We start from the raw sequence: 70,138 nt of genomic DNA on the forward strand, positions 1-70,138 counted from the left end.
AGTTCGAGTGACCTTATATCAGAAGGTAAGGATCACAGAATAAACAAACTAGGTGATACAAGGTTCAACTATACCGTTAGTCAATCAAATCAATAATCGAAAACTAAAATAACTACATGATTCTAGTTTCCAACCAACGTTACTACTAGACGCTTCTTAATCCCAAAGAAGACTTTAAATGAAGTGGGCATAAGATATTTCACATAATTAGGTTACTTTCCTCTCCAATGAGTATTACGAGAATACTGTTAGTCGGCTTTCCTTTCACTGACTACAAATGAATGAAGTACGTGTGACATGATAATTTGTAAGAAGAAAAACTTCACAATTTATAATGACCAAGGTATTTTGGATGCCGAGGAATTCCAAAATCCGAGAATATTAATATATATGCAATAAATACCAGTTTTTAGTTTTTCATACTTCCAACCGTAATCCAACTAATATACCGGAATCTCTCATAGTTGACAACTCAATATTATCTAGCATACAATTATACTTTAGTAATATAATATATCAAGAGACATGATTTAATTAATGGAAAATTAAAGACATAAATTCTGAATATCAAAGAAGATATTACAGGATTCAAAATCTCCAGACATAGCAAACAAGTTTCTCATCTTGGTTTTGTAGACGATTATCTGCTTTTCACCAGAGCTAATCTAGTAAATTTTAAAAACCTCTTAAACACTATCAATCAATTTAGCGATGCATCTGGACAGCTAATAAATTTCTTTAAATCTTGTTTATTCTTTAGTACTAAAATCCATTATAGGCTTCAATGATAAGACTCCAAAAAAGTTAGAAAAAATCAATATCTTGGACTCCTACTTAGGTGTTTTTACTTTTTATTGAAATCAAATATAATTTTTTTGACAAAATTGTTAAACATATGGAAACTAGAGTGCAAAATTGGCAGGATATAATCTTGTCGCAAGCCAGTAAGATGCTTCTAAATAAATTTGTACTTTCTAGTTTTCCCATTTATCATATGGGATGCTTTGCATTAACCAAGAAAATAACTCATGAAATCAACGCAACGCACATGGATTTCTGGTGGGGCAAGCAAAATAACTCTAAAGGTTATTATTCGAAAGTTTAGTGTTTTTTTTGTGAACCCATAACTAGAATTTGGAGGCTTAGCCTTTAAGGAAACAAATAAGATGAACAAGATAATGATTTCCAAGCTTCCCTGGAGATTGGAAACTCACCGGGAAACACTAAATGGTTATGTTTTAAAGATAAATTCTACGAAAACACAATAGTTTTCCATTATAAGAAACATTATAATGCTTCTTGGATCTGAAAGTGTATTTGTAGAGTGTTTCTATGAATCACAAGTTCAGTTGCTGGGAGGTAAGTGATGGTAAATTAATTTATGTTTGGACAGACATCCAGATAACACGTATCAAAGAAACCTCTTATCTCAGTGGTACCCAATTAAATATTTTAACACTTGTATCTGAGTTGTTAGACTCAAATACACAAGAGTGAAATGAAAGGTAAGTTAGGAATAACTTTCCGACATATATCGCTGAAAAAATTCTAAGTATTACAATATTTATTGATAAGAATGACATGATGAAGCAAGATATGCTAAGATGGTTACTAACTAAAGATGGAATTTTTACTGCAAAATCCATCTACAAGAAACTTTAGAACCCTACTCTAGATACAAAATTCTGAAAATGCATCTTTATGGAAATTCAATGTCTCACAGAGAATACAAATATTTTGCATTCTTAAATTTCTCATGTTAGGAAGAAATTTGGCAATATTTAAAAGATATAGATATATAATGCATTTTCTGCAAACATCAGTATGAATCAATCAAACATCTGTTTTTTGATTACCCGTGTGCCAAGTCTATTTGGATGGTACCTCCTCTTGTATATTTGAATCGTAGTAATGATATAGATTTTTCTTTTCCTTAATTGTACTCAAACTGGATTGCAAGAGTTTGTAATAACATAGATATAAAAATAATGGCTACTAAATACTGGTTAATTTGGAAGAAAAGATGTCTTAGAATCTTTCATCCCAAATCAAGCGCAAGTCTACAACTTGCGTTAACAGCTCATAGGCATTTGCAATTCTGGTCTCCTCAAGTTTGTAACTTACTAAACAGAGTTAACAATGACTTCAATTTTCAAAGAGAATCAATAGCTTTTACTGAACAAGGATGGACCAATCCTTTATCTAATCATCCAAATTGAATTTTGTTGCATCTTGGATTGATTATTTTCTACTATTGCATATGATTTAATTCTCCATTCTGATACAGGAGCAGTTGTCCAAGATAGAGTTGGGACCATCGATGCCACCAATGCAAAAGAAGAGGAAGCTCTGAGCTTGCTACAAGAAGCATACTGGGCAAAAAGTATGGACATTAAGCACTTTTTGGTGGAAGGTGATTGCCAAAGGCTAATACAATATGCTCAGAACAAAGCAAGAGATGTTTACTGGAGAAATCAGGCGATAGTAGCTGAAGCAACGAAGATTTTACATTCATGTGATAACTTTTTGAGTATTTTGTTCAAGAATAGAAGATGCAACGGAGTAACATATATTTTGGCAAGAAAACAAGGAAGGAGACATCTACGATGGATTAAAATGCCATACTTCATCATCTCTACATTGATTTAGACTTTCACTTTTCAAATTCAGTTATGTGTTCCATTTTAGTTTATGGGATCAACAATACGTGGGTGATGTCAGTATAATTATGAGATAACGCCTTGGGGTTACCAACCCTTTCGGAAATCCAATGTATCCGTATAACGCGTTTGGATAAAATTATGCTCCCGACTTCTGCTTCTGGAGAAACATAAGTCAGAAGTCCAGATATTTTGTTTCACAAAAAGTCGATTTTTCTTTTAGAAATCATTCTGAAATTCCATACCCAAATTGATTTCTTATTTTTTAACTTCTAGAAGTCAAAAAGCAATTTCTGGACGTGTATCCAAACGCGCTGGTAATTTTTTGCTAATCTATTTTAATTTTCAAAAAAAAAAATGAAAAAATAATAAAACGTAGTATACTGATTTCTGTTTAGGAATCAATGTTTTGGGAAGCAGGTGAGTCATGTTCCGAGTCAAATTAAAATGAAATTTGAAAAATACTACCTGCAACGAGGCAACAATATTTTAGGCGGAAAACTTAGAAAAGTGATCATCAGTCGTATTGATATATTCAAGGGGGTGGAAATTTCATGGCCGGGTCCATTATTTGATGTAACAAACTCTTAACAGTTCTTTTTTGTCTTGCCTGCTCTTGGTTTAAAGTATTTCATGGGAGTGGTTATAACTTTGTGCATTCATGCACCACGTACGTAACATTTGTCATGCGTATTGGATTACACCAGTATCTCTTAGTATGATAACATTATTTGATGGATATCAATGAATGCAGTGGTAAAGTTACTGGATGATGATATTAGTGGCTTGAGTTTGAAATTTGAAACTCGCCAGCACCAAAACCTTTACGGATAAAAAAAAAACACGTTATTTGATGGACTGCACCAAGAGATCAGGGTTTTGAAACAACCTGAATCCATTACTTTTCCGACTGCATCACGAGGTCAAGGTTTTAAAGGAAACCTGTTTTGAGGCATACTGGATTTTTTTGAGGCATACTAAATAATGCCAAAATAGGGTCACTAAATAAAAAACAACATCACCCCTTATCTATCCTTTTTGGTAATGGCATTACTACCCTTATATAATTAGTGTGAATGATTATGATTAGATTTGATTAATTAGGAATTTTAAGGATTGATTAAAAATTAAACTTTTAGTGTTAAATTAGTAAAGAAATCAAATTTATGTGAGAGAGTTGGAATTTTTGAGAGGAAGAAGAAAAAGTGAAAAAAAACTTGAGTTTTGAGATTTTAGTGATTAGAAATGACCAAAATGTGTGACCCAAATCAGGGGTAGACTTCTATACGAGGTTTAATGTCCTTTTTATAAGTTGAATCTATCAAAATATTGAATTTTTAGAACCCAGATCTACTAACCAGATGAACAGTTCGGCTGATAACTTGTCAGCCGAACTTTACTCTGTAATTCACGAATTTAGGTTCGGCTGATTCGAACAAAATCGTTCTTAGCCGAACCTAGGTGTATTTTCAAAACACTGAGGTTCGTCTCACAAGTTATCAGCCGAACTTCACTCTATAACTTACGAATTTAGGTTCAGTTGATTCAAACAAAATCTAGCAAAATTGCATTAGCCGAACATAGTGTTTCTCTAAATCATATACTAGGTTCGGCTCAAAATTAATATTCCAAGATCAGCCGAATTGATCTTCTGAAAACCCTAATTTAATCTTTGAAATCAAATTTTATCGATCAAACAAAATAAAATCAATCAAAAACAAGATGGGTTTGTTACAAATGCATTCTAAAATACATCTAGGAGCAATTGAGATTTGGATTTCGCACTCCAACATCGCTCACTTCGATTTGTATTTCCTTTGATTGATTGATTGCTTGATTGAATTGGAGTCAAAGATGTTTAAGTTTAAAGGTTATTTTGATTTTTGATTTTAGGTTTTTGAGGATAAGGGAACTCTAGTAATTAGATTGTTTAAGAATGTATAGGTAATTGCACTACCTTTAGACACCCCTTATAAAACCACCCTAGATGGGATAATAAATAAGTATGCCTCAAAAAAATTCAGTATGCCTCGAAACAGGTTTCTTTTAAAGCAACTGCTGTAAATCATGACTGAATTGGGGCCCTGGAAAAATAATTGGGGACCCCTAGCTACATGACAAAAGGTCATGAAATAGTAATTGGGGGTTATCCCTTATCTCATTTTTCAAAAAATGGCTAAACTACTCCCAAATTATTAGTGTTAATTGAGTTGATTAGTTGTTAATCTTACTTAATTTGATTTTCACCTTTATTTTTTCAAATTTTTTGTTTGCGACTTTTTTTTTAATTTTTTTTGCCGAGATTTGTATGAAAAATCGTCATGGAGATGAAGTGTTTCATTGACGACCTTCAAGAGTCGTTACTATTTCAAAAACGACCCTCGAGAGTCGTCATTGTTTCAATGACGATTCTAAACAGTCATTAACCCATATAAAAGAGTCGTTATTATCTTCGGAGAGTTATTAATGGCGGAAATACATTAAAGGGTCGTAATAGTATTGAATAAGACCATGACGACCCTTTAATGTATTTTTCCGGAGAAGATAACGACCATTTTTATATGAAATAACGACTGTTTAGAGTCGTTATTCAAACAATGATGATTCTTGAGGGTCGTTTTTCAATCATTAACGACTGTTGAGGGTCGTCAATGAAACAATGACGACCCTTGAGGGTCGTTTTTAAAATAGTAACGACTCTTGAGAGTCATCAATGAAACACTTCACTACCACGACGGTTTTTCATACAAATCTCGACAAAAAAAAATTGAAAAAAATTAAAAAAGAGTAACAAATAAAGTTAAAACTAAAAAAAAAAATTAAAAAAATTAAAACTAAAAAAGATTAAAAAATTAAAATTAATAGGTTGACATGTGTCACAATTCCAAGGGTTGGGATAATCTACTCTTTTCATGGTATTTAGACACCCCTTATCCTCTTTCCATGAGTGGGGATAGGAATCTAGGGCCCTAATTATTTTTCCACGACCCCGATTGAGCCCTGCTGTAAATCCATGTTACACTAGTTTTACTTTTCGGCCTTTATAGTACACTCATAGGCCTTTTTACATTTGTTGCAGGACGAAACTAAGTAAGAAAAAGAAATAAATGCTAAAGAGAATTAGCAGGATTCTCTGTTTGAATCTTGTCTATAGACACCTTCTTCCCATGAGCTAGCTTATTAGAGTCCATTGACCATTGTCCCCTTAAGGTGAGGAATTATGAATATATTTTCATGCTTGCTTTTCCTTCTGTAACCTTTCTTTTTGGATTCTTCTGTCAAAATATATATTCCAAAAATACGCTGTGTATTAATCAATCAAAAAAACCATCCCTTAATGCTCTTATTGGTCAATAACATTTGACTAACCACCATCAAATCATCTCTAATACATCCAAAATTAGTGTACCTTAGTGTCCTTTCGAGCTTTAAAAAATCGACCCGCCTACATCTGGGACAACCGGAGATGGTCCAAAACTTGGACATGAGGTGGCACAATTTTAATGGTTGAGAGGAAAATAATTCAAGCATTGGGATTAGTAATAGGATGAAGAGGAAAATGATTAACGGTCCAGATTAATTGTCCAATATCTGGACAATAACAGTTGTTCTAGTTTTTTCCTTAAAAAACCGTACTAGTTGCAAGTCTGTCTTGTTTATGTCGGAACAAGTAAACTAATCCAGAATCTCTTTCCTTAAAAACCAAATCAAAATTTGAAAAAATTGGCTTATTCTGGCCATTTTCTTAATATTATCGGCTGAAAAACGCCAAAAAATCCCGCTCATTTTTATTAATAGATTATTATTATTCTTTTCCTTCTTTGTTTACTGTCCTTGAAGTTACAAGGAGAGAGAAAGAGTGAGAAAGAACCTGGGGAACTCAAACATAAACACAGAGTTAATTGCGGAAGGAAAAGGAAAAAAGGAAAAAGAAAATCTCTCATTCCTTCCCTTTGTAGCCACTCATTCCAACTCATTTTAGGGTTCAAGAAACTAATGATTCAGACAAAACCAAATCATTAGCTTGATGTTCTTGTTCGATAATAACAACAACAAATTTTAAGTAAGTTCGTGGCTTTTAATGGTGTGTTTTTGTGGGAATTCGTGGTCTCGAATGAGAATGTTTTGAGTGATTTTGAAGGTTTTTTTTTTTTTTCAGTTCTTGAACTCAAGTGAGTGATTGTTGAAGTTTGATCAGGGTTTCTGTTTCTTTCTTTCATTCTTTCTTGTTGTTTGTTTGGTTGTTGGAGAATGTTGTTTTAAGAATTTGTTCTTTGATTGGAGTGTCAGATCGATGAAATTAAGCTTATTGTTGTGAATGATCATGGTAGATTTGATGATTTGAAGACACAGATCTTCTTTGTGTACCGTGTAACTATGAATGAATGCTTGTATTTTTATTTTCTTAGTTTTTACTGGATTAAGGAAAAACCCTTTTTCTTAATTAGAAAGAAATTAGGTGAAATGAGGAAAAGGGATAGTTGGGTAGTTAAAGAATGGGAGTTTAGAAGCGTTTGCTGTTTTTTTGTGGTTTGCAATTATGAAGATTTAGTTTTATGTCTATGTCTCATTGGAAGCACTTTTGGAGTAACAAAAGGAGAAACAAAGAAGGATTTTATTTTCTTAGTATGCTTTTGGAGGTCATCGGATGGATTATGATCATCATTTTTGATTTGTTTATGTTTGCTTATTTTGTTAATTACTCAGTTTGGTGGTAGTGGTGGTAGTTAGAGTGAGTTTCTTTGAAGGAATGTTTGTGTTTTGAGCTGTGTGTGAATGATTTGCATTTTTCATCCCCCCTTTTATTTCTTCATAATCATGTCATTAATACTTCTCTCTGAAATTTGTTGTTGCAGGTCTTGTGGCTCAGGAGATTTCTGAGGGAAGATTGAATTTTTCGCCTTCTTTTTTCTTCTTTCATTCTCTCGGACACTTCTTGCCAAGGGAAGTGAATATGCAGACAACTAAAGCAAGGTGTGATTGTTTTTCTTCTTGTTTGATAGTTTCTTCTTTTTGTATGTTTGCTTGATGTTGGATTTGAGAGTTGTTTGTTTCTGTTGTTTTATTTTACCTAGTATCATCAATAGGTTCCTTATTTTATAATATCTTTCACATCTTGCAGGATGTTTTTGTTTCCTTTCCCATGCTTCTTATTCTTGGTTTTAAGAATATGTGAGGAGATTTGTTCCTTTGTGGTATGCGTATCTAATGAATTCAAAGAGTTTCTTGCTAATAGCTTAACATTAGTATCTACTGAAAGTTTCCTACATCTAATTAGCTTTTAATCTCAATAGCAATTTGTCCTTCTTGGCATGTAAAAAGTCGAGAGTTTCTGGGATGTATGTTTCTTCGATTGCACCTTAAGGGACCTTGTAAGTTGGAAAGAAGCTAGTGAGATGTGTGGGTCATAGTAAATTTGAGTAGCTATTCTCAAATGTTCCCCTATATCTAGTGTTGCATTTTAGCTGACTATTTTTAGAGTTAGTTTAATTCTATATTAATGCGAGGGTTGATACAAATGTCAGCCTCCATATTGCCAGAAATTGAAGTTCTCCTGGAATTTGTTTTGAAGTTCCATATTCCATGATACCCGGCTGCTTGCTATTGCCTTGGATTTAACATCATGTCTGATCTTGTTTTTTTTCGTACTTCCTGGCAGAACTGGGTCTCTGGAGGTACCTCAAAGGACATCTCCCACCACAACTCGTACTGCTCGCCAACTTAAGATGCCAGGTGCCGAGGGTGACTCACCCTCTCCAACCTCTGTAAGTAGGACGCCGAAAGAAAGAAATCTTAAAGTCGCTGAACGAAGGTCACCCAGAAGCCCGGCAACTGAGGTACTAATGTCACTGCAACCTTATCCATTTTTTGGTGAAATTCATGTGCCCAAATTTCTGCATCTCACAATTTATGTCGCCACTCTAGATCTGGAATTGAACACATAACAAAATCTGTTTAGGAAAGAATGCTGCACTCTCATAAGCAGCATTCAAATTTCTCATTGGCCAATTCTGAAAATCTTGCAAGTTATGTACCTGCTAGTATCTAGTTAGAGCCCTTCACAAAGAAATCAGAGTATGCGCTATTTGATTATTCATTTTTTGTGGTGAGAATTGAGAATAATAGATAGGTGGTCGTTAATGCAGTTTCTTTTCTCAATCCTTGTTATTCTCCAAAGCTTGAATCGTCCAAGCAATCAAACTTTGTTCAAATAGTGGCCATCCTTCGAGATGACATACCCACTGCCTGCTACCCTCTCAATACCATGTAGATAGTTTTTCTTAACACACTCAGTTGAGTAATTCATCTATATAGTCAGTATTGGAAAATGTGTATGTCCCCCCCTTATTTAGTGTTTGTTTATATATATATTTTGTATTAAGGCTTACTAAATTCTCTGCTTACCATTTTCTTATGAACTCCAGAAGAAACGCCCAAGCAAAGTGACTGATATGGAACCTCAGTTGGCCCAACTCCAAGATGATTTAAAGAAAGCGAAGGATCAATTGGGTATGTGCGAGTTACAAAGAAAATATGCACAGCAGGAGGCTGAGGAAGCACATAAGCGACTCAAATCTTTGACTTCAAAGCTTGATGAATCCCAACGTCAACTTCTTGAGCTAACTAATACAGAGGATGACCGGCTACAAGAGCTCCGTCAGTTATCTCAAGAGCGAGATCGAGCTTGGCAATCTGAGCTAGATGCTCTGCTGAAGCAGCATTCACTTGATTCAGCTGCTTTGGCCTCTGCTATGCATGAGGTCCACAGGCTCAAGATGCAACAGGGATCAGTTGTTGAATCTGAGGCTCCACAGAACATTGAGTTTGAGAACTTGAAACTAGATCTAGCTGACACTCGTTCTGCTGTGGAGAATTTGAAAGGAGAGCTCCGACGCTGCAAAGAATCTGAAGCTCAAGCAAAAATGCTGGTTGGTGAGACCCTAATGCAGTTGGAAACAGCAAAGACAACCATGGAGACACTTAGATCTGACAACCTCAGAGCAAAGGAAGCATATGATTCCCTGGCTTCAGAGTTGGAGCAGTCCAGATTTCAAGTAAATGCACTTGAAACACTTTGCAAACACCAGGGAGATCCTTCCAGGGATGCATTGGTTTCACAGAAAAGTAGAGATAACAGTGAGGTTTTGGAATCTAATCAGCTTAAAGTGGAGCTTAATTTCATGAGATTGGAGGTGGAGCAGTTGAGAAACGCATTAGACGCTGCTAAAGTTAAGTACGAAGAAGAAGCGGTTCAGAAATCTCCGCAGCTTCAAAGTGCCCACAAACTCTTGGAACAAACGCAATCTGAGTATTTTCTCAGGGAATCTGAATTGGAAGCGGCACTTAAACAAACTAAAGCAGATATGGAAGACTTGAAGTTAAACCTTGTGGACAAAGAGTCTGAATTGCAGACTGCTAAAGTTAAGTATGAAGAAGAAGCGGTTCAGAAATCTATGCAGCTTCAAAGTGCCCACAAGCTTGTGGAACAAAGGGAATCTGAGTATTTCCTTAGGGAATCTGAATTGGAGTCGGCACTTGAACAAACCAAAGCAGATATCAAATACTTGAAGTCAAACCTTGTGGACAAAGAGTCTGAACTGCAGAGCATTTCAGATTTGAAGCTAGAGCATGAGCAGGCCAACCAGAGAGAATCTGAACTGGATATTGAAATGAAAAAACTGAAGGCAGAGATTGCAGATTTGAGAGCAAACATGATGGACAAAGAGACTGAGTTGCAGAATCTGGTAGAGGAGAATGAGACTCTTAAATCTGAAATTGAGAAACAAAGTAAAGAGATTGGTGAGCTGGGCTACTTAAAAGATGAGGTGGATAAGAGTGGGAAAAGGGCCCTATGGGTTACTGAACAACTTGAAGCGGCTCAGACAGCAAATTCAGAAATGGAGGTAGAACTAAGAAGGCTAAAAGTTCAGGCAGACCAGTGGAGGAAAGCAGCCGAAGCAGCTACAGCTGTTCTTTCAACTGAAAGTAATGGAAAGTTCGATTTTAACTACCATTCTGTATCAGGGACACTATGTTCTCCATATTCAGACGAAATGGACGATGAATCCCCGAAGAAGTCAAACATGCTCAAGAAGATTGGAGTATTGTGGAAGAAACAGAAGTAGTAGGTCATAAACATTACATGAATGATTTCTCTTGTTTTCCTTTTGAATCTCTCCTGTTTCCCTTATTTTTAGTCGGGCTATCACTTTTCGTGGTTTTTCCTAGGCTAGTGGTACACATTTATTGTATAGATATAATCTCTGAGAACTCTCTATGTAATCCTTTATATTTCTTTTGGGTTCACCCATTCTATCTGTGGATGGGGTTTGGCATATATTCCATTCTTCTCTCTTTGAAATTTACACATTACTGAACTGTAATTTACACATTGAGGCCAAGACTGAGCTTTTGGTAAAAAAAAATCCCAATCCTTTGGAAAGCTGTTTGGTTCCTGACCACATAGCACCTATGGACAGAAATTGGGGTGCACATACCCTACCCGTATCCGCCAATCCTACCCTACCCGCCAGTGTTTTGACCGTATCCTATCCTACCCGCTATTTGGCGGGTAGGGTAACGGGTAAGGATTTTCTTAACCGCCGTTAGATGGGTAGGGTGACGGGTAAAGCTCGAAATTATCCTACCCTACCCGCCTACCCGCCTATTTATCTAACAGCCATTAGTAGCCGTTGAAACTAGTAACTAGTAATCAGAAATCTGCCAGTTCCATGGCTAAGTCGACGGCGACAAAATCCATAGCCGGCAGCAAGAGAAAAATGCTCTATTATGACTTGAGCTGAAAAACTCGACCTGTTATTCTGGTTGTAAGAAACCTAATTTCCTTTCCTTCTCAAGCGCACATGCCAGCAGTCACAAGTGTAAATACCCAGTCACAACTTAGAATAGGTAGCTGGATGCAATCGACGTAGTTGAGTCCGAGAAGGAAATGCTGGTCTTGTGGCGAGTCTGGGATGAGGATTGGTTGGACAGAAGATGGACGTTCAAACGAAGAGAACAGAAGCAGTGGTGATGAGAAAGTTCAGGGTACATGGTTGAATTCTGGTGGAGGTGTTTAGAGACTGAATTTGAAAGGAGCTGTGGCCGAAACTTAGCCGGAAAGACGGAAGTGGAGATGGAGACTTCAAGCTAATGCTCTTCAGATGTTATGATGTTCCTGCGATTCAAGGCCGTGTAACAACGGAAGAAGATGGGTGTATCTCAACAGTATGGAGAAGGTGGTGGTCTTGGGACCTTGGTGCTGTAACGAGATGAGATCGAGCTTACTCGAACTGAAGATGGTTGAACAGCTGGGTCTGCAGATATAAAGAGAAGAACAAGAAGGCTTTCTGCATTGAACAAAGCTGGGGATTTCTTGTTGTGATCGAATTAATGTACTGCAGCTGAACCGAAGGTGTTTTAGGGCCTAAGAATAAATGGAAGATACTGACGCTTGCATATGGGAAGGAGTTGAAGCTAGCCGGAGCAGAGGCTATGGTCGGGTTAGGCAGGAGTGGTCGGACTTCAGGAGAGTTGGTGTTCGGACTGGGCCTGGAAACTTTGCTAGGTATTAATCATTGGACTTCTTGTGATTGCAGGACTTGATATAAAAACTCGATAGAAGTTTCAGAAAGAGGAGGCCGGACGTGGATTCTTTGGAGGAGGATCGACCAGAGAGCCGTGAGCAGAGACAGAGAACAAGAGGCCGGAATTGAACTTGTTCAGAGTCTGAACTTCAGACTTCAGAAAGTCATGGGAAAAAAAAACGGTTATACCCGCCACCCTACCCTACCCGACCCGCCAGAGAATGGGTTGGGTAGGATCTTACCCGTTTAATGGCGGGTAGGGTGGCGGGTAAATTTTTTCTTAACCGCCAGTAAACAGATAGGGTGGCGGGTATAGGCCATATCCTACCCACCCTACCCGTTGTGCAGCCCTAGACAGAAACATTTTATACAAGTATTGCTGGTTCTCCATCAAGACAAAAGAAGGCCAGTATTATCAAATTTGAATGAAGTTAAGATTCATCTTACCACCTAAACCGAATTTATTTAATTGTTGATTTCCTAATCGGACCACATTTCTTAATTTAATTACCGATTTCCTAATTTTGCTATATTTCCATTGACCCGGCTAGTGTATATATGTATGTGTATTTATCTTTGTATTCTCACTTAGCCATTCTCTTTTATCAGCGTTCTTCAGTTAAGGTTTTGGTCGTTCAATATTCAGGTATTCTATCATGGGGTTCAACATCCCAGTAGAGATTGTAGTGGACATACTTTCTCGTTTACCCAGTGAGTCACTCCGGCAACGCAAGCAAGTTTGCAAAACTTGGCGAAATCTCATGATCTACGATCCGTGGTTCACTCGTATGCACATACAACATCGTCGTAATGATCATAATTCTTCTGGTGAGACAAGTTTTATTTTCGGGATACCAGAAAATATTGGTTTCAAACAGTTTTATTATGGTAGATTCAACGATAAGTATGAAAGTTGCAGATATAGACATAACCCATACCTTCGATTCCCATCTTTATTCATCATCTTCGTCTACATCTTACCGAATTGTTGGGTCGTGTGATGGTCTGATTTGTATCGCGTTATACGTTCTTATTAGCGATTGTAAACTTTAGGTATATCGCTTGTATATTTGTAATCCAATGACTAGAGAGTGTTTGGTGCTTCCACACTTGGATGATAATGCACCATATGGAGATAATCATTTTGGGTTCGGCTATATTCCTTCCACGAACCAGTACAAGGTTATTGGATTCATCTATACGGAGAAATCCGGTGGTCATCAGGCATACGTATACACCATTGGTAGTGGCAATGGTGGATTGATTAACAAGACGTTCTATAGATCACACAGTAGCAGGAGGGTGGACCACTATGGAAATATTTTATCTTTCGATTTGGCTGATGAAAAATTGCAACTGCTCCCATCACCACCTTGTTTTGAAGAATTTCCCGAAGAATGTTATTGTTCTTATGAGCTACGGGTCTTGGAGGGCTGCTTGTGTATTGTCCTACAACACACCATGGAGTTTTATATGACTTCTGGTTATTAAAGAAGAAGGACAAGGACGAGGATGAGTACAATGGTAATTGCGAGCAAAAACGCCAGTCATGGAGCTGGACGAGTTTAGGCTTCGTTGCCCACCTCTGGGACTGTTCGCCCTTACTATGGATGGTAAAATTCTGTTCCACAATGAAAAAGCTTTTTATCTTCATGACCTTGAAGATGAAGATAGAACTATTAGATATTACGATAAAAGAGAATTGTATTATTGAATGAGATGATTTACATTGAGAACCCATAAAGTATATATAACGACACCATAACTTGGTATGAGAGACTAATACGTGTAAATCAATTCATACTAAATATATCAAACGCTAAATATAACTCTAAATACTAAAACTTTCCATATAATATTTGTATACTCTAACAGATGAAGCTTCATACTACCCTCTCGTGGATTTTGATAAGAGACACGGTAATGCCTCGATTGAATCATATGGTGATTATCTTAAGAGACACGATAACGTGCCTTTTCAATTATACGATGATTATCTAAAGCGTCGTTTGATTCGGGAACCAGTACTTCATGTAAACAGTTTTATAGACTGCCTAGTTATCAGGATGCTCTTGTAAATTGGCCAAAACTTCATTTTGACTCTTTTTTGTAACCAGATGGTGGCTTGTTAGTTGTTACTATCTCCTTTCTTTTTTTTTTTCTTTTTTTTTTTTTGCAACCCTTTGGAGTGGTATAAAGCTTTTATACCTTCTCTTTTTTGATCAATATAATCATCTTTGCCGATCAGAAAAAAAAACAAAAAAAAAAACAATTTGGCAGCATAAAATAGGTTTCAAGAGTAGTACCCAGACACGACCATTTAATCCAACTGCAATCTCAAAGGACAACTTCTTCCCAAGAGACTCGAGAACTGGACAAGTTGGAGTACGGAGCAGTACGGAGCAGTTTAATGAAGACGAAACAAAAATGATAAAGTTAATCGTAAGTAAACTTGGTATCATCCAATAAGAAAACGTGAGGCTATTACTATTACTGAGGCTGCTAGAACTCACATTCGCGATAAACCGGTTGATGTTTCAAACATGTAGCCAGCTTTTAAAGCGCCAACTTCCGCAGCTTTCCCGTTGACTATTTATTTAAAGGGAACCAGAAGATGATTTTCAAAAAGGTGTTATTGACAAAAATTACTATAAAATATGGAGTTCCCAAACTGATACTCGTATAACATGAAACAGAAAGCCACAAGCTCGAACATTAGAGGTGAATCTACTAGAGATAATATACCATCTGTACAGGAGAGCTCTGGATTCATTCCCATATTGGCTTTGACCACCCGAACATAGATCAAAGAAGCAGGCTGACAAGACATGGAATTTTTTGTCAAATATAATTCTTTACATTGAAGCAGCAAATAGCAACACAGAAACATAGGGATCATATTAAGTTCTAAAAGGTTATAGGATTTTCCATGTGACTTGTAATAAGACACATGCAGCTAACAGCTACACAGCATGCCCTTTTAACTCTCCTAATTAGAAAGTATAACAGCTGAAGATAGCTTGAAATACCTCAAACTTTGGTATGTTTCTTCTTGTTCCTCCTTCAAATGCAAGAACGGGTAAAAATGCCACTGCAGGACCTTTTATGTCTACCAGAAAGTTCTGCCCAGAAACCAAATACATTAGAAGACGATCAATAAGAATAAGACCACAAATTCAATGAAAGCGCAGAAATGTGAAGGCACTAAGGTGTCCAACAATATTGGGTGGAGAAGTAGCTTACATCTGCCTTAGAGTCTAGCACAATACCAAGAACTGTATTCTCTACACACGGCACATACTGAACACCACAAAATGATTAACAACACAAATTAGTATATGGAAAGAAAAACTACCCAACAACAACTCCCAACACATACTAGTTTTTTATTGCTTAAAATCATTTGTACACAGCTTGGTTGCTGAGTATCTGAACACCAAACATTGATACCAAAACCGTAATTTTAATGTATCAATCAGGAATTCAAAACCAGTAAAGTTAAACATACTGTTAACAGTATCACTGTTGATTTTTGTGCTCCTAGTTTATGTTAAACAACAACTAACCCATTTTTTTTGAGCTTTCAACCCAATATTTATTTGGCTTTGAGAACCTCAGCTCAGTTATTGAATCACAGTCCTGCCCAATCAAAACAAAAACTATTTTCTTTCCTAGCACAGCGCAATCTATGCACCCTATATTAGGATTACACAAGAACTAAGGATATCAAAACGTCTAAAATAAATTGAGTAAAAAAAGAAAAACCTGTTTTACCTGTCGTAATCCATCACCTAATTTTATGGTTTGGTTTGATAATTTTAAAAGATCCAACACCACATCTCCTGGAACCTAAATTTACACACAACAATAAAAACAGAAAGTTGATAATAATTGTTACAATTACAATTTCAAAACCCTATTCAAATAAGATAAAACAAGAGATTCCTATTATTGTAGTAGTTCATACCACTATTTTCTTGACCATGGTTGATTGTGAATCAGAGTGCTTCTTCTCTTCAACCATTATGTCCTCAAGAATCTTGAAAAACCCTAGCCAGTTTAAACCCAAATTAAACCCTTTACTTTCTCGGTCTCTACAATTAAAACAAGGGTTTTTTAATCAAGTGGCCAACTTTTTGTATTATGATTAAGAAAATGCCCGTTATTTTAAGTTTGACATTTTCGATCAAGGTAAATTCCCAAACAATGTACTCCCTCCGTTTCTTTTTAATAGGCTGGTTTTGTTTTTAGAGAAAATTAAGGAAATTAAGAGAACCAATCATTGAAAGTGGTCCTCATAACACTTGTCAATAAAAAAAGTGAAGTGAAATGGTCCCCATGACACTTGTCATCAAAAGAAGTTAGTAGTCCCACAAAACCAAAGTAACATTTGACTTTACCAATTAGGAAACCAACCTATATTTTTGAAACATTTATTTATAAAAACCAGCCTATTAAAAAGGAACGAAGAGAATAGGATATAGTGGCCAACTTTGTTTGTGGGTTTCTTATACATACACACAATTCAGAATTCAGATTATTGGTTAAGTATCAAAATGTAGGATATAGGTTGGTAATAAAACTCTACTTCGCATACATCAATAAGGTATAGATATCGAACAATGCACGAGTTTGTTAAAGTATATAAACATAGATTTTGTAAAGAAAAATCAATAGTTACAAAAGGGTTTATGTAAATTCCCACCTCTATTCGCAGCTCAAGCCTTAACCCCTGTAAACCGCCTATTGAATCCAAAGGCACCTTAATCGTATTCCAACTCTTAATATCAACCTGGAATTTTTGAAGAAAGCTCTAAAAATTATCAGTAGAAGCCTAAGGCTAATCCAATATGTAAATATACCCAAATAGCTGAACACAAGACTGCCAAAAGTGCAGAACAAATGTTACAGAAACTGACATAGCTCACAACTCGTAAACCAAACTGGAATGCTTAGTATCATGTTGCAATCCTCATTCAGAGGGTTATATTGATTAAGAAAGAGTTCCAACCCCCGTTCAACAATTAAAATAGCTAATATCAGGCCAAGTTAGTTCTAATCAACATAATGAAAAAATCTGGAACAAGATGTTTAGTTCAGTTCAACTAACTTCCATTTAAAAACTAAGTTTCATAGTGATTCGTATTCATGGTCTCAATCTCCATCAAGTTCTAACACCATCCTAACTCAGTAATCATGAAAAGCTAAAATCAACTTCGACTGAAACCCCTAGATCTTTCGGATAGAGATTGATAAGAATAAATAGCATTAGAACCCGTAGAATCATTCAATAGTTCAACATTTTTAGTTTTCAATCAGTTGGAATAAGGACAAATAGAGTTGATTCATACCTTCAATCACTGCCTCAAGAAGAACAAGAAAAAAAAACCTTTCCCAGTTACCCCCAAACCTCCAGGAACTAATTGACCCAAGAGTTCATAACCATCACTTCCTTTTCTCTGAATTGAATTCGTAATTTCAATACAGGGTTCACACGATTTTTTTTTCTTTTCACCTATCTCGGATTCTCGCACTACTACTACAGATGTTGTACGAAGAAGAATAGCATATCAGCTACATATGCTGAGTAAAAATAAAAAGTATATCAGCTAACTTTTTTTTGGTGGATCCCAGTGACCCGCGGAGGACAGCCACAAGGATCTGTTCTGTGAGAGCTTTTGGCGCGATTTTTTCCTATTTTCCTATTTTGGTATTTTGTTTTTTCTTTTCCTCAAAAATTCTCAACGATATAGTCCAAGCCAAAACCATATACATACAATTTTTTTCATGGTGGGATCAAAAGTGACCCAATGCTGTAGGGACCCAATTTCATGCGAGTATTCGTTTTTTTCTTAGTTTTTAGGAACGGTTTGTGTAGAATCGCCTTTTTTTTTTCTTTTGCAAACATATCCTTAACATATTTCTATATAAGCAGAAGAAGTTCATCACGAGTCTCTGCATATTGTAAACCAAGATGATCTGTAAAGTCCTAGTACATTACTAAGCTAAATAATCATCATTCGAAAACTCCTAGTTGGGCCGACCGAGCAAAGCGAGGGAGGATATCTATATGGCCACTTTTAAAAAAAAAAAAAAAATTTAATAATCAAAGGCCTTCAGAAAGGCTAATAGTCCCCCTTGACTGTTGGTGCGAGCCAAGCAGGAAGCACAAACCAGTACATAGAGGATATCTTACGTTTTGCCCATTGAGCTAACTCATGAGCAACAGAATTACAAATTCTAGGTTGAAAACTAAAGATACAAGCAATCAAATTAGAAGAAAACATCTGAATGTCTTTAAATATGGCATCTGTCCTAGGATCACCATCAAAAGAACCCGAAGAGAATTGTTCCACCAACTTCTTAGCATCACTTTCAATGATTATATGGGTCATATCTGTTCCACTGTTTTCTTGAGAACTCCCTAGATGGCTCTGGCTTCCGCTTCTTCTGCAGACGAAACTTCAAAACCCATAGCAGCACAGAAAGAGGCTTTACTTGTAAAATCTCTCATCACAAAACCTGCACCATTATCTCCAGAGATGTCATCAAAAGCTCCGTCTGTGTTACATTTGATCCAACCAAACATGGGGGGCATCCATTTGTTACTTAAAGCAACGGGGGTGGTGTGAATAGTAACAGAGGTGATTTTCCTAATGAGGAGCATGGCCCTGGCTCTTTCTATGACAGAAGTATGATTTTCAGACACATTTTGGAAAACCAAATTGTTTCTACTGGTCCAGAGGTACCACGGAATAGCAACAAAGAGATGTTGAGAGTCATCAGGCAATCTGGAGTTTTGATCCAGAAGCCAGAACATAAGTCACTGCTGAAAAGAATTTTGAGAAAAGAAATAAGTGTTTATGAAAAAACTGGACAAGAACCAAACCTTAGAAGCAAAAGGACACAGAACCAAAGTATGCATAATGTTTCCATGAGGATCCTTGCATCTAGCACATTCAACAGAGTGCATGGGCATTCTAGTGTGGAGGACGGTTCTAGCAGGTAAGGCATTTTTAGCATCTTTCCAGAGGAAAAGTTGAATTTTGTAGGGAACTCTAATTTTCCAGATATGCAACCAAAGAGTTTTACAGGGAGAGGGTTTAATGCCTCTGATTCCCAAGTAAGCAGATTTTGAAGAAAATTTACCATTCTTTGACAGGTCACAAGCCCTCCTATCAGGAGTGCAATGCTGGCTTAAGGGAATAGTGATGCTCTTCTTAACAGAAGCATCATCAAAGTGATTAGTGAGTCTAATAACATTCCAGGTTCTAGTATTATTATCAATGAAATAGTCGACTTTAATACTAGGGTCCTGAGGGGTAAGAGGATTGGGGGTAGCAGAGCCCAAAGATGGGATCCATTTATCTGAACTTTCCATCACCAACAATCCATGAAATAAAAGGTTTAATCAACTCCTTGATAGCATGTAAATACTTCCAGGTCCAAGAACACTTGTCAGGACACTTAACATTCAAAAAGCCAGTTCTAGGGAAGTATCTGACTTTTAAAATCTTAGCTAACATGCAGTCAGAGTTTTCAATAATTTTCCAAGCATTCTTAGCTAACATGGAAAGATTATTTATTTCAGCTTTTCTAAATCCCAAACCACCTTCAGATTTAGGGGAGCACAAAATATCCCAACCCAAAAGGTGGAGTTTCCTATCTTTTGGGTCTAGGGTTTCTCCCCACCAGAATTTACAAAGATGGGCATCCATTTTTCTGCAAATATGTTTTGGGATTAGAAAAGCCCCCATCTGAAATAAAGGAATGGCTTGACCAATATGTTTAACTAAAGTAGTTCTAGCAGCTTGGGAAAGGAGCTTGTGGAGCCAGACAGTAATTCTGGCATCCACAGCCTGGAGAATTCCCATATGGGTTTGGATTTTAGAAGCTTGAAAAATAGTAGGAGTACCAAGGTACTTTTCTCTTAAGTCTCTGCATTGGATTTCCAAAATGTTGGCCAAAAGGGCTTTCCTATGTTCATGGATTCTTCTACTGAATAGAATACCAGACTTGTCAAAATTAATTTCTTGCCCAGAAGCTAGGCAGTATTTTTAAAGATAATCTTTTACAACGGTGAAGTTTTCTGTTGTGGCAGAAGAAAAAAGAAGAGAATCATCAGCAAACAAGAGATGAGTCATCTCTGGGGCATTTTTACAAATTTTGATACCTTTCAGAGTTCCATACATTTGGAGGTTATCTATATAAGAGGAAAGAGCCTCAACACAAATAATGTATAGGTAAGGGGATAAGGGATCCCCTTGCTTAAGACCTATCTCGGGTTGGAAAAACCCTGTAGGGCTACCATTCAAAAGAACAGAATAGGAAAAGAAGAGGAGGAAAAAAATAAAGGGTTGGGAGCAGCTAAAAAATCATTTTAACAAAACTTCTTAACAAAACTCATCAACCATAGAATACTAAATATCGGACAACTTACATTTATGATGACATGACACAAGATATACTTTTATTCTGTGTTTGGTTGTGAAACAAATTGTACGTTTAGGAATGCAAAAACCTAATGCAAACCTAATGTCTGTCATCATCCCTTTGGTCGTAGTTATCTTCTACTATTTACTTGATTGAATTTGAATGTCCATTATCTAGTCACATCTTGCAACTAACGAAATTTCTTCAACATGGCTTCCATTTATTTATTCTTTTATAGATGATGATTTACAATTTTCTTACTATAGTCAGTTGTGTATAAACATCTAACAGGAAATTGATTATGTTCGATTGTCACTAGACATGCATAAGAGCTTGATTTCAAGGGGAAAGATTAAATCTTTGATTGGTATTCAAGTTTTCATATGACTTTTTTTTGTTATGAAGGCGATGATCGTTATCTTTGATCCCTGCTAACCATTTATGATCATCAATGTAAATATAAATCTAGAGTTGACAACATGATTACTAAATTGAAACTGTCATCAAACACTATTGATACTTATTGAATAATCCAAAGTTTCTTCCGATCATATAACACCATGTCCACTTTACTTTGCATATACCCCATTGTTCTGGACTACTAGGGCTAGAGTTTCTGTTCAATTTAGGGTTCGAGTTTTCAGTAATTAATAATGGATATAGACTGAGGAGAGAAATGCAGAAATGAAGTGATGGAAATATGAATTTTAATTTCCGTCCCTTATGTTTGTTCACCACCAAACACAACCCAAAGCTAAAAATTTTGTCATGTAATCAAAGATATTAGCCATTAGATATATAAGATCAAACGGTTAATTTGTTTTGTCAAAGGTGTTTGTCAAAAGATTTTGTTAGTCGATCCCCACCTGATGAGTGCCAAATTTTGTATATTTTTATCCCTTTTTGTTGGCATTTAACTCATCTTTTGTGCATTAATTCTACATTTTGTCCCATATTCTGTATTTTCATTGTTTTCAAGAATAAATATTTTTACTAATTAATTTTGCATTTTTAGGTAATAAATAAAGTTTGGATGAATTGCGGAGCGGAAAAGAGCAGAAAAGTAGTGAAAGCCGGGAGGAATTACGCAAGGAAGCCGCGAAGAATGGTGCACACAAGTCCAAAAAGCTAGGAATGGGCTCAAGAAGGAAGAATTGTTCTTAAAGAAGATATGGGCTTGGCATACCCAAGGCCCAAAACCCTTACCCAAACCCATTTTCTATATCCATAACCGCCTCCATTCTCAGACGTTAGATGGGATTACATCGAAATCCTACGGTCGCTCCTTCATCATGCATCAAATATGAAGTCCTTGTCAAACACCATAGCGCTTAAATTCCAAGCCTTCAGATTAGATTGCATTTGAATCCTACGGTCGCTCCTATGCATGTGCATCAAATCTCGATACTTCCGTTTAACACTACATCACCTAACTCCATCTCGCACCGTTGATTTCGTTGTATCACACAATCCAACGGTCGCTACTAGCCTCATCATTTCTCGCGCGTTGGATCATTCTATCAGCTTCATATCCACGGCTCAGAATCGCAAGACATCGAAACTTGATGATCCACATCACACCGAATCTACCTAACCCTATTTCCCAAACAAAACCAAAAGAAAACCCAAATCGTTTTCTTCTCCAGCCGACCTTCATCTTCTTCACCCCCATACCCCGTCTGCAACTCCACCACCTCCATCAACTCCACCATCTCTCCCACCTCACCTCTGCAGTACTATCACATCTTCACCAAACCCGACACGACCCATCCCCCTAATTCGAAGTGCTTTAACCCCTCTCACCAACTGACCTAGGTGAGGGTTGATAAAACACCTCAAATTAGGGAGCAATTGCATCAATAGGCGCATGGATAAGAACAGGAAACAGAGATGAAGCATGGGTCAAGGCGAAATCAGAGAGTTGGTGAGTAAATTTCGGATTTTCAAAACCCTAATTTCAAAATTAGGGTTCACAAAAATTGGGTATTTTGTATGCTATAAATAGAGAGTGTGTAGAGAAATTTCGGGGTGTTCTTGGGTCATCCGAGATACCCCCTAATTGGGTTAATTTCATGTTTAATTTCAATTTCCATTTCAAATCAATTTAGGGTTCTTCAATTTTAATTTTTAGGGTTTACTGTTACTGTTAATTTTGTGATGTTTAATACTTTAATCATGTTATGTTAATCACCATGTTTGTTGTGTTCTAATCCACCACTAGGGTGAGAAGACCATTGAACCATGTTGGTTAGCCATTTGGGTTACATCCTGTTGAGATCAAAACACTTAGGTTAGTGACATTCCAAGGGTTCACTGGTTTGTGATTAGTGGTGCTTTAAACAGACCATTAATGCTAGGAGTCAGTGATATTCTGAGGGATTAACAAAGCCATATTAGTTAGAGACCTAGAACCTAATTGACCTGTGATTGTTTATGCTTTAATCAGATAGGCAATGCTAGGGGTTAATCCAAGGACTTTAGGTAGTTAACTAGACACATGACAAGGTTAACCTAGGTGAACTAGCTAGGTGAAGGGAATTCTCATCCATCTCCATACACTTCATTCCCATCCACAATTTCTTTCCCATGTTCTGTTTTGGTTAAGTTTTTCTTTGTTTCTTTGGATCTTTAATTCACTGCCTTAGGCTCACTGCCTTTGTGTAACTTCCACCGTCACTATCTCACTGCCACTTAGTTACTTGTTTAGATAACTTTAGTATAGGAAACTTCAATACACCCCAAGTCCCTGTGTAATGATCCCTTGCTTACTTTCTATACTAAAACTTGGCCTTGTATACTTGCAAGAGTTTTTGTGTGTTTTCTAACCACACCAAGTTTTTGGCGCCGCTGCCGGGGACTTGGTTGTGTTGTGTTGAATTTTTCTTGGTTGTTTTTGCATGTTAGTTCATTTGCATCATTGCATACTCTTTTGCATATTGTTTCATTCTAGCATACTCATCATGCATTGCATTCTTGCATTTTAGTGTAACTTGCTGTTTTAGTAGCTGCTGTGTAGTGCAGCTGAATTTCTTAGCTTCTAGCAAGAAACTTACTTCTCTTTTTGAGCCAACAGGTGTTGCTGCTGCTGCTGCTGCTTCCTGTTGCTGCTTTTCTTCCTTGCTTTCTGCTGCTGCTGCTGCCAAGGAAAGTGCTGGAGAAGCTGCTGCTGTGCCTGAGAGCCTCTTGCTGCTGAGGCTGCCCCTGAGTTGCTGCTGAACTGCCCCTCCTGAGACTTGCTTGCCAAGAACTGATGCCTGAAGCCTTCCTGCTAACTGATGCTGCCTTCTGCTGTGGCTCTGCTGTGGCCCTGCTAACTGAACCTGCAAAGCCTGCTGTTGTGCTGTTGCTGCTGTTGCTGATCTGCTCCTGCTGCTAGGCCTGACTGGGCTGTAAGCTGCTGCAGCTGATGAAAGACCAAAGACCAACTGGGCCTTGAGTGTTGAAGCCAAATCTTAGGATGATCCAAAGCCCAACTGGGCTTTTGCAACCTAACTGAGCAGCTGGGCTGTGCTTAAGCAAGTAAGCCTAAACCCATTAAGAGAACCCAACCTGTGGGCTTCCATTTTTAATTTGTGGGCTTGTAATAATTTTTTCCATCTTTCTGTTGGGTTTGTAATTAATTTCTTGTGGGCTTGTTTGTTTAATTTCTTATGGGCTTGTGGTTTTAGATTAATTTGGGCCTGTTGTTTAAATTAAAGAAAACTGAACTTTTGAAAGCCTAGTTGGGCCTCATATCTTAGTTAGTAGCTAGCCAAAGCCCAACTAAATTTCTGGGACTGTGGGCTTAACATCCATTTGAAAACTAAACATTTACACTGTGGGCTTGACCCAAAAACAGAAAACGTTTTCAAAGCCCAGTTGGGCCTCGACCTTTGGCTATTTAAGAGCCCAAATTTCAAATTGTTACCTGGGCTTGTTTCTGAACTGTGGGCCTGAACCAAAAGTTCAAGTGGGCCAAAATTTCAAAATTCCAAAAAAAAAAAAAAAAAAAAAAAAAAAAAAAAAAAAAAAAAACAGTGAGCTTTACTCACCAGCAGTGGGCATGTTTTTCAAAAAGCTGGGCTTCGCAAAACCCAACAGTGGGCTTGGTCTCCTTATCCCATTAAAAACCAAATGTTTTTCTCCCATAAAAACCAAATGTTTTCCAAATGTTTCCCTAAAAACCAAAATTTTTCTTTTTCCCATCAAAACCAAATGTCTCCCGACAAAACCAAATTTTTCCCAAAAAGTCCAATCCCATTAAAAACCAAATTTTCTTGTAGGTAGTTTCTTAGTTAAATCTTTTGTTTCTTTTGTATATATTTTGCTAATCCAATATGATCTCGGCTGACATATGTTGGATTCTTGCCTTGAATAACGGAGTTCTAATATTGCTTTCGCCGAAATCGGGTATTCTCTTTCCTTTTTCTCTACTCAACATGATCCTCTTCATATGTTGTATTATAATTTTGTTCATATTTTGAAACATTGAGGACAATGTTTAGTTTAGGTTTGGGGGTGAAAAGTAGATACTTCGATAATATGCCATAATTGAAAACAAGAACTCCTTCTTTTTGAAAAAAATGAAAAATGAAAATAAAAAATAAAAAATTGAAAAAAACATAAAAATGGAGCTCATTTACCTTGAAATGTTGACTCTTGTGCAAACATGTAATTATTAGGAGTCTTAGTCTAGATATTTAGGCACCCTGATTCTAGCACAATTCACATAATGATAAGAAATTTGCACGCGCACGATCTACCAATACATGTATGGCCTCGATCTTCAAGGTGTTTGATAGGAAGTCACGATTGCCAATCACTTTAGAATACTGAACGAAACTTGACTAGCTTGTTCTTTGGTTGGTTGGGATAGAAGGTGGAGGTTACATTAAGAAAGACAACCATCGAATTTAACTGGGTGCATCAAAAAGGGCTACCTCTTGCAAAGTGTCATGTAATCTTTTGTTTCTTTTTGTATTTGTATCAAAAGTGTTTCCTTATTCAAAAAAAAAAAAATCAAGTATTTATCAATTCCATTCTCTCTTGTTCCAAAAATAAAAGAGAGTAGTCAATGTAAATAAGAGTCATGTAAAGAGTCATTTTGTTGTTTCTTTGTAATAAACAAGGAGGGTGTATGTCGTTGATGTACAACGCGAGTAATTGTGAAATACCTCCAACTCATTCACAATTCTCGTAAAGTCCGGACAGCTAGCTAGATTTCGACCTTGGTTCTTAGCTTGAGAAACTATCTCTTGGTGATTAGTAGTCATAACTTCAGATCTTTCTTTACACATGTGTAGATACACTTTACACTCTTATCACATGTCTTTTTTTGTTATCAGTGCTAGGATTGTGCCTTTGATAGCTAGATTGACATCTCCATTTTGCTGTGAGCTTAAACTGTCTTGCACATGTCACATTTGATGGAATATGAGCTTATATTTTGATCTAGAACTGTGTAGGTACGTTCTAAGCAAACCTTCACGAGACTTCAACTCGTCCACTAGGGACACTTAGTGGTTTAAAAGGCTTAGTGCATACGCTAAATGCATTCGAGAGACCAGCGACAGTGGTATAGTTAGGATTTCCTTAGTTTTGTTTTACTTGAGGACAAGTAAAATTCAGGTTTGGGGGTATTTGATGAGTGCCTAATATTGTATATTTTTATCCCTTTTTGTTGGCATTTAACTCATCTTTTGTGCATTAATTCTACATTTTGTCCCATATTCTGTATTTTCATTGTTTTCAAGAATAAATATTTTTACTAATTAATTTTGCATTTTTAGGTAATAAATAAAGTTTGGATGAATTGCGGAGCGGAAAAGAGCAGAAAAGTAGTGAAAGCCGGGAGGAATTACGCAAGGAAGCCGCGAAGAATGGTGCGCACAAGTCCAAAAAGCTAGGAATGGGCTCAAGAAGGAAGAATTGTTCTTAAAGAAGATATGGGATTGGCATACCCAAGGCCCAAAACCCTTACCCAAACCCATTTTCTATATCCATAACCGCCTCCATTCTCAGACGTTAGATGGGATTACATCGAAATCCTACGGTCGCTCCTTCATCATGCATCAAAATATGAAGTCCTTGTCAAACACCATAGCGCTTAAATTCCAAGCCTTCAGATTAGATTGCATTTGAATCCTACGGTCGCTCCTATGCATGTGCATCAAATCTCGATACTTCCGTTTAACACTACATCACCTAACTCCATCTCGCACCGTTGATTTCGTTGTATCACACAATCCAACGGTCGCTACTAGCCTCATCATTTCTCGTCGTTGGATCATTCTATCAGCTTCATATCCACGGCTCAGAATCGCAAGACATCGAAACTTGATGATCCGCATCACACCGAATATACCTAACCCTATTTCCCAAACAAAACCAAAAGAAAACCCAAATCGTTTTCTTCTCCAGCCGACCTTCATCTTCTTCACCCTCATACCCCGTCTGCAACTCCACCACCTCCATCAACTCCACCATCTCTCCCACCTCACCTCTGCAGTACTATCACATCTTCACCAAACCCGACACGACCCATCCCCCTAATTCGAAGTGCTTTAACCCCTCTCACCAACTGACCTAGGTGAGGGTTGATAAAACACCTCAAATTAGGGAGCAATTGCATCAATAGGCGCATGGATAAGAACAGGAAACAGAGATGAAGCATGGGTCAAGGCGAAATCAGAGAGTTGGTGAGTAAATTTCGGATTTTCAAAACCTTAATTTCAAAATTAGGGTTCACAAAAATTGGGTATTTTGTATGCTATAAATAGAGAGTGTGTAGAGAAATTTCGGGGTGTTCTTGGGTCATCCGAGATACCCCCTAATTGGGTTAATTTCATGTTTAATTTCAATTTCCATTTCAAATCAATTTAGGGTTCTTCAATTTTAATTTTTAGGGTTTACTGTTACTGTTAATTTTGTGATGTTTAATACTTTAATCATGTTATGTTAATCACCATGTTTGTTGTGTTCTAATCCACCACTAGGGTGAGAAGACCATTGAACCATGTTGGTTAGCCATTTGGGTTACATCCTGTTGAGCTCAAAACACTTAGGTTAGTGACATTCCAAGGGTTCACTGGTTTGTGATTAGTGGTTCTTTAAACAGACCATTAATGCTAGGAGTCAGTGATAGTCGTAGGGATTAACAAAGCCATATTAGTTAGAGACCTAGAACCTAATTGACCTGTGATTGTTTATGCTTTAATCAGATAGGCAATGCTAGGGGTTAATCCAAGGACTTTAGGTAGTTAACTAGACACATGACAAGGTTAACCTAGGTGAACTAGCTAGGTGAAGGGAATTCTCATCCATCTCCATACACTTCATTCCCATCCACAATTTCTTTCCCATGTTCTGTTTTGGTTAAGTTTTTCTTTGTTTCTTTGGTTCTTTAATTCACTGCCTTAGGCTCACTGCCTTTGTGTAACTTCCACTGTCACTATCTCACTGCCACTTAGTTACTTGTTTAGATAACTTTAGTCTAGGAAACTTCAATACACCCCAAGTCCCTGTGGAATGATCCCTTGCTTACTTTCTATACTAAAACTTGGCCTTGTATACTTGCAAGAGTTTTTGTGTGTTTTCTAACCACACCACCACCCAACAATAAAAACCCACATTTAGATCTAGCTATTTGGTGCGGCTGTAGGGATAGCGCGGAATGAATGACTAAATCACCCTTCTCTCTTATTTTTATGCCTAGGCCTGCGGAGGTGTGACATTGTTTTCAATATCTGTCAGTCTCGATGAAAAACTTTTCATGATACTTCCTTCTATTATTACCCAAAATGCTACACTTGAGACAATTGTTATTGTCCAGATATGGGACAATAAATCCAGGACGTTGATCGTTCCCCTATTCACCTCACTACCACTCCCAATGTTAGAATCATTCCCCTCTCCACCGCTCAGATTGTGCCACGTCTTGTCCCATATCTAGACAAGCTCTCATTGTATTAACTATAACAAGGTCCTATTATTACAGATGAAGATAATATTCAGCTCACATCTATTCTTTCACATCAAGAGATCCATGATACTTTTAAAAGTATGGAAAACTGGAGTGCATCAGGTCCAGAAGGTTTTCAGGCAGGATTTTATAAGAGCCAGTGGAACATTGTTGGAGATGATGTCTGTCAGATGGTTATTAGGTTTTTTCAAACAAAGCATATCTTGAGACAAATTAACAAAACCTATATTTCACTTATCCCTAAGAAGAAAAATCCTTCTTGTGCTGCAGATTACAGGCCAATTAGGCTATGTAATACCTCTTATAAGATAATATCAAAGCTCATTGTTCAAAGACTCAAGCCCTTAATGGAGAAAATCATTTCTCCTTATCAAGCAGTATATGGCTCTGGAAGGCTTATAAGTGACAATATTGTCATTGCTCAAGAGATAATACATTATGGGGAAAAGAAAAGAGGGCAAATAGGATGGATGACTTTAAAGTTTGACATATCTAAAGCCTTTGACTGACTTGAGTGGGATTTCTTGATTAAAGTTCTTAAGTATTTTAGCTTCTATGATGACTTTTGTGCTCTTATTTATCAATGTATTAGCACTACCTCTCTTTCTGTCATGCTTAATGGATCTCCTTGTGAAGAATTTCAACCTACAAGAGAGATCAGACAAGGTGATCCTTTGTCACCTTATTTATTCATTCTTGCAATGGAATTTTTTGTCTATACATCTCTCCAATGCACAACAGAATAACTCCATTAAAGGCATTAAAGTGGTTGCTGGTTCTCCATCCATTAATCATCTGCTCTTTTCAGATGACTGCTTGTTTTCACTCAAACAAATATTACGTCAGCTAATAATCTTTTGGATCTTCTTCACAACTTTAACACTCAGTCAGGTTAATTTATAAGCTTTAATAAGTCTTCCATACATTTCAGCAAGAAAACTAATCCTGAATTGGTTGATTCGATCACTCAGCTGATGGGTATCAAGCCTATGAGTTCTAAAGAAAAATATCTTGGTTCTCCACTACTACTGGGTCATGCAAAGCAATAGGCTTTTAAATCTATTGAAAACAATTTCATGAGTAGATACTACACTTGGTCCTCTACTTCTCTTACTCAAGCTGGCAAGTCTACCATGATAAAACATGTTCTCAACTCAGTACCAATTTATCAAATGGGTACTTTTAAATTACCTACACAGCTCATCAACAAGTTAACCACTATACAAAGAAGGTTTTTATGGGGGCATAATTCTAATAGGGGCTCCAATCCAATATCTTGGCACAAAGTTTGTATAACTAAAAAATTAGGTGGTTTATCCTTTAGAGACCTTGAGAAGCTAAATTTGGCTCTTCTTACAAAGCTGGCATGGAGATTGTGTAATGAAAATGATGCTATCTGGACTAACATCATGGGAAGAAAATACTTTAAAAATGGAGATATTCTACACCAAAATTTGAAGGCTGGAAATGGCTCATATACTTGGAATGGAATTGTCAAAGGCATTCAGGTGGTAAAACAAAACTACTTCATGGAAGTTAATAATGGTAAAAGAACCAAAATCTGGTTAGATAGATGGATTCCAAGCATGATTTCTCCTCCTGTTCCAATCAATGATTTCTTCAGATTTTATCAGAATGCTGAAGAGGTTATACTTCCTGAAACTGATATATGGAATGCTGATTTGCTCTACAAACTCTTTGATATCTATAATATTCAGAAAATTCTATGTATTTTTCTTGATACTTCAAAAAAGATACAATGCTTTGGATGCCATCTAGAGATGGTTAGTTTTTTTTTTTTGAAAAGTACATACACGCAACTTACAATGACTACTTCAGTTGTTCAGGATAATAACAGAGATATTCAAAACAAAGTCTGGAGATCACTGTGGAAAACAAGTACTGCTCACAGAATTAAACCTTTTGCCTGGAAATGCATCGAAGATCTGCATAATACCAGATATAAGTTATCCATCTACAATGAGCACATTTCTCTTCATTGTGCCATCTGCGAAGGGAGTGAAGAAACCATAGAACATCTGATCTTTGAATGTGATCATGCCAAGAAAATCTGGAGGCTTTCAAGTGTGGATATTGAAATAATTCACAGTATTCATTATATTGTATCTGAATGGGTAGAAAGTTGGTTCTTAGATGAAATCATATATAAAGATAAAACTAAGCTTTATACTCTGATGGTAACCACTTAGGTTATTTGGAAGGACAGGTGTGATGCAGTTTTTCAGGGAGTATCTCTCAACCCTGTTAGCTCCATGCATAAAATAATTTATCATCTGCATTCTAAATTACATGAACCTTTAAGCAATAACATTAATCTGAATGTCAGTTTAAACTCTCAATGGAAATCACCTTTACATGATATTTTTAAGTTTAATGTTAATGCCTCTTTCTGTCATAATACTAAAACACTTGGAACTGGTGTTGTATTGCGCACAGGTGCAGGAAGCTGTGAAGGAATCAAAGGAAGCTTCTCAAATGGAGTTCTGAGTCCAGAAGATGGAGAGTGCATGGCCATACGTGAAGCTTTAACATGGGCAAAGGATATGAAGATTTTCAAGATTCACATAGAGGCTGATGCACAACTAGTTATCCAGTCCATTATAGATGAGGTTCTTCTCATACAATGGGAGAATAGAAACATCTTAAGAGAAATAAAACAGTTGAGTTTAAGTTTTCAGCATTGTAATTTTTCTTATGTTAGCAGGAGAGATAATCAGGTCGCAGATGCAGTTGCTAAATCCGTTAGAAGCACTGCCATAAACATCAATCTCTCTAATAATTTTCCCTCTGATTTTTGTAGTCTCATGGAAAGAGACAATCATTCTCAAGTCAGTTAATACAAGCATTTACTTTATCAAAAAAAAGTGGGTCATAATTTTTATTAAAAAATAAATAAAAGCCAAGACTTTATCATCTTTTACTAAAAAACGGTCATAATTTTTAATAAAAAATAATTACCTCTTTTTAAAAGGAGAAACTTATTTATTGGCTGTCAAGATGTTACATGGTTTAGGAATGTGGCATTCTTAGTCTTTATAATCGGGTAAATAAACGTATGCTCCCTCCGTCCCAATATTAGATGACCTAGTTCAAGTTTGCACAATTCTTAAGGCAAGGAATGAAAGGTAGTATTTTCTACAATTATACCCTTTTGACAATAATTTGTAAAACTTAGAATTGATTTATCTCTCAAACTATACCATGGATTTTCGTGAACTTTGTATCGTTGAAAAGCATTTTAAAACACCTACGTAAAGAATATAAATATGGATATCAAATTATACATATTTCTTATACTACCTATAATCAATCAAAAGGATAATTTTAGAAACATCCCCTTGTTTAACGAAATAAGTCAACTAATAGTGGGGCAAAAATTTTAAACTAAGTAGGTCATCTAATAGTGGGACGGAGGAAGTAGGAAATGTTATATGGTCCTCGAAAAAATATATTAATTGAGTTAGTTTGGTTCTATTGACCTAGTCAACTGTCTAGTTGGTCATTTTCTTAAATATATATTATTGTTTGGTCCTAAATATTAATTTTTGGTCCTAAGATGGACAACTCCCATGTGAGATGACGTCATCAATGATTTCGTAATCTTTAAATAGTGTCAAAAATAATCATTTTTCTCTTTGTTCTCTCTTAATAAAATTAAATAAACAAAAAAAACTTCAAACTGAAATATCTTTTGAATATGTCCAAAAATGATAAATTTTTTAGATTCGGAAAGCCCTCGACGATAACTTTCCAACAAGTACCATTATTGCTATGTTTCAGAGCTTCTAATTTTTACCTTATCTTTTAGCTAAAATTAACAACAAAACGAATTATTGTGCGAGTTCATTTTATATTAATATAATTTTACAATAAATTGAATTATTACAAAATGCGTTTTCTTTCCCATCTCCCCAAATTATTACTCTCCTTTTCCCCACCAGAAAAATGATAAAGGAAACAAATTTTCTTCCTTTTCGCTCTGCTCCGTCATGCTGAAGTAAGCAAAATTTCTTATGAGAATTTCTCTCAGGGGTGTAAATAATACCCGAAAATACTCGGCTTTCCTGTACCCGTCCGAGTCATCCTGTACCCGAAGTAGCCCAAAGCCTGTTATGGCCCGTCATGGGCCATCCAGCCTAGCCTGGATTAATTTATTGGGCGGTCTCAGGCTTTGCAATTAATTATGATGTCCGGCCTGATACCCGGCCTGGTGCCCGACCTGAAAGCCTTCTATGTGTCATTAATCATTTAATATCCTCTTAAAAAGACTTAAAAGTTACCATTTTATAATTGTCAATTTTGTGTCAAGAAAAATAAAATATATAGTTGTTTTTACTTATAATTAGCCTTTTCAAAACATTAACAGTAATAAATTTTCTTATTGAAAGTTTATTGTACTCTAATTAATTATTTATTATAGGCTAAAATAAAAATTTGTCATTGTAATTTAAATATAAAATAATACTATCACTTACGGTATGCAATGTTAAAAAGGATATTGTATTAAAAATAAATACATTTAATACCATTCATTTGAAAATTTAAACTTAAAAAAAATCAAAATAGTGCCATGTCCGGCCCGATCTGGCCCGCCCGTATAAAAAGCGGGCTTTGGGCGGTCTTTAGGTAGCAAATTATCTACTTTTATCCGGTCTGCCCGACCTGAATTTGTTTACGGGCTCACAAATATTAAGCCTGGCCTGCCCGAATTTACACCCTTAATTTCTCCTGATTGTTTCTCAACGTCCCATCTTAAGAATTTTTTATAATAGCAATCCAAAAAAGGAACAAATCAAAATCCATTGTCACAGGGTTAGATCTCGTGCTGATAACGTGTTGCAGTGGATAATAGGGGAAGATGATGAGGCAGAGAAAAGTTTCTATTGATCAGCATCATCAGGTTACTTGAAACAACATCCTATATATACATGTAGAAAGAAAACCCTAGATACTATATTGGACCGCAGATCCATGGACTACAAGCCCTACAACAAAAAAGAATCCATTTTTCACCTCCCTTAAGGGTGTGCAACAGACTGAAGGTTGCGGATTAGGGGTCACCCGGCCGTCAAAGTTACGGATTTGGAAAATTGAACCGTGACCCGTCCAATCACCCGTGAATTTGACCTCTGCGGATCTGCGAATTGTACTAGCCGGATGCGGATTAACCGCAGATTTAATAAAAGAAAAAAAAATCATCACCGATCTGTCATATTGTAGAATTGCTTTGATATTCGAGACTTCAGGCATCAGAGTATAAAACCCCAGTCTACCCAAGTTGGTTGCTCCACCAGCATGCATTCACTCTCACCGGAACTTCCATTAAACCTACAGTTTCAAAATTTTGGTCTTAGAAGGGAGTTCCAGGGGTTTTGTTTCTCACTGCTGAGGTGTTGCATATGAGTAGACCATTAATTTATGTTTTGTTTATGAGGAAGTATGGAGTTCGGTCATGGTTACCTTGGTTTCTTGCTCTCTCTGTGGACATGACTGGAATGAGCATACTGTCTCATGTTAGACATTTTTGACTCAGTAGATATGGAGGAAGTTCTTCTCTTTCAGCATAGGAAAAGGATAAGGATGAGGTGACTATTTTTAGCTTCTTACTTTGTTCGAGACCTTTCCTCTGAGCAGTTGTCATGAATTCGTGATATGTAATTTCCTGTCCCGTTCATACATGTACAGCGATAAACAAGATTATATATTAAACCGAACCTTCCAATATTATCCTTAATAACTTTATGAAATTCCTTCACTACCCTACGGTGCGGATAAATCCGCGGATTTACAAAACCAAGCGCAACCAAACCGCTAAACCTTGCAGATTTGAGAATTCACCCGTAACCGGCCCATAGACTCTTGCGGATTGGATTTCACCCGTAATTTTACGGACGGTTGCGGATGAAATCCGCGGTTCCGGATTGTATGCACACCCCTAACCCCTCCTAAAGAACGATTTTTTGGGCACTAGCCCATTTTGGTGGGGGACTACTAAATGATAAAATATCTACCCTATAGTTACAAGGGGTGTCCTAAAATGTGGAAATGACTAACCTATCCTTAACCTATGTATATAACTACCTCCTCCCATCACCACCACCTATATATATATATATAACCACCTCCTCCCATCACCACCGCCACGCACCACCACCGACCACCACCACCACTGACCACCTCAAACCACCACCACCGCCACCTCTATATATAGCTTAATTTAAATCATTAACAAAACAAAATTAAAATCAAAATTGTAACAAACCCATTACTTGTCATTCGTTTTTGGTTGAAAAAATGAAAAGTAATCATCAAAATGAGTTGAAAATGGAAGTTGCAGAGAGAAGTTCGGCTAGGAATTATGTGAAAAACTAAGTCGAACAAGCCGAACTCAACTTTAATGGAGTTTTTTCTTTCAGAGAAAAGTTTGGTTACGTCGCAAAAAATTTCCTAGCCGAACTTTCAGTTCGGTTACGTCGCAATTTTTTTCATTTGTTTTTCCCAGCCGAACTTTTTGTTCAGTTACGTCGCAATTTTTTTTCTCCTAACAGAACTTTTCTCTGAAAGAAAAAACCCCATTGAAACTGTGTTCGACTTCCTGTGTTTTTAGAAATATTAGCCGAACTACACTTGCAGAAGAGTTCGGCTATCTGTTCTTCAAATGTCGTAACCGAACTTTGTTAACCAAACCGAAATCAATTTGTAGATTGTTCATTTTTAGGAATGTTTTGGCCAATTCAAGCACCATTAACTAAATTTTAAGTATCCGTGAGTACCTAGAACACCATACTCTTGTTGTGGCTCTTAAAGAAAAAGATCTAACTTTTTTTCTTCCAAAACCCTCATCTTCATTATCATCTTAATCTTCTTCTTCTCCCTCTCAATAATTCTTCTTTTGAAAAAAGTCAAATTAGTAGTTTAATCTCACTAATCAATAATTAACTCACTGGCAATTTTATCACCAAGGACAAGTTTGGTATTAACAAAAATCTAAGATAAACGATGACTCAATTTTACTTCAAATATCCACCAAAAAAAAAAAACTAGTAGTCTCCCACCAAAATGGGCTAGTGCCCAAAAAATCGTTCCCCTTAAACCCACCGGTGACTTGCACATCCATTCCTCAAGGTCAAAACCTAGCTTCACCCCTGTCGTCACCTCTAACCCAAATTGGTCCTTGAAGTCTTCCATTCCTGTTAAAAACATACGAACCAGATCTATCCTTGTTCCGTCCGGTTCCGTCTGGAGGGTTTGTTAGTTCTAAGAAGGATATTGTGGTAATAATAGTAAAAGAAACAACCATTTTGGTAAATATACAAAACAATCCCACCAGGTGTGTGTATATAAACAAGATTTATAAGGTCTAGGGTTTCTTCTTTCTCTAGCGAGTAGCGGCTTAAAGGATCTTCTTTATCTCCCTCAAACCTTCATAGTTTTTAGGCGCAGCCGAAGAACTTCTATTCACTGCAATCATGGGGTAAGATTCTTTTCTTCACATGGATGTTGTTTCTTTTACACTTCTGAAACTAAATCTAGGGTTTTAGTGTTCTGTCACATTTTTAGATGATTTTGGTTTTAGATCTTCGATTCATGAGTTGGTTTTTTAGCTTTGAAGATGGAAATGCTCTTCTAATGTTAGGGTTACCTAAAAATTTCAGTAATAGTTGTTGTTTTTTAGTTTTGTGAATGACCGGTACATGATAAAATGTTAACATGGGGTTGAATCTGAATGTTTGATTTTACCATTGTTTTGATTGAGTTAGTTTAAAGGGTTTGAACAGTTATTATGAATCATACTAGAAATAGAAATCTGAAATTGTTCACTTCCAAAGATATTTGTATGGATTTCTTGATGTTTGTTTAACATAAATATGTACTTGATTATCATCGATTTGGAAGGCTTATGTTTGTGATACAGTTTTTCAATGTCTTTTTTTTTGTACATTATAGTTGCATATTTATTTAGAAGAAAAGGTTTGACAGGACTACTTATGTTATTGCTTATGTTAACTCTAATATCTGAATAGTTTACGAAATTCCATTAGGGATTTCAATTTGTTTACTTCCCTTGCTCATAAACAGGGATTGTTTTTTAAGCTTGATATATTTGATGGGCTTCAGTAGGTTGTATGGTTACTTATGAAATTTGTGAATGGGATACAGGAAGACTAGAGGTATGGGAGCTGGTCGCAAGCTCAAGTCTCACCGCAGAAGACAAAGATGGGCTGACAAGTCATACAAGAAATCCCATCTTGGAAACGAATGGAAGAAGCCATTTGCTGGTTCTTCTCATGCAAAGGGAATCGTTCTAGAGAAAATGTAAGATTAGTATTGATTGCTTTATTCTCTTTTTTGTGGATGTTTATATGAATTCGTTTGTCACTAGTGTCTGTTTGTCATTAGTGTTTACTTGATAAGCTGAATGTTAATATTCACCGAAGGCTGCTGCCACTTGAAGTCTATTTTAGCCTTCTAAGGTTTGATTTTTTTGGGTCAAAATATGTACCCTAATTTTAAGGGTATACTTATCAACAAAGAAGGGAACTAGCCTCAGAAGGTCAAAATATGCTTCGAGGGTCAGCACCTAAAGAATTGGTTACTGGTTCAATGGGTTTTGAGTTTAGTAGTAATCAGTTGTTTAAATCTTATGAATATTTAGTTTCTGTATTGGGTTTAGGCAATTATGAAATACTGACCAGGATCCTATCGAACCAGAAAAATTATAATATATCGGAAATATCTGCATATGCAACTTTGAGGAGTTGTGTAGTTCAGATGTGATATATTGTAGGAAGTTAATTGTTTCAAGATATCACTAGTTGACAAATATAAGCTGAATGAATGTTTAGCTTTTGTATTAGCTGAACTATCCTACAAATATAAGCTGAATGAATGTTTGTTTGCTTGTCACAGTGGTATTGAGGCTAAGCAGCCTAACTCTGCTATCAGAAAGTGTGCTAGAGTTCAATTGATCAAGAATGGAAAGAAGATTGCTGCTTTCGTGCCCAACGATGGTTGTTTGAACTACATTGAAGAAAATGTAAGTATATGTCAAGTGTCCAAGTTAAGTTATGATTTTTGACAAGCAATGGTTGTTAACATCTCCCTCTTTCTTTTCTTTTTTGGCTATGTAGGATGAAGTATTGATTGCTGGATTTGGACGTAAAGGACATGCCGTCGGAGATATTCCCGGAGTCAGGTTTAAGGTTGTGAAGGTCTCAGGAGTGTCCCTGTTGGCTTTGTTCAAGGAGAAGAAGGAGAAGCCTAGATCTTAGATTAATTTAGAATGCTTGCATACTTCTCTAGGTATCTTTTTTAAAATGCATGAATGATCTCTTACAACTATTTAGTGGAAAATGGATTTGAACCATATCTGTTTATGCAGTTTTAATTTTGATCTTATTAAAGTTGTATTTTGTTGGAAGTAATGCAACACAGACAGCTTAGGTATTTTGTTCCCAGATATTTGTTTTCCCAACAAGCTTAGTTCGAGTTGATTATACCAATGTATGCTTTAGTTATCTATCGGGAGAAATCCCGTGTCTCACAGCCCCTGGGACCCACAGGAGCTTATGGGGGTGCCTATGGGTCCCATGGATCTCACGGGATCCCAGCCGTGGTGAGTGTAGAATTATCGTATTGGTTGAGACTTTTTTAGAGGTTTATTTATTTTCGATTCTAGCTTGAGCGGTAAAGACTGCAGACTGCAGTGTTTCCGTGCCCTTTTTAAGAGCTCTTGTAACTCTATTCATGAACTCTGAGATGCATGTCTACATTACTGCGTCTTAGTATGCCTACTTGTCTTGCACATGTTTCTGTTTTTTTTCTTTTTCTTTTTGATGGAAAGGGCATAATGTTATAATTTGCTTGGCACTTGGACACCAAGTTTTGGAGTAGTCATGATTGTTCCTTGAATACCGAAGTGCCACGCTAGTAATCTGCAACCTTGTAACTTTTGGAGGTTGATGACATCAATCTTGTTGCCAGTTGAGATTCTAAAATCAAATCCTGTTATGGCACATTAAGGATTTTGATGTGCAAGATCTTGGTATATTGGCTGTGCATCACACATCCCACCGAGTCAGATCCTCGAGCTTATAACAAGACATGAGAGCAGTCAAGGGAAAACGTAATGGGTGACATCACACATAGCATGAAAATAGATTCTAAATTCTGGAAACCCATTACTCATTTAGTCAGAAACGATAATATAAGTTAATTCCTTTAGTCAAGTCAAATATGAGATTTTCAAATACTGCTGCTGAGACTAGAGCTATAAGTTCAGTCAGCCAAACCAAACTTTTGAGATCTGATCAAGAACAACAACAACAAGAGCTAGCAATATGGGAGAAGGAGAAGAATCACCAGTGAAGCTAATTGGAGCTTGGCCCAGTCCATACAGCTATAGAGTTATCTTGGCTTTAGAATTAAAAGGTATCAATTACGAGTACATTAATGAAAATCTCCACCACAAGAGTGAAATGTTGCTGAAATACAACCCAATTCACAAAAAGATACCAGTTCTTGTTCATGGAGGTAAAACCATTTGCGAGTCAATGATTATACTCGAATACATCGACGAAACGTGGCCGGAGAAATACCCATTACTACCTAAAGATCCTTATGAAAGATCTACTGCTCGGTTTTGGATTAAACTCATTGAAGAAAAGGTAGAATTCACCAATAACTATTCATTAAGTTTGCTTTGTAACATTTTCTAATTCTAGTGTTGTTTATTTTGCAGGGTACATCAAGCCTTTTTAATTTCTTTTGCAAATCAGGGGAAGAACATGAGATTGCAAAGAAACAACTGTTGGAAATTCTCGAAACCACGGAAAAAAACAGTGGAATTGGGGATGAGAATAAGAAGTTCTTTGGCACATTGGTTGGGAGCCGTGGAAGAAGTACTAGGAGTTCAAGTTCTTGAAGCAGATAAGTTTCCTAGATTTCATCGATGGACTGAGAGATTTAAGGAAGTTCCTGTGATTAAAGATAATCTCCCAAGCTCTGATGAATTGCTGAGTTTTTACGAAGGTATCAAGGAGCAGATGAAGAGCAGCTAAACACGATTTGATGCAGCGGGAGAGGTTACCAATCCAGAGATCCTGCACCTACATGGGTTATCTTTCTATAGTATTAATATGAGATTATTTGTTTCACTATCAGTAGTTGCATCTTGAATGCATGTATGTTTTGTTTTGATATGTAATTGTGCTTGTTGCACCAACAAAAACAGACGGAAACTGTTCTACTGCTGTATGTGTTTCCATGGTGCAGAGAGCTTGATCTTAAAGGGGGAAACTCCCAGGTACCTTTAAAAAGCCCTAAAACAGCATCAAATTAAACCACAGTGATTCCGTTTGCTGCAGTTACCTTGATCTCAAAGGGGTGAAACTCTTGCAAGCATTGTTTCCCTTTTCTACTAGACAAAGCTGGTTCTAGATAAGACGGTATTCTTAGCTTTGAGCTTGATCTGAAGGGTACCAAATGTGTACTCTCAAGGGAGTGTTATGTGATGCACGTTCGTAGCGTCAACCTCATCGACAAGCATTCATTAAATTTATATATGCAACCTGACATATATGATTTTTTATTGAAACAACACAAGCAGTTAAGCACAAACGTAGAGAGCTGCAAACTCCGACATTTGCTTGGTAAACTTATCTAAAGCGCAAACAGCTCATTCTCAGTAAGACGGATCGGTTTAGTTTGCGTTAAAATTTAATTACCACGTTAATGTCTCAAACAACAGATAAGAAATGATAAGGACGCATAGAAATGTAGAATCAATGAAACAATCTCAAAAGCTTGCCTTTATTTGAATCTTAGTCGCACTTGTTTACATTGAATGGTACCCGTACGTACGTACTGTTTTTCTTATGCTAGCTCCCATGAATGCTATTGTCAGTTGTAAAGAATGAGTTAAATCTGACTAGAGATTTAAGCAGCACAAGTATAGGTTTTGTTCTTCCAGCTGAGGAGACACCTCTGCAAATATCTGAAAGGGGACGATTTTTCACGTCAGGACCAGATTGTTACTGATCAAAAGTAACCATCAGAAACTGAATGACAAAGAGATCAGACGAAGTATTATTACCTCAAATCCCATGCTGGTTCGTTATCCCGGACGACTTGTAAGAATATCTTCTTCGCACCTGCCGACATACCAAATCCAAGATTATTGGTTGCAGCTAAGCATGCAATTTGGATGCCTGGAAGAGAACTTATGCAGTCAAATGGGGGGAGGGATAGTTTTACCTTTTTCTTTTGCAGCTTCAATTGCAAACTTGAGCATGCTGCTTCCAATGCCTTGCTGACGTGCACTTTCAGCAACAGTTACGTTCGTTATTATGCCACATTTCTCTGATCCTCTTTTTTTGAACTTGCTATACAGATTCCCCAGCTTCACAAGTTCCTGGGAAATCAAGGAATTCAAATCTTAGGTGATTCTCAACATCAAATTGCAAACTTAGATTAGAAAATTATCCAATTATAATGCACCTCAGGACAAGTCTCCCCCTCTAACAGATATTTGACACGAAGATCCAGAGTTCCAATAACACGTTGAAGCATATTCTCGCCTTCCTTTCTTACAGCAATAATGCACATGAACGGTTCTAAATAATGCATCGCGTATCGCTTCATTATCACATCAAACTCCTGCATAGACAGACAGATAGTAAGCCAATAGACTCTCGCCTTCATTCTCATGTGATGCATTTACTAAGTTTCAGTAGTGTAAGTGTAATTTTACCTTATCTGCGCGAGCCTTCTTTATGTAGCTACTCACAAACGGGTTGTGCGACCGATATTCATAAAGTCCTTCTGCTTTCAACATTGCTGATGCCTACTCAAAGAAACAACCAACCTTCAAAATCTAATTAGAAAAAACAAATTAAAGCAGAATTTCAAAATTACTTAAAAATTTACCTTAAACTCTTCTTCAAGTTCGGCTTCTCTAACCACATACTCTCCATTATCTGACAAAATCGTCGATGCACCACATACTCTAAATCTGACAAACTCTTCTTGAGTTATCGGTTCTTCTTCTTCATTGTCAGATGAAAATTCTCCATTGTCTCTTGGCAATGCATATAGTACTTGACGAAATTTCCTACATCATATAAACAATTAAACAACTAAGAACACAGGAAAATCTCTAGCAAGATTCATCAAGAACCCAAAGAATGAATTCTGAATAGAAGTATGATAATGAACTCACATTGTTGCAGGAGAAACAAGAACAGATTTACTAGCAGAGTGCAAGAACCTGAGATTGAATTCCCTGTAGGTATCAAATTAACAAAACCCAACTAAGAATCCATGAAAGAAGAAGATTAGAAGAACCCAGAGATGAAGAATAGAAGAAGATGATGATCAAGTACTTACGTTTTTGCAGGAAAAGAAACAAGAAGAGGTGGTTTGTGTTGAATTCTTCTTCCATGGCAAGAAGAAGGGAAATGCAAGAACTTGGGTCGTGTTGTTTGATGATTCATTGACAGCAACATTTTGTTTTCTTCTTCTTCTTCAATGGAGTGATTGTTTTTGCTTTGGGTCTGTAAAACTGAATGCATGGGTTTTTGATTCGTTCATCTGGCTTTTATAAGTAAAGGGAATTCAAGAATCAAGAAAAACTGAAAATTTTGAGTTCTGGACCGACTCTATAATGACCATTGGATCATTCTACAGTCTGTTATGATCTAGAACACTGTGCTTATGACACGTTTAGCCCCTAGCTCTGACTAAGGGGAGAACCAAATTTACAGTGCCATCTAATTTGGTATGTTTGTACATTGCTGATATAAAAACTCTGACTATCTACAGAAACTAGATGGCTGACAAGTAATTTTCGCATACTGTTCTGGTGCAGTTACAAACATGTAAATGGAGGAAAGTAGTAGAAGAGAGCGAAGATCCGAGACTAGATGGTAACCTTGGCATCCTTAAAGGAAGTCCTCGTTCCTCATGAGCATCTAGCATTATTCTTAATTCTGACATTAAAATGAGAGATAATAAACAGCACCCTCTCCTATGTGTGCTGTGCTGAAACACTTTGAGCCAACTATATCCTGCAGACGAACAATGCTCTTTGAGCCAACTTGCGTGAAAACTATCCCAAATTCTTCAGTTTCTGTATCATACAAGCCAATCCCTTCTTTGCAATTGAGATAAATCTTCTTACTTCGAATGGCAAACAGGCCTCATCATAAGCTGAACTATAAATGCAACCAAGATCAATACTGTAGCCCATCATGTCAGAGCAGTCCTTCCGATCCTTAGTCGAGGAACACCAATCTGTAAAAAGAGCAGAGCGACATATTCTTTACCTTTGAGCAGGGGAGAGCCTTGGAACTAAAGATTTGGATTTGTGAATTGTTGGTTCCTCTTGGAAAAGAGAAACCCTCCAAAAATAGGCGTATGCCGCTTATAAGCGGCAAGCACACGGTATTCTTTAGTAAAAGGCGAAAGAATAGTTCGCTCTGTGCTTACCGCACGGCTGCGTGAATCATTTGGGAGAGTGGAGTGCTGCTATTATACACAGCATTTCGGGGAGAGTTCTGGTTTCTAATCCTTGTGGGACTATTCCCGTTTCATTTCTACTTCTCAACTAAAACTTGGAAAGTCACTATGTCTCAGGGCCTGCTTACTCTCATTTGATGCTGGTCTTTCTTTACCAACATCAAACTTGATAAAACCTACTGTATGATCTTGTCGTTCTCAACGCCGAGAACACTAAGAAACCGAGGTAATTTAGACAAGAGCAACTGTTTGTAAACTTGAAGTTCTTCATGAGTGTACAATATACACATCAAATTCAAACACTATCTGGAAATTAGAGTATAAGAAAGAAATAATTGCCATACATATCAAAGATGAATCTAAAGTTCCCCCAACTCTTAAACTCGGGTATATCTGGATCACTTATACTGTTGGGAAGTGAAACCCATGGCCCTTGGCGATGACGAACATACATGCCAAATGGATAGCAAATACATGGCCTGTAATATATCCTGGATGAGAAATGTATGAAACCAAGAGAGAGTAGAAACCTCTATCGAACACGCAAAAGACTTTCTGTCTTTTCTTTCCGACCATAAGAATGAAACTCCGCAAGCCTGACCTTTAGAACTAATTCCTTCAGTGAAATGATTCTCCAGGAAATTAGAAACTGTGTTTTTTTTCCCTTCATAATGCTTGGTCGTTAAAATTTATGGTCTTTACCATATTTTGAGTTCCCAGTTTCCAATTTGGTTGAAATATATGGTGATTAAGGTCAGAGAGTTTGTTGGTTCTGATAAATCTCATCCTTTGATGCAAGATTACATACGGACAAAGCTAAGAGGTTAGAAGAACGATCCTAGTAACCTTTTATACCGCTCTAGACAGGGTGTGTAACACATTGTTCACGGCGCTGCTACTAAAAGAAGAAAAAGATAATGGATAGGGATCATGATATATGAAGTGCCGCAGAGGGAGTTTTGCCTTCCTTCTTTGAAGTTTTCTTCCGCTTCTTCTCAGGTTGGGGTTCTTTCCCCTTCAGTTCAGAGCTGTAGAGCCTCAATGACGAGGCCAGATGTTCGTTCCTATGGGCTGCAACCAAATCAGGAGCAATGTATTAGCACTAATGTTGAACAGCAACAGCTATTCAAGCAACAACTAAAGGGTAATATCTCTAAAAAAGACTAGGAAAAAAGTGTTGCGAGGAAAGGAAAGATTTAGTAGTTAAAAATGTACCCTCAGTGATGCACTTGAGTACAACATAGAGTTGAAGAGTAAACCACAGCTATAAAGAATGTATCTGGTCGCGTTAAGCGCTACAGATAAGTGTGAGATACATACTGCTCTAACACATTAAGTGCAGAAACCAGAAAATGGTAGAAACGCATATCAGTTTCCCTGATAAGGCATTTTAAAATTAAAACAACTTGATACACTTACCAGAAAGTATAACATCGTCCATGTTCACAGACTTGCGACCTGCATGCTGTGCAAATAGCTCCAGGTCCTTAGCCAGTTGTTCTGATTTCCACAGGAATATCATCCCCACCCCATTAGTTTCACACTTGTCAAAGAGAAGGCAGTTTTACACACAAGAGACACAAACTAGAAACTAACTCCGCACATGGTCTTATGAACACAATGGTAAAAGGCATTTCAAACTGTAAAAAGAGGCCGAAGACATTCAAAATTTTATAGTAGAAAATCTCAGCCAAATACTAAGAGCCTAGAGTTTCTATTTGTTGCAAAATGAGGGAGAGAGTTTGTGGTAGCACATCACCCGACTTATATTCCGTTACATTCTATCTCCTCACGGTAAGGATTCAGACATGCTATCATAGATGCAAATCCAGACAGAACTCCTAGGCCCCTAGCTATTTGGAAAAGAGAACTGAAAATGAGCTATGGAACGTGATGAAGGTTTGTTCCATGGTAAAGTTATTGGGACAATTTTTCAGGCAGCGCAAAGACTAGCTGAATACTTTCTCCTGTTTATGTCTACAAAGTTCACTCTCTAATTTTCTCACAACTGGAAGCATGAAAAGGATTGTGCAGGAATTGAACTATTCAATCTTTTGCGATCGTATTTCAGTTTATGCATCTGCTAGTGAGAGGTACATTAAGTGCCTTTATGAAGCATGGAAAGGATACATGGGTAAGCATACGGATACATAAGGCAGTTGGATAGCTCGAGAAGCCGTGATAATTGTGTATGTAGGTTGAAGACAACTGTATCTGTTTATGTATATCTGTATGTATAGCGAGAAGAGCATCCTTGTAAAATATTATTTGCTAGATTCTTTCTGATTTAGACAATGCGCATTGTAAAAGCGAGATACTACTATGTGATTGCTAGAAGAAAAATGAGGAAGAAATGTCATTGCTGAATTATAAAAGACATCTCCGACGTTTATGTACAACTCTACACGAAGGATACAGAAACTAAACCATTCTCATACATTTCAATGCCAGTTACAACTTATGCATTTATAAAAAAGAACACAAACAACAGCAAAATGTGACTTTAGGGGATTAACCTGAAAATTTGAAGGCAAGATCAGAAATGCAACCCATAACTTGCTCAGATACCTCCATATTGTTCTTCTTCCCTGTTTCAATTGCAGTAAGTCGTGGATTGAGACAGATTAAAAAAACCTTCAAAATGAAAAAATTGAAAATGAAATTGGAATTTATAGAAAACCTTCAGCTTCAGCAATTTTGATAACAGAAAGGCGGAATCTATCCTTCAAAACATTCGAAGTTGATTCATCTTCTTCTTCTCGCTCGAAATCACTGTAGTCTCTTTCATCCATTGATTTGAAATTCTAGGGTTTCGCTGCTCGTATGTTACTGTAAAGACTAAAGAGCGAGGGGAATAAACAAGCGGGAAAACATCCAGTGTTGGGCTTGGGTGCCTAAGTGCCTTATAGGGTGGTTGGATAGACTTTTCGAAAAGTCATAAGTTAATTCCGCGTTGCAATTTTGAAATGACTTTTACAAGCAACGATTTTCTTTTCTGATTTTGACTACTGAAATTGATTTTTAATTCTGAAAAGTAGAAACACTTCTATTTTTTTGTATCCAAACATGCTCGTATTTTCCGTTCTAGTATCAGTTATCTGATATAAATTGGAAGGCCGATGCCAGAAAGGTGACTGAGAAGATGGTCTTTATAAGATGCGAAAGTGATGGTCCAATAGAGATGGAGTTGTCTAGTATTTACAAGTATCAAGAGATTTTTCATGTTTTGCTTTTTCATCCACGCCCACTGGCAGTGATCCTCTATATTTACTGGGAAAACATTTTTCTCAACAAGCAAAAGGTGAAAAAGTATTCCAGCAATTTGAAATATCTAACTCAGGAGGAATCGAGTTACATATCCACTTTTCTTTTGCTGCAGTGCTTAGAGCTTCTTCAAACAATTTTTTTTACCACCACCTCAGTTTAGTGTTCAAACTGAGTTACATGTCCACTTCAACGCTCTTGATAACTCCACCTGTAGAACAGTTTGCCTCATCCCTCTGAGCAAAACGCCCAAGTGGCGGGGACATGAAAAGATTCTCCACCACCATGGATTTGGTGGGAAGCATCTTCACAAACCTGAGCATACCGTGTTTCAAGAACTTAGGCTACCTTTCGAGTTTCCTTTCCAGCTAGCCTGTCAATGTTTATAACAATCGAGCCAAACTTTACAATGACATGGGATCTGTGGCAGTCAGGGAAGAATCAAAGTCATGAAGAGAAAACCAGGCAATCAAAATGAGCAATTCATTAAGGTGCTGGTACAGCTCAGTCAAGTACATCTGTGGATTGTTATCTAAATATATGATTACAAGGAAATGCTAGAAACAGCCGTACTAGATTACCTTATCATCAGAACTACTTGCAAACTGCAATAGTTTAGCTGTTCTAGTTCTGTATGTCCGAGGCAACAGCAATTGACTGTGATGCATCCACCGTAGATTCTGATTCTGACTCAAAGGGCTCACTCTTATTGCATAAAGAAATATTGTCTGCCAAAGGAGCTCTTGTGCTATATAGAATTTCCACGGTGTTTGGGGAAAGACAGAGATGATTAAGCTTTGCTGAAATCTTTTCAAGCTCCTCCTGATCATGGTCAAGAAGAGTGCAGGTATTAGAAGATACTACCACTGCATCACCATTATGGGTGTCTTTCTTTCCTATTGGCTCCTCGATAACTTCCACGTTCAGATCCACTGCTGCTACTTGTTTAACCAAACCATCAACTTGATCATCAGTACAAGATAAATTTTCCTTATCATTCTTCTTTTGTAGTAAATCCGAGCTATCTCTAGGATGCCCTTGCTCATCCAGAGGCATTTCACCTGATGTCTTAGAAGGGGTCATGCTACCATCAAAGCTTTCCTCAGATACCAGAGTTTCTTCTTCTCCAGAAGGAACAATAACATCACTTACAACACCAGTGCTATTCTCAGAAGAATGTTGAACATCCATCTTCTCTTCATTTGCAACAGAACCCTGATCAACAGGGATGATGTTCGGCAATTCTCCAACATCCAAAGATTTACAATGTTCTGTTTGGAGGGTTCCTGAAGATGGGTGCTTCTGAACTTCTGAAGCTGTATCACAATTATCCTGTAGTTTTGCAGAAGCATCCGGTAACTTGGGTGAATCAAGAGATAATTCTTGGAGTTGTTCCGAAGATGCATACTTTTTGCTTGAAGCAGAAGGTACTACAGAATCTAACTTAATGCTACCTGCTGGCTTTACACTCCTTCCCTCTTGAAGCTTATTAACCTTCGTATTGACAAGTTCCTCACTGGGGGTAACAGGTCGAGATTCTCCCGACCCAGTAAGACCATTTCGTGCGCTAGAACGAGATTGTGAACCACCCAGTGGAGTACTTACTAAAGATTTTTCCTGAAATAGTTAAAATAAAAATAGAATCAACAAATAAAAATAGCTGAGAACTGTCAGAGATGTACTGAAAAGAAAAATATAAATGGTTAACATGAAGAGAAGCAAACAGGTACCGCATCAAAAAATCCAATTTTTGGTGATGGCATTCGGAGGCCTGACGGTTTACAGGCTTTGGAGCCATTTGCTGATGCTGTATTTGAAACTAAAGCAGATAACGCAGAAGCTTTCTTGGTGCCTTGGTTCAGAGGGGATTTACCAGAAGGTGGGGGAATTTCCACATTTGATGCTTGGGAGGCATGGCTCTCTCTACGCAAAGAAGATATTTTGCGAGGAGAATCAACACCCACATTAGTGGGTCCCTTGCGAGGAGTAGTATGACTAACATTTGCAGATCCTGCGCGAGGACAACTACCAACAGCATTTGCTGATCCTCCGCGGGGAGAATTAACACCAATATTTGTGGATCCTCGGTGGGGGGTACTGATACCAGCATTTGCCTTTGATCCATAAGTCAGAGTAGAAGTTGATGAAGAGGACTCAGTAGACCAGCCGTCAATTGAGCTGGAAGGTGATATGTTAGAAGGGAGCTTGGGCTTTGGAATCGAATTTAGATATGCTGTAAGACGAGAATTTTCAGGATCAGTTCTAGCTTTTGAGGAGATCCGTAAGGGGTTTTTAAGGGTTGGCTTAGAGACAGGAGCTACATTCTTGGAATCGGGTTTACTTCTCAAAGACTTTAAGGGGGATTTTGCAGTAGAATCAGAGGAAGTGCTGCCGCTTGTGGTAAATGAAGAACAAGAAGCTGATGGCTTCATTTTGGTAGTCGGGGGAGAATCTGAAGATGATTTTGGGCTAGGCGCAAGCCTAGAAGTAACACTTGAGCTCAGCAAACTGGGCTTCTTAAGAACAGCGGCAGTTTGTCCCTTACCTGTGACTGAGATAATAATAGTGAGATAAAGTTGTACAAAATATTAAGCATAAAGACTGTAACCTGGAATCTTGTTTGACCGCTAGATTTTTACCTGGAGCAGTTTTTTGAGTATTATTATCAATTTTGACACGGGTGGGAGCAAATGTAGTCTTCTTCGTTGGAGCTGCGGAGATTGGATTGGCCCTGCCTGCTATCTTCGGCGGTTTAAGAGACGATGAGATTGGCTCACCACTTCTTGCAGCAAGCTTTAATCCATAAAAGATTACAGAAGATTAATAATTACAACAACTAGCTCTTAGATAGTTCTGCACTGTGTGGAAGGTATGCATCTCTAGTTAACAATTACATAGGCCACTGCCCAAGAGATTTTGACAGTTCAGGGAATATCACCAATCTGAATTGTGTGAACCATGTGCGATGATTAATGGTATGAACATAAAGTTCAGTATTTCCTACTTAGGAGGTTCAAACTTGCCTGTGTAACTCTTGGACGAACTATAGCCTCCTTCGCGTTCACACTTTGCCTCTTGGAAGCAACAACAGGTTTCATCTGAAATTTTATAAAGAATTTGAGTTATTAAAGATTGACGGAAAGAACCTGACATGCCAAAACGGAGTTGGAAAAGTGTGATCTAGATAAATTACCTTGTTTCTACCAGCAAGCTCTGCCTTCTTCGGAGCTGAATAATAACAATTGTTAGCTTGTTGATAAACACAAAAATGAAAAAGGCAGACACGACTCAGCAAATGCAAAAGAAGCCCATCTCCATAACCTTATACCGTTGGAGACAATCAACGTATGCCTCATTGGTTGGTGACTTTAATGTAGTGAGCACTTAGGCAAAATGTAACATTATCAGTTGGTACCAACTCCTAACCCCTTACGCCTTACCTCTAGTTCTAGCATTAACTTCAAGTGGTCAGGAGTTGAGATAGATTTATGCAAATAAGCCTAAAAAGAAAGCCACGCCTGTCTATAATATACTGCCAGGCCTTCGCTTGGCACAACTGTTTAGTCCTGAAATGAATTCAGACCTACATTTAAGAGCAGGTTTTCAAAATACAAACCTGCCACTCCTGGTATCACTTTGCTGTTTGCATTAGCCACGTTGGGCAATTTACTGGACCTCTGAATGGACGCCCTTACATCTTCAAAGAAATCAACTTCAAAGCTTTCTCGTGTCAGACTGTCACCATCTAACGTAGAGTTAAACGTCGAGCTTGACTCTGCAGACCTCCGCACATCTTCTTGGATTCCCGGTAGCGTGCTTGGTGCTGCCTTCCTCATTCCATTACTTATAAAAGACAACTCTTCAGCGTCTAGTACACCTGAACGTTTCAAAAATTTGTCACAAAGTCCATGTCAATAAAGATACCAGTTTATAAGCTTCGTCAGACGTGTTTATGTAAATCTAAAGTGTATCACATATACATAATGAATGATGAAGAAAGTTCCTACACATGACCATGCATACAGCAGGGATATGTCAAAAAAAACCTTGTACAAATATCAAAACTACGATGAATACAAAACCATACCATCATTTGTAAAAAAAGCACTATCCCACACCAAACTTTTCCGCAAATTACACATGCCATTTTTTCTAGATCTTCCTCCTGTTTCTTTCTGGTCCATTTGTCCCTGGCCATCTCCATCATCCCTTGTATTAGGATCCCCAGTCTCCGACAAATCAAAGCAATCATCCTTACCATCCCCCCTTTCCTCAGCATCTCCAACCACAAACAAATCAAAACAATCATCCTCATTTTGATTTTCTTCTCCAAACCCTGTCACAATTTTAACCTCATCAAATTTCGGAGCTGAAAGAACAATGTAATCTGATAACATCTTAAACCTACCAATCAAATTGAAAAAAATAAGGATCTCCCAAGTTAAACCCAAAAAAAATCATAGAAACCAAGCAAGAACCCAAAATTCTGAACCCTAAAATCGATTAACAAGACATAATAAAAAAAATTACAGTGAACAGTTGAAGAGAGGATTAAAATGATAATTACCAGGAGTGGAGATGAGACAATCATCTTCAGAACAAACATCAATAAGATGAAGCGGATCAACATTTACTAGATCTTTCATCATCTCTGTATTTTCAGCCATTGTTTAGAGATTTTTTGAAACCCTAGATCTTGAAAATAATTTAAACTAAATATAGAAGGAAAAAAAAAGGGAAAATTGGATCGATTTATTTGATAATGGGAGTTGTGGGTTTTGTTAGAGGAGATAATAACAAGATTTGAATTTGTAGAAACAAATTGTTGCTGTAATGAAGAGACCGACGGATTGAGAGAGAGATTTTTTGTTTTTATTTAGAGACCCTTCAACTATTTAAATTTTATGGACAATTAGAGGAGCGGGAGATTTTGGTCTAGCACCCTTATTACTTTATTGGAAATAGTAGACACGTCTGAAGAAATGAGGGCAGTGTATCAGCAAAAGAGAAAAAACATAAAAAGCCAAAGAAATTTAAATTGTTACTCCCACGATTGTAGAAAAGAGACGTAAAATTTAAATTTTTAGTTTTTTAATGCACTATACATACCGTATGATCTTTTTTATGTTGAGTCAATGCGGTTTAAAATTATCTCTTTGTTCGTATCGGCGTTGAGATTCGATGTTCAGGATACAAATTCATGTGATTTGTTAATGTCCAACAAAATGTTTTTCCTTTTTTAATAAAAGTAAGGTCATTCACGTTGTTCTTTTGAGAATGACATCAAATGGGAGAGAGTTCTTAAGTGAACTTGTGCTTAATTGATATATCTTTGTGGGGTGTGTGGCTGTGGAATTTACATGGGATGCTTGTATCTTAAATCTCCTAGGTAACCGCTAAGTATTTTTTACTATGTGGTATCATCTAAATAAAGTTGATATCTTATATCACCGTAGTAACACTTCAAAGTTGTGATACAATTGAACTTTGGAGAAGATAATAATACTATGTTTCTGCATAACGATGATTGAAAATACTTGTTTTCAAAGTTGTTATTGATACGGGTCTTCAACAACAACGATGCTGAATTGAATACGTTCAAAATCATTGTAACTTGAAGTAATGAAGAGTTCAAGGACTTCAAGAAACCATGGAAATCAAGCATGATGGATTCAAAGAGTTTTTGAAGCTTTATTTTTAAATCCATATGTATTGATAGTTTTGTCACTAAAATTGACAAAATGGGAGATTGTTAGAGCAATGCTCGGACGAACTCACAAGTGTTTCTATCTCAAGCTTCTTGTCAAATTTAGTTGTAAAAACTATATCTTGATTTTTAGTATACAATTAGTTAACTCTCGGATTAGGATGGAAGTATGTAGTTGAGAATCGAAAATCACCGCTTTCTACCGTTTGAAGTCGAAGTTCAACCGAAGATTTTGGAGAACTTCTTCAACAAAAGGTAAGTGAAGACTGAACCACATATTTCTCAAGTTATATTCATCCTTCTAGTTATGAGACGTTGTCGCATAACTAGTTAGACTATTGCAAGCATATCAAGAATTTCGAGTCAAGTTTATCTTGGTAATTTGTTCTCGAATATATATATGACTAAGTTTAATGAACATTTGTTCATACTTGATGAATTTCGGTCAAGAAAATTTTATTGTTCATAATCTAAATCGTGATTCAAGATTATTATTCGAAAATAGCCTGGAACAGTGATATGTCGCATTGATGTTATTTGGGAATGTTTCGAATTGATTTAGAGAGAAATGTAGAATTACTGTAATTCTGGATACATAACAGTATGCATACCAGTTTCACAAACTGGGAAATCTGTTATAGGTCCGGAACCGTAGTACATGTACCAGAGTAGCTATATGTCGACAGTGACTATACCCGATATCCATACCATAATAAGTCTGTGAACTCGTGAACCTGGAATGATGCGCATACCTAGTATGCATACCGAAAAAGAACTGCTGGTTTTGAAACTGGTGTGGTATCCATACCCGGTACACAAACCGGAAAAGTTCTGAAAGTTCCGAACTTATATTTTTCTAAAGGGTACACATACCCGACACATGTACCATGAAAAATATAGTCACGAACAAGGTTGAGTACACGTACTTGCGCTGTCGAATATTTTCAGATAAACGTAAAATTATTTCTATGAGATAATTAGCATTTGAATAAATCTCTAAGAACACTATATAAACATGATTGATCACTTATAACCTATGGTTGTGACTCAAACTTAAAGTCATAAGTGTTATATGAAAATGATTAAGCTTTTAGCTCAATCGGCTAGTTTCAGCTAACTGTCCATGAACAATGTCTTTATACATGGTTCAGTTACGGTTTATCCTAACCAGATTGTATATCTTGATATGTCAATCACATTTCAAAGATTCATATAACATTAGATATTGTCTGCTTGGTTCCAAAGCTATCTTATCTTAAACCTAAAGCAACATATACTTTGAAAGTTTATATAAGGGGAACCTCAAGCAACTGAGATCTTTGAATCCCGACACTAATTTTTGTGTGTCTTAGTTGTAAACTGGATTCGTCCTCTTCCTAAAACACTTATAGGGTTTAGCGACTAGAAAGACTTCATAGGGCTTCGTGAAGCCATGTCCAACTATCTTTTATCTTGATAGTTCATGTATCCTGATCTTGTTCGATTGTTGAGCAACTCACTCGAACAAGATAGATAGAAAATCGCAAATTTCTCCTCGTCTAGGACTTTGCGATTCCACGGGTTTAATGCTTGTGAGGTGAATAATAATATAGGATGCTCTTCGGGAAGCATAAGTACGGATTTTCAGGTTAGGTAGACTTTGTCTATTGCTATCGATTTCCAGTCTCACCTTGATCCATTGATCAAAAAGGAAATCACACATATAGGCTTATATGTTGGAGGAAGATTGGTTTAAAGTCTTCAATTGAGTTGAATCAACTCTTAGGCTGTAAAGGACGTTAGCTAAGGGAATCGTTTTCGTGTAGTCCTATTGTGATTCAAGAGGCGTAAGGAGCGCGATTGTAACTGAATTGCTGTGAGGGTTTAAATCGGTCTCAACTACATTCCAGTCTGAAGTTAATTGGTAGTAGGCTAGTTTCTGTAGCGATTTAATACATTTTGGTGTTCAAATTTGGACTAGGTCTCGGGGTTTGTCTGCACTTGTTGTTTCCTCGTTAACAAAAATTATGGTTTATGTGTTATTTCTTTCCACATTATATTGTTTATCTTTATAATTGAAATATCACAAGTTGTACATAAATCAATCAAAGTAGATACATCCATCACTGTTTATTGGATACGACTTGATTGATTTGTGGAAATTGATTTTTGAGATCGTCCAAGAACTCTCACTAAATCAGGTTCACGGATTTGATTCTGTGAACTTTCTGATTATGAGAGACAGAGATATAAATTAGAATATTATTGCTTGATTGAGATTTATTAAGTTGAACTCTCGGAATTGTATTTAGGTTTTATCCATACAAGCTGCCTAAGAAAAAGTTGGTGGTGTATTTTGGTACCCCCACTGTTAGAGCATTGCTCGGTCGAACTCGCGGGCGTTGCTATCTCAAGCTTGTTTGTAAATGTTAGTGATCAAAACTATAAGTCTTGTTTCCTAGTCTACTTATAGTGATGTCTCAGACTAGGATAGATTGTGTAGTTGAGCATTAGACTTCACGGCGTTCATCAATTGAAGACGAAGAACTACTAAGGCGAGTTTGTGGAACTTCATCAACAAAAGGTATTTGGAGACTAAAACTCATCTATCACTTGGAAAGTCTATTTCTACTATATCTCCTATATTGAGACATAAGTCGTATTACTATGGTTTCCGTTTATGCACATTTGAGATTTCGAGATGATATTAACTCGCTTACATATTTCTCGAAAGATGTGTTGTTAAGCTTTCGTTTCAACCAAGTTCATCTTATATTCTTGACGAAAGTCAAAAGATGATCATGTGAAATCGCCGAGTAACATCTTACATGGTTTGTGTGATACAGTCATTTGGTGTAGACTTGGAATATTTCGTTATGATTATTTCAATAACTTGAAAATTGCTTTGATGCTAATAGTGCGTGAAAACGGCTATTGTCATCCTCTAAGAAATTTTCAATGATTGAAATAGATTTTAGAAATATTGGATTATGAACATAGTTTGCATTCTTGCATGTATGTAATCCACGACCGGAACTATAGTATGCATACCCATATGCGTACTTGTAGCTGTGAAATTATGTGTACCAGGTACACATACCGGTACGCATACTTGTGTAAGGTATAAGTCTGGGAATTTCTACTGGGTTTTGGAAGTGTACTAAGGTATGCGTACCCGTTCGCATACAAGCGAACCCAAACTCAGATCGGCTACTTTAGTATGTGTACCCGTTTGCATACTTGAGTGGTTAAAGTTCTAAAATCGGTTTTTTCATGAACTAATACATTTATATATTAAGGAATGTATTCCTTGCAAACCGTGTCTATAATGTTCATGAATTGATTCGAGTGAATCTAACCAATTTTGCTTCAATTGTGTTCTTGTAAACTTCTATGAGAATATTGAAATTGAACAACTCTTTAACTAGTTTCATCTGAGTCATTTGAACTACTTATGGTTAAGATAAATAAGATTGATATGAGAGTGTTCATATAGCTAACCTCGGTTAACTAATGTTGAGCCAACATGGGGTACACGTTTAGGTACGGTTACATAAACCTGAATGACGGTGCATTTCATTTGTGTATAACAAACTAAGTTCGATCTAACGGTTGAAATATATTAGCTTGAATCTAATCAGGTTTTTATCTAACGACGAATATTGAATGCTTTGTTACCAAGGTAACTTGGATTGCAAACCCCTAATTTGAAAACTATATAAAGGAGAACTCCAGCAACTGGGAAACATAATCCCCAGACCTCCTGTGTGATATTAGTTGCATAATCTAGAGTTGATTCTCCTTTAACATTAGGTTTTCACGAAACCCTGTAGGTTAACGACTTGAAGACTTCATTGGGATTGTGAAGCCAGACCCAACTATTTTCTCTGTATTTTCATGTTCTGATATGACTTATTCTATCGTGATTGGGTATAATCTTTGCTAAGATTTGCTTGAGATTTATCTCCGATAGGTAAGATTAAAATTAGTCACAAACATCTTCATCTCACCGTTTGTGATTCCACAATATCTTGTTTCACTACCATACAATTAAGATTATTGTGAGGTGATTGATAATACTAGGATGTTCTTCGGGAATATAAGTCTGGTTTATCAATTGGTTCCCGTGCACCTTGATTTATCAAAAGACGGAACAAAACTCGTAGGTATTTATGTGGGAGACAGATTTATCTATTTCAATAGACTTTTTTGTGTGAGACAGATTTATTTATCAAGTCTTCGACTTTGGTTCGTAGCAATCTTGGTTGTGCGTGAGATTAGCTAAGGGAATCAAGTGCGTAATATCCTGCTGGGATCGGAGACGTAAGGAGCGCAACTGTACCTTGAATCAGTGTGAGATTGATTAGGTCTCAACAACATTCCAGTCTGAAGTTCATTGGTAGTAGGCTAGTGTATGTAGCGGCTTAATACAGTGTGGTGTTCAAAACTGGACTAGGTTTCGGGGTTTTTCTGCATTTGCGGTTTTCCTCGTTAACAAAATTTTGGTGTCTGTGTTATTTATTTTCCGTATTATATTTTGTTATATAATTGAAATATCACAGGTTATGCGTTGAATCGATCAATTGGTAAATCCAACCTTTGATTGTTGATTGAAATTGATTGATCCTTGAATATCGGTCTTTGTTACCGTTCAAGTTACTTCTCTTATATCAAATCGGGCTCGCAAATTCCTAGTTGTTGATTGCAGATTGAATTGAGAGATAGAGATATAAAACTCTTTGATATACTTTTCTCTAGATTGAGTCTGAATGTCTAGTTGATTCTCTTGAAGTATATTAGAGTTTATCTATTCAGATTGCCAAACGAAATATTGGGTATGGTTGTTGTACCTCCGTTTTTTCAATTAGTATCAGAGCAGACAAACACGTTTAAGACCTCATAAGTCTGTGTTTGTAGCAATCTGACTCTATGGACAGTAGTGTATCTTTATAAACGTGATCGAAATTTATATAGTGGTAAGAAGGTTGTCGTTCACTCGGACTTTGTTGAATTGATTCTAGGCTTAAATATAAAAATACTAAAAATAAGAAATTATATACAAAATATGTCACGGGATGAAGAATTTACTGGGACTCAGGATTCCACTGCTTTTCATGTTCATGGGGTTCATAAATTAATCCTAGACATTTATAGCTCAAAACAAAAGAAACAATAACTCTATTCTTTGCCAAAGTAGATTTCATAAAAAAATTAGTTGTAAGTTGTGAGCATGACGCATCAAAAGTAATTAAAACCAAGCAAGCGACATCAAACAAAATAACAAATAATTAATATAAATCATAAAACAATTAAATTATATGCAAATAATTATAAAAGAATTATTTTAATTACCACATGAACGAAACACAGCCTCCTCCATCGTCCCAGTGATGGGTCTAGTTCCTCATTATTATAAAGAAAACTAAATAGAAGAAATAAAAGAAAATTGTGAAACTGGCTACCGGCTCACCGGCTCTCCAATAACTCTCACCTTTGTTTACTATTTTCATTAAATCTTTAAATTTAATCTTCACAAGTCTTAGAGTTCGAATCTTATATTACTACAACAAAAATCAAAAATCTCGTCATTTTGGCGCCGCCGACGCGGATTTGTTTTTAGATTAATTTTTAGGTTTATTTTTATTTATTTTGTAAAGTATTTTTATTTCATTTTAGATTATTTTTTTTCCTTTTTATGCGTTTCTTTTTGTATTTGTTTTCAGGGACTTTTTGAGGATGATGACTTCTTCTGAGGAGACGTCACCTAAGATGATGCTGGCGGAATATAAGCTTAGAAAATCAAATTATCAGGAAACCTCATCTGAGATGACGCTTGTTGAATATAAGCGTAGGCAACGGTATGGAGTTTCTGCTCCACATGAGGTAAGTGAAGAATCACCTTTAACAATATATGGGAAGTATTACAAACACACACCGCCTAGTTTGGAACAAAGATTGAGAGTTCTTGAATGTCAAAGATTATATGCTAATGAGGATGAATCTTGTAGTGACTCTCTGTTCCAAATAGAACATATAGATGACCTTGTGGATGATTGTGTGGATGATTTGCCTAATTCCATAGATGAATCCATCCCACAAGATAATTCACCCAACTTAGAGGTTGTTTCTATACTCCTAGACTTCCAAAAGTTTCCTAATTTAGGTTAGAATTGCGTGCTTCTAAAGTGTTGTTGGATTACTTTGCATCTAAGTACCCAGAGGACTTGCCTATTCCTGATATCGTGCATGAACCAATTGATATTTCCCCAGTCCCAATAGTATCCCCATGTTTTGTTCTATTTCTCACTTCCATGTGAAGTAAAAACTAGGTTTGGGGGTAATCCTCTATTTCAGACAGTTTCAATGTCACCATTTTTTCATAGCATAATTGTGAAGCTGTCGTTTGTAAGTACTGTATTTTGGGTTGATCCCCAAATTTTCAGGCTGTTAATTTTTGGGGATCCATTTCTGTACATTCCAGTAGGTATATTTATTTTATTTTATTTTTATTTTGGTTTACTTTTTACATTTCCCATCTTAATATTTGCGTTCAATGACTCAATTACATTGAGGACAATGTAATTTTTAAGTGTGGGGGAGAGGTTAACTTTTTACTCTTTTTTTTTCTAGGAAATTCCTTGCAAATCATGACCAGCTGTGTAGCGGGTCTGTTTCTTTTTCTTGCATGTTATCACCAGCTGTGTAGCGGGTCTAAAAAAATGAAAAAATATAAAATGAAAAAAAATAATAATAATAATTTGATTGTTAGGGTTATGACCAGCTGTGTAGCAGGTCTTTTCTTTTTTCTTGCATTATATGACCAGCTGTGTAGCGGGTCTAAAATATATATATATATATATATATATATATATATATATATAAATATATGACCAGCTGTGTAGCGGGTCTCTTTCTCTCTATCTTATTATATGACCAGCTGTGTAGCGCGTCAATTTTCTGTTTTGCTTGAGGACTAGCAAAATGTAAATGTGGGGGAATTTGATGAGCACTCAAGTGTGACGCATTTTCACCCATAACTACATTCGCTATGACTAATTTAATCACTAATAATCTTGTTTTAAGTCTTTTTGGTAGGACTTGAAAGAAGCCTACGACTATGTCTAACTGCAAGTGCACAGTGTCGATATGCAACACAGGGCAAGCAAAGGTCGATCCTCAGGGACAAGGTGGGTGCTAAAGTTGCTTCTAATGGTCTTTACTAACTGATTCTATGTGACAAAGTGACATATAATGATTTTTGTGTTGTGTTGAAACACAACTAAGCTATTTTGGTGTAACTGAACTAGTGACAGAAAGTAAAGCTAGAGTGCGAACAAAACAGGAAAGTGCTAAGGTCCTTTTAATCCACCATTGACTTATACTATGAACTCAGCTGATAGCATCATTCTTGTCCTTATAGCAGGTAAGGGTGAAGATTCTAGTCTTCCCTTTTACCTAAGGTGTTTCACCAGTGGATGAATCAATCACAACTAAGATATCAATCCTAAGCACTAACTGTCTAACTAAAGCACAACTAGTCAGAGGATTCATAACAGTCTCTAAGGCATGAGTTGTGGTATAATCACATAGTTTTATCCTAACTAAAATGCATACATGGCATGCACTGTGAGAGCAAAATGTGACAAACCAAGATTGAAATTTTTCTAGAACAATTTAAGCATTCAAGAATCACACAAACAACATAAATAACATAGTACAAAGCTATGGTTTCATCTCAACCTTAGCTTAGTGAACTAAAACATGATCAAATTATACTACTGGATGAAACCGATGAAATAATAAAATTACAGAACACTAAGAGCTTGGTGCTCCGGCTAGCCCGGGCATTCCCACACACACACAATACCATGTTCTATTTATACCCAAAATTAGGGTTCTTAACAGTTTCCCCCAAAATCCTCAAATTAAGGTTTACATTGAAAATTAAAATTAAAGCTCACCCGTCTCTTCTTTTGTTGTCTCCCCCTCGACCCATGTCTTGTATTCCTTCTCTGCTACTCCTCCTGCTCCAATTGTCTCTTACATCGCCTCTGCTACAAACCCTAGTTCTCTCTTTCTTGGTTGTAGCGTCTTTGCGAGAAGCTAAAACTAATCTAGAGAGAGTCTAGGGTTTAGGGTTAGTCTGCTGCGGTGTCGGGTGAAGGTAGTGATGGTGAAGCTCGAGAAGAAGGGGAAGAATGGTGTTGCAGGTATGTTGGTCGGGGAAGAAAGAGAAATTTGGGAAGAAGAGGATAAGAACCCGATGGAGAATGGGTTAGGGAGTGTTTGGGTATAGGTGTTAGGTGTTGTAGTTTTGACTGGTTTTAGCAAATTCGATGTCCAGTGAAGATGATACGTTGGATGATCACATCTGGATTGAATCGAACGTCTAAGATGGAACAAGCTTGTAGCGACCATTGGATGCGTGATACAACAATTCTGACGGCTTAGATTGGAGTTAGGTACTATGATGTTTGACATGAGCTTCAAGATTTGATGCTCGGTGATGACGCGAACGTTGGATGATGTGATGGATCCAATCTGACGGCTCTCATGGAAATGGGTATGGATATTGGAAATGGATTTGGGTAAGGGTTTTGGACCTTGGGTATGCAAAGCCCATATATTCTTTAAGGACAATTCTTCCTCTTCAAGCCCACTTCTAGTTGATCCGGCTCTTGCAAACATCATTCTTCGCTGCCTTTCTGCGGGAGTCTTTGCCGTTTCTTTGCTCTTTTCGCTCCGTGAGTTAACTAGGCTTTATTTAGTACCTAAAAATGCAAAATTAATTGAGAAAAGTATTTATTCTTGAAAACAACGAAAACACAGAATATGGGATAAAATTGAGCGTTAGTGCACAAATGATGAGTTAAATGCCAATAAAAAAGTGCAAATATATACAATATTTGGCACTCATCAAATACCCCCAAACCTGAATTTTACTTGTCCTCAAGTAAAACAAAACTAAGGAAATCCTACCTATACCACTGTCGCTGGTCTCTCGATTGCATTTAGCGAATGCAATAAGCCTTTTAAACCACTAAGTGTCCCTAGTGGACGAGTTGAAGTCTCGTTAAGGTTTGCTTAGAACGTACCTACAAAGTTCTAGGACAAAATATAAGCTCAGATTTCATGAAATGTGACATGTGCAAGACAGTAGAAGCTCACAGCAAAATGGAGATGTCAATCTAGATATCAAAGGCACAATCCTAGCATTGATAACAAATAAAGACATGTGATAAGAGTGTAAAGTGTATCTACACATGTGTAAAGAAAGATCGGATGTTATGACTACTAGTCACCAAGAGATAGTTTCTCAGGCTAAGAACCGAGGTCGAAATCTAGCTAGCTGTCCGGACTTTACGAGAATTGTGAATGAGTTGGAGGTATTTCACAATTACTCGCGTTGTACATCAATGGAATACAACCTTCCTTGCTTATAACACAAAAACACAAAAGATGACTCTTTACATGACTCTTATTTACATTGACTACTCTCTTTTATTTTTGGAACAAGAGAGGATGGAATTGATAAATACTTGAATTCTTTTTTTTTTTTTTTTTTTGAAAAAAATTATTTACAACATGGTAACTCTTTTGATACATAAGCAAAAAGAAACAAAAAATTACATGACACTTTGCAAGAGGTAGCCCTTTTTCATGCACCCAATTAAATTCGATGGTTGTCTTTCTTAATGTAACCTCCACCTTCTATCCCAACCAACCAAAGAACAAGCTAGTCAAGTTTCGTTCAGTATTCTAAAGTGATTGGCAATCGTGACTTCCGATAGAACACCTCAAGGTTGAGGCTATACATGTATTGGTAGATCGTGTGCGTGCAAGTTTCTTATCACTATGTGAATTGTGCTAGAATGGGTGCCTAACTATCTAGACTAAGAATCCTAAAAATTACATATTTGCACAAGAGTCAAAATTTCAAGGTAAATGAGCTCCATTTTTATGTTTTTTTTTTCGAATTTTTTTATTTTTTATTTTTTATTTTGATTTTTTGATTTTTTGATTTTTTCAAAAAGAAAGAGTTCTGTTTTCAATTATAGCATGTTATCAAAGTATCTACTTTTCACCCCCAAACCTAAACTAAACATTGTCCTCAATGTTTCAAAAGATAAACATGATTATAACACATACTATGAGAACGATGCTAAGTGTAGAAAAAGGAAAGAGATTACCGGATATTGGCGAAAGCAAGTTTTGAACTCCATTATTCAAGGCAAAACTCAAAAGTAACTCGACTGAATTCACATTGGGTTAGCACAATATATACAAGAAACTTATGATTCCACTAAACATTACCTACCAGATTATATACAAACAATTCACTAAATACATACAGTCTAAAGAGTTGAGGATCAACCCAAAAGACAAAGTGTTGAAACATAGACAGTTTCAAACAACTATAGTTGGACTGAAATGCGAGTGAGAGTGAAAAACCAAATGAGCTACCCCTAAACCTGGATTTTACACTAGATATACTATTGGATACAAAATCTCGCAGTTTTGGGGGTTCATCATGCACAAGGTCTAACTCTAAATGGACTTTGGTAGGGACGGGAAAACATGCATATTCCAACTGTGGCTCCTTAAAGGTGTTGTATTTAGATGCAAAATAGTCCAAGAGGACTTGGGAGGCACACAGTTCCAGTCCTAGATTAGGTATTCTCAGAAAAGTTGGTTTTACAATATTGTTACAAACCAAATCTAGGTTGGGTGGAAGGCTATCAGATTGTGACTTAAGTAGGAAGGTGACATCTAAGTTTCTCACATGCATGAGATCAAGAGTACCAATATTATCAGTCACATCAGCATTTTCTAAGTCATGATCAAGTTGTGTAGCATGCTTATCATCACAAAACAATTGCACAAGTCCAAATTCAGAATCATGGTTATCCGAAATATCCAAATCAGCATCAAAAGAAGCAATATATTGTGGCTTAAGTATGGAATCAGACACATCAACTATATTTTCATGCATAGGATCCTTAGTGTCAATAGAAGATTCAACATTACCTAAGTCATGCTCTTCACAGGATAACTGCACAATATCTAAATCAGTGGCCTCATAACATGTATATGGAATACTAGAAGAAACATCATTCATGAAGGTCGGGGTAGAAAATCCTAATGTATTTGAACCCAAAGGTTCCATAACATTTTCAGCATAGACATGTTCTTCTAACATAACATCATCATCATCATCATCATCACAAATACATGAAAATCTTACTTTGTCAAAACCGTTAGTGTTTTTCATCACATCTGCTTCTAAAATAGGTGAATATGGATTGACATTTTCAGCAATAGGGTATGAAACACTATATCCAGAATTAAGCTCATTGGGAAAATCAACATCTGACTCATGGTGATTACCCATATCATGTGGCATGGTCCTAGTTTCCCTATCGGTTTCCCACTGATGGGTTTTCTCTGCAACTTCAGCTAGAAATGACCATGCATCGTCCACAGTTTTATCAATGAACTCACCATTACACATAGATTCAACCAAGGCTCGAGACTTAAAGTCTAGTCCCTCATAAAGAATGGAGACCAGTCTCTACTTCTCAAGGCCATGGTGAGGGCACTCAAACAACAAATCATTAAACCGTTCAAAATAATGAAAAAGTGTCTCTCCATCTAACTGGACAAAACAATTAATACTTTGACGAATAAAGATGGTCCTATGATGGGGAAAGAACTTTTTGACAAATTGATTTGTGAGTTGGTCCCAAGTGGTGATTGACTGCGGTCTCAGACTGTAAAACCATGTTTTAGCTCTTTCCTTTAAAGAAAATGTAAACAAACGCAATTTCAAAGAGTCTTCAGACATATAGTCAGGTTGTATAGCCCGGACAATTTGTTCAAACTCTCTTACAGTATTATAGGGATTCTCAGAATCGAACCCTCGAAATATAGGAAGTATTTGTATCATGCTTGCGTTTAGTTCAAATGGGCCATCAGTCTGGGGTAAGACGATACATGATAACTGACTTATTCTGTTAGAGTACATGTATTCATGGAGACTACGGGGTTTATTTACATACTCTCCCATTGTTTTCAGAAAATTTTTGTTTTGATGGGTTTTGAAAATTTTTGGATTTGTTGGGTTTTGAAAAGAAAATTTGGTTTGAATGTGGGAGAAAATTTTTGGTTATTGGGAGCAAATTTGGTTTTAAAATTGGGAACAAGCCCACATTGGTGGGAGAATGCACAACCCACTAGGCAGTTTGAAAAACAGCCTACAGCTGTGAATTTGGATGAAGTTTGAACAGGACCAGTTGGTATTTTAACAGGTCCCAAAGCATAGCCCAGTAGTCTTTAGGAGGCCCAACAGGTTATTTGGAAAGTGAGGATCCAAACAGGAGTTTTTGGAATTGGAAAACTTGATAGATTTTCAAAGATTTTAAGCCCTCTGTTCTCAAAGTTCCAAAGTTGTTGTTTTGAGTACAAAGCCCAGTTAATGTTCAAAGTTATAAGCCCACAGTCCAATTAAAATTACAAGCCCAAAAATCCAAAAACACAAGCCCACTGTTGGGTTTAAAATAATATTACAAGCCCAGAAAAAAATTTAAACCCAACAGACAATAAAGAAGGCCCAGTTGGGCTTTGCTAATGGGTTCAGGCTTACTTGTTTTTGGAGGAAAGCCCAGTTGGGCTTTTATCCCCTTTTCTTTTGTTGCACAACCCAGTTGGGCCTTGTTCAATCTTTTAACTTCAACAGCAGCAGGATCACCTCTTCAGTGGCAGTAAGCTAGCTCACAACCCACAACAGCAACAGGTCATGGTCTTTGGCCCAACAGCAGAAGAGAAGGACCAAGATTAGCTTAAGAGTTAAGAATTGAGATGCACTGCTAAGATGGAGTGAAAAACAGTGCAAGAACAAGTTGACAGTGCAAATGACAGATGAAGAGTATGTAATGAAGGGGATGCAAGATGTAACAGGATGCAAGTAGAGAAAAATGCAACAACAAAAGAAGATGCAAGCAGTGACAGGAGTGAGATGGAGCAAGTGAGATGAAGGTGAAAGAAACAGCAGGTTATGCAGGAATGATGCAAATGTATTTACAAGTTATGCTAAATGAAATGAAATGATTTTTTGTAAACAACAAAGAATATGCTACCAGAATGCAATAGAAGCATGGGATGAATAGATGCAAGAAAATGATGCAGTGAAGACTGCAAGATGATATAATGCAAATAAGATGCAAGAAACAGCAAGACAAGGGAATGTACAGCAAGAACAGGACAGTAAAGATCAAGAGAAAACAGTGAGCAAAGAGTGAACAACATATGCGCCGCCACCGAGTCCCTGGAAGAGGCGCCAAAAACTTGGTAGGACTTGAAAGAAGCCTAAGACTATGTCTAACTGCAAGTGCACAGTGTCGATATGCAACACAGGGCAAGCACAGGTCGATTCTCAGGGACAAGGTGGGTGCTAAAGTTGCTTCTAATGGTCTTTACTAACTGATTCTATGTGACAAAGTGACAGATAATGATTTTTGTGTTGTGTTGAAACACAACTGAGATATTTTGGTGTAACTGAACTAGTGACAGAAAGTAAAGCTAGAGTGTGAACAAAACAGGAAAGTGCTAAGGTCCTTTTAATCCACCATTGACCTATATTATGAACTCAGCTGATAGCATCATTCTTGTCCTTATAGAAGGTAAGGGTGAAGATTCTAGTCTTCCCTTTTACCTAAGGTGTTTCACCAGTGGATGAATCAATCACAACTAAGATATCAATCCTAAGCACTAACTGTCTAACTAAAGCACAACTAGTCAGAGGATTCATAACAGTCTCTAAGGCATGAGTTGTGGTATAATCACATAGTTTTATCCTAACTAAAATGCATACATGGCATGCACTGTGAGAGCAAAATGTGACAAACCAAGATTGAAATTTTTCTAGAACAATTTAAGCATTTAATAATCACACAAACAGCATAAATAACATAGTACAAATCTATGGTTTCATCTCAACCTTAGCTTAGTGAAATAAAACATGATCAAATTATACTACTGGATGAAACAAATGAAATAATAAAATTACAGAACACTAAGAGCTTGGTGCTCCGGCTAGCCCGGGCATTCTCATGCACACACAATACCATGTTCTATTTATACCCAAAATTAGGGTTCTTAACAGTTTCCCCCAAAATTCCCAAACTAGGGTTTACATTGAAAATTAAAATTAAAGCTCACCCGTCTCTGCTTTTGTTGTCTCCCCCTCGACCCATGTCTTGTCTTCCTTCTCTACTACTCCTCCTGCTCCAATTGTCTCTTACATCGCCTCTGCTACAAACCCTAGTTCTCTCTTTCTTGGTTGTAGCGTCTTTGCGAGAAGCTAAAACTAATCTAGAGAGAGTCTAGGGTTTAGGGTTAGTCTGCTGCGGTGTCGGGTGAAAGTAGTGATGGTGAAGCTCGAGAAGAAGGGGAAGAATGGTGTTGCAGTTCTGTTAGTCAGGGAAGAAGGAGAAACTTGGGAAGAAGAGGAGAAGAACCCGATGGAGAATGGGTTAGGGAATGTTTGGGTATGGTGTTGTAGTGTTGAGCGGTTGTAGCAAATTCGATGTCCAGCGAAGATGATACGTTGGATGATCACATCTGGATTGAATCGAACGACTAAGATGTAACAAGCTTTAGCGACCATTGGATGCGTGATACAACAATTCTGACGGCTTAGATTGGAGTTAGGTACTATGATGTTTGATAGGAGCTTCAAGATTTGATGCTCGGTGATGAGGCGAACGTTGGATGATGTGATGGATCCAATCTGACGGCTCTCATGGAAATGGGTATGAATATTGGAAATGGATTTGGGTAAGGGTTTTGGGCCTTGGGTATGCCAAGCCCATATCTTCTTTAAGGACAATTCTTCCTCTTCAAGCCCGCTTCTAGTTGATTCGGCTCTTGCAAACATCATTCTTCGCTGCCTTTCTATGGGAGTCTTTGCCGTTTCTTTGCTCTTTTCGCTCCGTGAGTTAACCAGGCTTTATTTAGTACCTAAAAATGCAAAATTAATTGAGAAAAGTATTTATTCTTGAAAACAATGAAAACACAGAATATGGGATAAAATGGAGCGTTAGTGCACAAATGATGAGTTAAATGCCAATAAAAAGGTGCAAATATATACATTATTTGGCACTCATCACTTTTCAAGGAAATAAGCTCTTTTGGAAAAATAGCTCGAAAAAGTGTTAAAGACAACCAGAAGAACTGATAAAGGCACCCATCATTTCAGATACGGGCACCCAATAAATGGATAGAGGCACCCTCTTCTTCTTCATTTGAAACAGATTCACATAATTTATGGAAGATCTGAAAGATTTAAGGAAAAGATATCTTCTTGCCTATTATACATGAAGTTTTCATATCTTGAAGTTAAAAGAGATAATATATTGATGAGTTTGTTTTTATTGAAAAGGAGAAAGAAAATCTGTGGTTTTATTTATAAATAAAAAAAGATAATATCTCCATGATTTTATTCTAGCAAATAGAGGAAGATGTGTGATAAATGGAGAAATAAATTATTCCTGAGATATGTTTCATTAAAGAGAAGATCTGGTGGAGTTATGGAAGAATATTTTGAAAAGATGTTTGAGTAATGGGTTGTTCTGTATAAATAGGGTGCTAATAGGACCAAACAGGCATCCGGAGAGGGGGGAGTTTTGGAAGAGCAAAGTAGTTGCGTTTAATTTTTCTTCATTTTCACCATTGTAAACACTTTTAGAGCAATAAAATAATCTTTTAAGAGTGTCTACAACATGATGAGCTAGGCCCCTACACCGGGTCGACGGAGGAATCCGAATTTCATACATGGGTAAATTTTTTTTTTTTTCTATTTGACTTTTGCACTAACTAAAATAGAATTATGATTGAATTAATTAGTTATCATTTTATTTGACGGGTCATGCTTGTTTAGATGTTTGATGTCCCATGTTTACAATTTATAACTAATATTTTGAGAATCTACTTTGGCAAAAATAAGGGTCCATGTTATTTTATTTATTAAGCGATAATTGTTGAGAATAAATAATTGAGCCTTATAATATGAATTCGGTGGAATCCTAGTCCCAATAACTCTCGCCTTTGTTTACTATTTTCATTAGATCTTTAAATTTAATCTTCACAAGTTTTAGAGTTCGAATCTTATATTACTACAACAAAAATAACGATCATTTTGACACCACCAGATTCAGGGATTTCTGAATTCTCTTCCATGATCGATTTAATAAAATCCGTAAAAGAAATTCTATCTAAACCTCCATCGGGTTTAAAATCCCTTGAAGTGTTTTCAAGGCTTGAAAAAAAACTTGAAAGCTTATCTCTTGATGTTGAGTTATACCTCCAGAAAGAACAACAATCCCTTGATAAGATAAATCAAGTTATGATGAATAATATTCATGTTGAGGTTAATATTGATGAATTAATCAGCAAGAGCAATGCTCCTCCTCTATGTAATCCTTGGTTGTAGCAAACTAAACGAATTACAAGAAGAATTTAAGTCCAAGCCATCTGACTGCATCACTGGTGTGGTTTTAAAAGAACCTACAACTTAGACCTGCAAGTATACAGGGTCAGTTGTAGTGAGTGAGGTAAGAAGGGGTTTGTCCTAAGGGACAAGGAGGGTGTAATGCTATTTCTTTGTGTTTTCCTAACTAATTTCCTAAAGTGGCAGTGACAAGAGCTAAACAATGGGAAGTATACTAGGGCCTTTGAGTCCACCACTAATTTACATTACTTGTTCTGATCCTAACACTAACCTTGTCCTTACAACTGATAATGAAAGGGATGTCAATCCTCTACATATCTAAGGTCAATCTGATATGGATGATTCAATCACAACTAAGATAATCCTCCTAAGCATTAACTGTCTTTTCAAGGTACAACTAATCAAAATGTTCATATATACTGTTAAGTATGAGTTGCAGTTCTACAACATCGAATAAATCTAACTACAATGGATGCATTACATACACTGTGAAAGTTAAGTGTTGAAGTCCTAAGACTAAATTCCATCCTAAACAATTAAGCATAACAAGGTTATTATCATGAACATGAACAACAAATAGCAAATTAGGGTTTCATCTAACCCTAGCAGAACAACTTAGAACATGAACTGTGAATTAAAATCAGAATTGAAACAAAAAAAGTAAAAACCTAAAACTAACACTATTGGTGCTCTGGCTAGCCCAGGCATACCCCTAACATTACAAACACCATGTTCTATTTATAGTGGATAATCCCCAAATTTCTAAACCCTAATTTTTGAAAACCTAAAATTTGATTTGGGGATTTTCAATTTGACGTACCCACTTGCGATTTCACCTCGACCCATACCTTCTTCTGTTCTTCCCACTTGTTCTGCTGCTTTTGCTGCTCTTCTTTGTGAACTGTGAACCCTAGCTCGAGTCGTCTCATCAACTCCACACCCTAGGTCAGTGGGATGTGATTTTGATGAAACACCTAGGCTAGGTAGAGAGATGGTGGAGTTGTCGGGTGGTTGTTGTGGTGGTGTGGTTCGAGGTCTGGTGGTGGCAGTGATGGCAGGAGATGGTGGTGGCGGAAGTTGCAGGTGATAGGGAAGAGAGGAATTTGGGGAGAAGAGGTCGATGAAGAATGGGTTAGGGGCTGTTTGGTTTGTGGTGTAGGTGTTTGGCGTTTGGGCGTTGAGCGGGTGTAGCGAACTTTGATGCACAGCGAGTAAAGAGCGTTGGATGATCCCATATAGATTGAATCGAACGGCTACGATGGAGAGGTATGTAGCGACCGTTGGATTATGAGATAGAACAAAACTGACGGCTTCAGATGGAGTTAGGTACTATGGTGTTTGACAGGAGCTTCGGATTTTGATGCACAATGATGAGGTGGCCGTTGGATGATGAGATGGATCCAATCTGACGGCTCTCATGGAAATGGGTATGGATAATGGAAATGGATTTGGGTAAGGATTTTGGGCCTTGGGTATGCCAAGCCCATATCTTCTTTAAGAACA

The 70,138-nt window shown here is 37.0% G+C and overlaps 5 protein-coding genes, 1 non-coding gene and 1 pseudogene across 14 annotated transcripts; 3 read left to right on the plus strand and 4 right to left on the minus strand.

The window, feature by feature from the left end:
• Nucleotides 1–6,380: 6,380 nt before the first annotated feature.
• Nucleotides 6,381–10,998, plus strand: LOC113323049 (interactor of constitutive active ROPs 2, chloroplastic-like). Of its 4 annotated transcripts, none has more exons than XM_026571290.1 (4): nt 6,381–6,723; nt 7,517–7,634; nt 8,320–8,497; nt 9,086–10,998. In XM_026571290.1, the coding sequence occupies exons 2-4, from the start codon at nt 7,615–7,617 to the stop codon at nt 10,784–10,786; spliced, it is 1,899 nt and encodes a 632-aa protein (XP_026427075.1). In that variant the 5' UTR covers nt 6,381–6,723; nt 7,517–7,614; the 3' UTR covers nt 10,787–10,998. The 4 variants fall into 4 exon arrangements, with proteins under 4 accessions (XP_026427075.1, XP_026427078.1, XP_026427076.1 ...); XM_026571293.1 differs by lacking the exon at nt 6,381–6,723 and adding an exon at nt 6,780–6,832; XM_026571291.1 differs by lacking the exon at nt 6,381–6,723 and adding an exon at nt 7,180–7,300.
• A 3,509-nt stretch (nt 10,999–14,507) lies between these two features.
• LOC113320251 (putative exosome complex component rrp40) lies at nt 14,508–17,805 on the minus strand. Of its 3 annotated transcripts, XM_026568178.1 has the most exons (9): nt 17,599–17,805; nt 16,953–17,039; nt 16,215–16,297; nt 16,022–16,096; nt 15,491–15,547; nt 15,277–15,369; nt 14,993–15,065; nt 14,761–14,836; nt 14,508–14,618 (listed from the first exon to the last, which is right to left on the minus strand). In XM_026568178.1, the coding sequence occupies exons 3-9, from the start codon at nt 16,269–16,271 to the stop codon at nt 14,585–14,587; spliced, it is 465 nt and encodes a 154-aa protein (XP_026423963.1). In that variant the 5' UTR covers nt 16,272–16,297; nt 16,953–17,039; nt 17,599–17,805; the 3' UTR covers nt 14,508–14,584. The 3 variants fall into 3 exon arrangements, with proteins under 3 accessions (XP_026423963.1, XP_026423961.1, XP_026423962.1); XM_026568176.1 differs by having other exon boundaries at nt 14,529–15,065; XM_026568177.1 differs by having other exon boundaries at nt 14,529–15,065; nt 16,215–16,341.
• An 18,203-nt stretch (nt 17,806–36,008) lies between these two features.
• On the plus strand, nt 36,009–38,136 carry LOC113320372 (40S ribosomal protein S23). 2 transcript variants are annotated; one of them, XM_026568280.1, is made up of 4 exons: nt 36,009–36,135; nt 36,822–36,977; nt 37,572–37,698; nt 37,793–38,136. In XM_026568280.1, exons 1-4 carry the CDS (start codon nt 36,131–36,133, stop codon nt 37,931–37,933), a joined length of 429 nt encoding a protein of 142 aa, XP_026424065.1. In that variant the 5' UTR covers nt 36,009–36,130; the 3' UTR covers nt 37,934–38,136. The 2 variants fall into 2 exon arrangements, with proteins under 2 accessions (XP_026424065.1, XP_026424064.1); XM_026568279.1 differs by lacking the exon at nt 36,009–36,135 and having other exon boundaries at nt 36,811–36,977.
• A 771-nt stretch (nt 38,137–38,907) lies between these two features.
• Nucleotides 38,908–40,080, plus strand: LOC113321452 (annotated as a pseudogene).
• A 2,957-nt stretch (nt 40,081–43,037) lies between these two features.
• Nucleotides 43,038–43,158, minus strand: LOC113325656. The gene has a single exon (XR_003348106.1). It is a non-coding gene; the product is annotated as a U5 spliceosomal RNA (small nuclear RNA).
• Nucleotides 43,159–43,448: 290 nt separating this feature from the next.
• On the minus strand, nt 43,449–46,037 carry LOC113320154 (protein MHF1 homolog). Its single transcript, XM_026568091.1, has 4 exons — nt 45,859–46,037; nt 45,695–45,766; nt 44,598–44,678; nt 43,449–44,249 (listed from the first exon to the last, which is right to left on the minus strand). The coding sequence occupies exons 1-4, from the start codon at nt 45,968–45,970 to the stop codon at nt 44,107–44,109; spliced, it is 408 nt and encodes a 135-aa protein (XP_026423876.1). The 5' UTR covers nt 45,971–46,037; the 3' UTR covers nt 43,449–44,106.
• Nucleotides 46,038–46,566: 529 nt separating this feature from the next.
• LOC113322498 (mucin-5AC-like) lies at nt 46,567–51,335 on the minus strand. Of its 3 annotated transcripts, XM_026570591.1 has the most exons (9): nt 51,010–51,335; nt 50,530–50,778; nt 50,059–50,319; nt 49,636–49,670; nt 49,466–49,540; nt 49,082–49,235; nt 48,173–48,993; nt 47,024–48,059; nt 46,567–46,863 (listed from the first exon to the last, which is right to left on the minus strand). In XM_026570591.1, the coding sequence occupies exons 1-8, from the start codon at nt 51,107–51,109 to the stop codon at nt 47,067–47,069; spliced, it is 2,688 nt and encodes an 895-aa protein (XP_026426376.1). In that variant the 5' UTR covers nt 51,110–51,335; the 3' UTR covers nt 46,567–46,863; nt 47,024–47,066. The 3 variants fall into 3 exon arrangements, with proteins under 3 accessions (XP_026426376.1, XP_026426377.1, XP_026426375.1); XM_026570592.1 differs by lacking the exon at nt 46,567–46,863 and having other exon boundaries at nt 46,907–48,059; nt 48,173–48,987; XM_026570590.1 differs by lacking the exon at nt 46,567–46,863 and having other exon boundaries at nt 46,907–48,059.
• Between the last annotated feature and the right edge of the window lie 18,803 nt (nt 51,336–70,138).

The sequence above is a fragment of the Papaver somniferum genome, chromosome 11 (genome assembly GCF_003573695.1).
Source record: "Papaver somniferum cultivar HN1 chromosome 11, ASM357369v1, whole genome shotgun sequence".
NCBI lineage: Eukaryota > Viridiplantae > Streptophyta > Magnoliopsida > Ranunculales > Papaveraceae > Papaver > Papaver somniferum.

What these genes read in the sequence shown, in the direction of transcription:
- LOC113323049 (XM_026571290.1), top strand. Translation starts at nt 7,615, where the DNA reads ATGCAGACAACTAAAGCAAG. An exon ending in ATGCAGACAACTAAAGCAAG is followed by an intron (nt 7,635 to 8,319) that starts GTGTGATTGTTT and finishes ACTTCCTGGCAG; the next exon opens with AACTGGGTCTCTGGAGGTAC. An exon ending in CCAGAAGCCCGGCAACTGAG is followed by an intron (nt 8,498 to 9,085) that starts GTACTAATGTCA and finishes TATGAACTCCAG; the next exon opens with AAGAAACGCCCAAGCAAAGT.
- LOC113320251 (XM_026568176.1), bottom strand. Translation starts at nt 16,271, where the DNA reads ATGGTTGAAGAGAAGAAGCACTCTGATTCACAATCAACCATGGTCAAG. An exon ending in TGCTAGACTCTAAGGCAGAT is followed by an intron (nt 15,370 to 15,490) that starts GTAAGCTACTTC and finishes GTTTCTGGGCAG; the next exon opens with AACTTTCTGGTAGACATAAA. An exon ending in GAAACATACCAAAGTTTGAG is followed by an intron (nt 15,066 to 15,276) that starts GTATTTCAAGCT and finishes ATGTCTTGTCAG; the next exon opens with CCTGCTTCTTTGATCTATGT.
- LOC113320372 (XM_026568279.1), top strand. Translation starts at nt 36,811, where the DNA reads ATGGGATACAGGAAGACTAGAGGTATGGGAGCTGGTCGCAAGCTCAAG. An exon ending in GGAATCGTTCTAGAGAAAAT is followed by an intron (nt 36,978 to 37,571) that starts GTAAGATTAGTA and finishes TGCTTGTCACAG; the next exon opens with TGGTATTGAGGCTAAGCAGC. An exon ending in TGAACTACATTGAAGAAAAT is followed by an intron (nt 37,699 to 37,792) that starts GTAAGTATATGT and finishes TTGGCTATGTAG; the next exon opens with GATGAAGTATTGATTGCTGG.
- LOC113320154 (XM_026568091.1), bottom strand. Translation starts at nt 45,970, where the DNA reads ATGGATGAAAGAGACTACAGTGATTTCGAGCGAGAAGAAGAAGATGAA. An exon ending in TCTTGCCTTCAAATTTTCAG is followed by an intron (nt 44,679 to 45,694) that starts GTTAATCCCCTA and finishes TGTGGAAATCAG; the next exon opens with AACAACTGGCTAAGGACCTG. An exon ending in GGACGATGTTATACTTTCTG is followed by an intron (nt 44,250 to 44,597) that starts GTAAGTGTATCA and finishes ATTTGGTTGCAG; the next exon opens with CCCATAGGAACGAACATCTG.
- LOC113322498 (XM_026570591.1), bottom strand. Translation starts at nt 51,109, where the DNA reads ATGGCTGAAAATACAGAGATGATGAAAGATCTAGTAAATGTTGATCCG. An exon ending in TTCGTCCAAGAGTTACACAG is followed by an intron (nt 49,236 to 49,465) that starts GCAAGTTTGAAC and finishes TATGGATTAAAG; the next exon opens with CTTGCTGCAAGAAGTGGTGA. An exon ending in TACTCAAAAAACTGCTCCAG is followed by an intron (nt 48,994 to 49,081) that starts GTAAAAATCTAG and finishes TTATTATCTCAG; the next exon opens with TCACAGGTAAGGGACAAACT.